Genomic DNA, 72,089 nt, shown 5'->3' with positions numbered 1-72,089 from the left:
GCCTCCTCCACGTCTCCTGATGTACTGGCCTGTCTCCTGGTAGCGCCTCCATGCTCTGGACACTACGCTGACAGACACAGCAAACCTTCTTGCCACAGCTCGCATTGATGTGCCATCTTGGATGAGCTGCACTATCTGAGCCACTTGTGTGGGTTGTAGACTCCGTCTCATGCTACCACTAGAGTGAAAGCACCGCCAGCATTCAAAAGTGACCAAAACATCAGCCAGGAAGCATAGGAACTGAGAAGTGGTCTGTGGTCACCACCTGCAAAACTAGTCCTTTATTGGGGGTGTCTTGCTAATTGCCTATAATTTCCACCTGTTGTCTATTCCATTTGCACAACAGCATGTGAAATGTATTGTCAATTAGTGTTGCTTCCTAAGTGGACAGTTTGATTTCACAGAAGTGTGATTGACTTGGAGTTACATTGTGTTGTTTAAGTGTTCCCTTTATTTTTTTAAGCAGTGTATATATTTTTTAAAGGATATGTATGTATGTATATATATATATAAAAAACATGGATTGGAAGTGATGCAGACAATTACATTCATGGAAGTTACAATCTATCTGCAATATTAAGCTGATCTACCCCCTAAAAAAAAAGAAGCCACTGTGTTCTTGGGGACCTTCCATGCTGCAGACATTTTTTGGTACCCTTCCCCAGATCTGTGACTCGACACAATCCTGTCTCGGAGCTCTACGGACAATTCCTTCGAATTCCTCATGGCTTGGTCTTTGCTCTGACATGCACTGTCAACTGTGGGACCTTATATAGACTGATGTGTGCCATTCCAAATCATGTCCAATCAATATAATTTACCACAGGTGGACTCCAATCAAGTTGTAGAAACATCTCATCCAATCAAATTGTAGAAACATCTCAAGGGATGATCAATGGAAACAGGATGCACCTGAGCTTAATTTAGAGTCTCCTAGCAAAGGGTCTGAGTACTGATGTAAATAAGGTTTTCGCTTTGTCATTATGGGGTATGGTGTGTAGATTGATGAGGGGGAAAAATAATTTAATCAATTTTATAAGAAGGCTGTAACGTAACAAAATGTGGACAAAGGGAAAGGATCTGAATTCTTTCCCCCGAATGCACTTTATGTAAGGAGACAGACTGATGTTTAGAAAAGGGTTTTGGAGGGTTACTGGTCAGAATATCAACGTTTGCATTCCTATAAGAAAACCACCGTATCACACCAAAGCACTGACAGGGTCAGGATGTGAACATGTTGCACCAACAGACTAGTACAGACAGCAGTGGCACTACAACACTACAGGAAATATGGAAGATTACATTTTGTGGTTGCTGCTACGATTTTTTGTACCCCTTTTTTTTGATGAAAACGTTTATTTTATTTTATTTTATTTTATTTTACAACTGGGACATGCAATTAAAGTTTTTTTACAAGTGTGTTTCACTCACCTTCTCTATTCCAGAGGTCAGATCCATAGCCCTCAAGCTGAAGGGCCTGAGATATAGTTCCAAAGTGAAAGGTAGGCTATCTGAAGGTGTGTTGGATAGCCCTCTTCTCTTCAGAGAACTTTGGTGTACTGCACTATTTTGGTTTTTCTGCTGCACAGGAGTCTGACAAAGAAGGCTTAAATGACTGCTGGCCGGTGGGAATTCCCTTGAACACTCACGCCAACCAATCACAGCAAAGTAAAACACCCCACAAACCAATAGAATTCCAGTGGTATTGTCCCTCCTCCTCCCACTTTTTTCTCTCTCTCTTTCCTACAAATTGGGAACACCCATTGTCTGGAGCAGATAGAGACATGACCTCACTGCTGAGTGAGGATGCAATATCAGGCCCCAGGAATGCGCTAGTCACATAGTACCCATCCCAAATAGCACCCTATTCCCTACATAGTGCACTACTTTTGACCAAGGCCCATAGGGTACTATGTAGGGAATAGGTTGCTATTTGGGACACATTCATAGTTGTGATCTCTTTACTGTTAGGTTTCCTGTGCTTTTAAACCAACAGTTTTATTTTGCCTTTTTATGGAAGTGGGTGAACAGACCCAAACACATGCTCTGCAGTTAAGATTGTAGGGGCCCGCCCACCCCCGCACACAGACTTTGAAGTTAGATTGCGGGGGTCCGGCTGAGACGGTCAGTCATCCATACAAACTCTAGAAGTGATTCATTATTATAACCGCATTCCAATGTTCTGTTTTTAAACATCTGTGACTGGGCCCACTTTCCATAGAAAGACATACAATTGTTCTACTACAGTATATTTTCATGCAGGATGACCCCATTCATTCAGAAAACTATCCAGAGATATGACAGGCATAAAGGCAGGTACGGCAGATATATTTTTTTTATTAATGTTTGAGCGATACTTTGAGACCAATGCTTATGATATAATGTATGTGAATAATCTCAAACAATATCACAACAAAGTCATGAAAACGGAATCGAGGAAGGACTTTTAAGATGTATCCTTTTGATCAGGAAATTAAATGGAATGGCTCACAATAATGAATGGCAAGTGATGGTTTCAGAGACACTGTTGGACTAAAACATCAGCTCAACAGAATCCATAAGATCAAAACAGTCTTCTATTGTATTAACCAATGATGCTCCTAATCAATAAACAGGCTTCTATTGTATTAACCAATGATGCTCCTAATCAATAAACAGTCTTCTATTGTATTAACCAATGATGCTCCTAATCAATAAACAGTCTTCTATTGTATTAACCAATGATGCTCCTAATCAATAAACAGTCTTCTATTGTATTAACCAATGATGTTCCTAATCAATAAACAGTCTTCTATTGTATTAACCAATGATGTTCCTAATCAATAAACAGGCTTCTATAGTATTAACCAATGATGTTCCTAATCAATAAACAGGCTTCTATAGTATTAACCAATGATGTTCCTAATCAATAAACAGGCTTCTATAGTATTAACCAATGATGTTCCTAATCAATAAAGAGTATTTTATTTTATTTTATTTATTTCACCTTTATTTAACCAGGTAAACCAGTTGAGAACAAGTTCTCATTTACAACTGCGACCTGGCCAAGATAAAGCAAAGCAGTGCGATAAAAACAACAACACAGAGTTACATATGGGGTAAAACCAAACATAAAGTCAAAAAATACAACAGAAAATATATATACAGTGTGTGCAAATGTAGCAAGTTATGGTGGTAAGGCAATAAAATAGGCTATAGTGCAAAATAATTACAATTTAGTATTAACACTGGAATGATGTGCAAGAGATGATGTGCAAAATAGAGATACTGGGGTACAAATGAGCAAAATAAATAACAATATAGGGATGAGGTAGTTGGGCGGGCTAATTTCAGATGGGCTGTGTACAGGTGCAGTGATCGGTAAGGTGCTCTGACAACTGATGCTTAAAGTTAGTGAGGGAGATAAGAGTCTCCAGCTTCAGAGATTTTTGCAATTTGTTCCAGTCATTGGCAGCAGAGAACTGGAAGGAATTGCGGCCAAAGGAGGTGTTGGCTTTGGGGATGACCAGTGAGATATACCCGCTGGAGCGCAGACTACGGGTGGGTGTTGCTATGGTGACCAATGAGCTAAGATAAGGCAGGGATTTGCCTAGCAGTGATTTATAGATGGCCTGGAGCCAGTGGGTTTGGCGACGAATATGTAGTGAGGACCAGCCAACAAGAGCGTACAGGTCACAGTGGTGGGTATTATATGGGGCTTTGGAGACAAAACGGATGGCACTGTGATAGACAACATCCAATTTGCTGAGTAGAGTGTTGGAGGCTATTTTGTAAATGACATCGCCGAAGTCAAGGATCGGTAGGATAGTCAGTTTTACGAGGGCATGTTTGGCAGCATGAGTGAAGGAGGCTTTGTTGCGAAATAGGAAACCGATTCTAGATTTAACTTTGGATTGGAGATTCTTAATGTGAGTCTGGAAGGAGAGTTTACAGTCTAACCAGACACCTAGATATTTGTAGTTGTCCACATACTCTAGGTCAGACCCGTCTAGAGTAGTGATTCTAGTCGGGTGGGCGGGTGCAAGCAGCGTTCGGTTGAAGAGCATGCATTTAGTTTTACTAGTGTTTAAGAGCAGTTGGAGGCTACGGAAGGAGTGTTGTATGGAATTGAGTAGTGCACTATTTAGTTTGGGAATATACCACTAAGGGCCCTGTTCAAAAGTAGTGCACTATTTAGGGAATATACCACTAAGGGCCCTGTTCAAAAGTAGTGCACTATTTAGGGAATATACCACTAAGGGCCCTGTTCAAAAGTAGTGCACTATTTAGGGAATATACCACTAAGGGCCCTGTTCAAAAGTAGTGCACTATTTAGGGAATATACCACTAAGGGCCCTGTTCAAAAGTAGTGCACTATTTAGGGAATATACCACTAAGGGCCCTGTTCAAAAGTAGTGCACTATTTAGGGAATATACCACTAAGGGCCCTGTTCAAAAGTAGTGCACTATTTAGGGAATATACTACTAAGGGCCCTGTTCAAAAGTAGTGCACTATTTAGGGAATATACCACTAAGGGCCCTGTTCAAAAGTAGTGCACTATTTAGGGAATATACCACTAAGGGCCCTGTTCAAAAGTAGTGCACTATTTAGGGAATATACCACTAAGGGCCCTGTTCAAAAGTAGTGCACTATTTAGGGAATATACCACTAAGGGCCCTGTTCAAAAGTAGTGCACTATGTAGGGAATATACTACTAAGGGCCCTGTTCAAAAGTAGTGCACTATTTAGGGAATATACCACTAAGGGCCCTGTTCAAAAGTAGTGCACTATTTAGGGAATATACCACTAAGGGCCCTGTTCAAAAGTAGTGCACTATTTAGGGAATATACCACTAAGGGCCCTGTTCAAAAGTAGTGCACTATTTAGGGAATATACCACTAAGGGCCCTGTTCAAAAGTAGTGCACTATTTAGGGAATATACCACTAAGGGCCCTGTTCAAAAGTAGTGTACTTTTTAGGGAATATACCACTGGAGCTACTACCATATTGACTGGGGTGGAGCTACTGCCATATTGACTAGGGTGGAGCTACTGCCATATTGACTGGGGTGGAAACACTGCCATATTGACTGGGGTGGAGCTACTACCATATTGACTAGGGTGGAGCTACTGCCATATTGACTGGGGTGGAGCTACTGCCATATTGACTGGGGTGGAGCTACTGCCATATTGACTGGGGTGGAGCTACTGCCATATTGACTAGGGTGGAGCTACTACCATATTGACTGGGGTGGAGCTACTACCATATTGACTAGGGTGGAGCTACTGCCATATTGACTGGGGTAGAGCTACTGCCATATTGACTGGGGTGGAGCTACTGCCATATTGACTGGGGTGGAGCTACTACCATATTGACTGGGGTGGAGCTACTGCCATATTGACTGGGGTGTAGCTACTGCCATATTGACTGGGGTGTAGCTACTGCCATATTGACTGGGGTGGAGCTACTGCCATATTGACTGGGGTGGAGCTACTGCCATATTGACTGGGGTGGAGCTACTGCCATATTGACTGGAGTGGAGCTACTGCCATATTGACTGGAGTGGAGCTACTGCCATATTGACTGGGGTGGAGCTACTGCCATATTGACTGGGGTGGAGCTACTGCCATATTGACTGGGGTGGAGCTACTGCCATATTGACTGGGGTGGAGCTACTGCCATATTGACTGGGGTGGAGCTACTACCATATTGACTGGGGTGGAGCTACTGCCATATTGACTGGGGTGGAGCTACTGCCATATTGACTGGGGTGGAGCTACTGCCATATTGACTGGGGTGGAGCTACTGCCATATTGACTGGGGTGGAGCTACTGCCATATTGACTAGGGTGGAGCTACTGCCATATTGACTGGGGTGGAGCTACTACCATATTGACTGGGGTGGAGCTACTGCCATATTGACTAGGGTGGAGCTACTGCCATATTGACTGGGGTGGAGCTACTACCATATTGACTGGGGTGGAGCTACTGCCATATTTCTTGTACCTTCCAATTGTTTCAGATCTACTCAAGTGCCTTGGGCTTATGAATTGTTTCTGGACCGGCCTAGCTCACTAGTTCCCCTTGGTTTAAACTTCAAACCTCCACTACCTACTTCAAAACCCCACTTAGCGAGAGGGTATCTCTCCATGAACAGGGTTGGAGATAAAACCTACAGGAGGGTATCTCTCCATGAACAGGGTTGGAGATAAAACCTACAGGAGTGTATCTCTCCAGGAACAGGGTTGGAGATAAAACCTACAGGAGGGTAGCTCTCCAGGAATAGGGTTGGAGATAAAACCTACAGGAGGGTAGCTCTCCAGGAACAGGGTTGGAGATAAAACCTACAGGAGGGTAGCTCTCCAGGAATAGGGTTGGTTGTTCTAGAACTACATGATGATGCGTGGTTCAGGCACTGAGTTGGTGATTCACTTGTGAGGAAGTACATTGGCACCATTAAGGTAGAGCTCATCGTTCACAATAACATCCTCCCCCAGGACCGTCACGTTCTCCATACGCACCTGAGAGAGAAGAGATACATCTGGGTCACCTACTGTAGATAGGTAAAATACATACATTCAATACATGTTTTCATAGAATTTATTTCAAGTGTTTGAGCTGAGGTGCGTTTTGTGATTTGTCTTGACGTTTGGAGTAATCTTTACTCACAGACCTGGGTGACATTACTCACAGACCTGGGTGACATTACTCACAGACCTGGGTGACATTACTCAAAGACCTGGGTGACATTACTCACAGACCTGGGTGACATTACTCACAGACCTGGGTGACATTACTCACAGACCTGGGTGACATACTGGACATTATGGGAAATGCTTTCAAGTACAGTGAGGGACAGAAAGCACTATCAGGGATGAGATACAGACATGATTGTCTCCTGAGTGGCGCAGTGGTCTAAGGCACTGCATTGCAGTGCTAGCTGTGCCACTAGAGATCCTGGTTTGAATCCAGGCTCTGTCATAGCCGGCCGTGACCGGGAGACCCATGGGGCGGCGCGCAATTGGCCCAGCGTCGTCCAGGGTAGGGGAGGGAATGGCCGGCAGGGATGTAGCTCAGTTGATAGAGCGTGGCATTTGCAACGCCAGGGTTGTGGGTTCGATTCCCACAGGGGGTATGAAAAAAATTATAATAATGTAACTCGCTCTGGATAAGAGCGTCTGCTAAATGACGTAAATGTAAATGTAAAAATGATTAAGACAGGAAGAAACCAAATAATATTTTCAGTTTTATTTGACTAGATATTCAGTTATTCATGCTGTATGTACACGGTGGACAAAACATTAAGAACACCTGCTCTTTCCATGACAGAATGACCTGGTGAAAGCTATGATCCCTTATTGATGTCACGTGTTAAATCCACTTCAATCAGTGTAGGTGAATGGGAGGAGACCGGTTAAAGGAGGATTTTTAAGCCTTGAGACAATTGATACATAGATTGTGTGTGTCCCATTCAGAGGGTGAATTTGTGCCTTTGTACGGGGTATGGTAGTAGGTGCCAGGCGCACTGGTTTGTGTCAAGAACTGCAATGCTGCTGGGTTTTTCACGCTCAACAGTTTCCCGTGTGTGTCAAGGATGGTCCACCACCCAAAGGACATCCACCCAACTTGACACAACTATGGGAAGCATTGGAGTCAACATGGACCACCATCCTTGTGGAACGCTTGACACCTTGTAGAGTCCATGTCCCGAAGAGCTGAGGCTGTTCTGAGGGCAAAAGGGGAGGAGGGGTAGGGGGTGCAACTCAATATTAGGAAGGTGATGTGAAATACTATTAAATACATAACAAATATTTGAGGTGCGCTTAATTTGGCTTGGAGTTTGGCCGTTTGGGACTATTCCATTGTGATGATATATACCTCCATATTACTCAGGCAGGGTGTACTATGGATTCACATCAGAGGAGTGGACCATGCAAATAAGGCAGTAGGACATCCTCTACTCACCCCTAATAAGGCAGTAGGACGTCCTCTACTCATCCCTAATAAGGCAGTAGGACGTCCTCTACTCACCCCTAATAAGGCAGTAGGACGTCCTCTACTCACCCCTAATAAGGCAGTAGGACGTCCTCTACTCACCCCAAATAAGGCAGTAGGACGTCCTCTACTCACCCCAAATAAGGCAGTAGGACGTCCTCTACTCACCCCTAATAAGGCAGTAGGACGTCCTCTACTCACCCCTAATAAGGCAGTAGGACGTCCTCTACTCACCCCTAATAAGGCAGTAGGACGTCCTCTACTCACCCCTAATAAGGCAGTAGGACGTCCTCTACTCACCCCTAATAAGGCAGTAGGACGTCCTCTACTCACCCCAAATAAGGCAGTAGGACGTCTTCTACTCACCCCAAATAAGGCAGTAGGACGTCCTCTACTCACCCCAAATAAGGCAGTAGGACGTCCTCTACTCACCCCAAATAAGGCAGTAGGACGTCCTCTACTCACCCATAATAAGGCAGTAGGACGTCCTCTACTCACCCCTAATAAGGCAGTAGGACGTCCTCTACTCACCCCAAATAAGGCAGTAGGACGTCCTCTACTCACCCCAAATAAGGCAGTAGGACGTCCTCTACTCACCCCAAATAAGGCAGTAGGACATCCTCTACTCACCCCAAATAAGGCAGTAGGACGTCCTCTACTCACCCCAAATAAGGCAGTAGGACGTCCTCTACTCACCCATAATAAGGCAGTAGGACGTCCTCTACTCACCCCTAATAAGGCAGTAGGACGTCCTCTACTCACCCCAAATAAGGCAGTAGGACGTCCTCTACTCACCCCAAATAAGGCAGTAGGACGTCCTCTACTCACCCCAAATAAGGCAGTAGGACGTCCTCTACTCACCCATAATAAGGCAGTAGGACGTCCTCTACTCACCCCAAATAAGGCAGTAGGACGTCCTCTACTCACCCCAAATAAGGCAGTAGGACATCCTCTACTCACCCCTAATAAGGCAGTAGGACGTCCTCTACTCACCCCAAATAAGGCAGTAGGACGTCCTCTACTCACCCCAAATAAGGCAGTAGGACGTCCTCTACTCACCCCAAATAAGGCAGTAGGACTTCCTCTACTCACCCCAAATAAGGCAGTAGGACATCCTCTACTCACCCCTAATAAGGCAGTAGGACGTCCTCTACTCACCCCTAATAAGGCAGTAGGACGTCCTCTACTCACCCCTAATAAGGCAGTAGGACATCCTCTACTCACCCCTAATAAGGCAGTAGGACATCCTCTACTCACCCCTAATAAGGCAGTAGGACGTCCTCTACTCACCCCTAATAAGGCAGTAGTACGTCCTCTGCTCACCCCAAATAAGGCAGTAGGACGTCCTCTACTCACCCCAAATAAGGCAGTAGGATGTCCTCTACTCACCCCAAATAAGGCAGTAGGACATCCTCTACTCACCCCTAATAAGGCAGTAGGACGTCCTCTACTCACCCCTAATAAGGCAGTAGGACATCCTCTACTCACCCCTAATAAGGCAGTAGGATGTCCTCTACTCACCCCAAATAAGGCAGTAGGACATCCTCTACTCACCCCTAATAAGGCAGTAGGACGTCCTCTACTCACCCCTAATAAGGCAGTAGGACGTCCTCTACTCACCCCTAATAAGGCAGTAGGACGTCCTCTACTCACCCCTAATAAGGCAGTAGGACGTCCTCTACTCACCCCTAATAAGGCAGTAGGACATCCTCTACTCACCCCTAATAAGGCAGTAGGACGTCCTCTACTCACCCATAATAAGGCAGTAGGACGTCCTCTACTCACCCCTAATAAGGCAGTAGGACATCCTCTACTCACCCCTAATAAGGCAGTAGGACGTCCTCTACTCACCCCTAATAAGGCAGTAGGACGTCCTCTACTCACCCCTAATAAGGCAGTAGGACGTCCTCTACTCACCCCTAATAAGGCAGTAGGACGTCCTCTACTCACCCCTAATAAGGCAGTAGGACGTCCTCTACTCACCCTTAATAAGGCAGTAGGACGTCCTCTACTCACCCCTAATAAGGCAGTAGGACGTCCTCTACTCACCCCTAATAAGGCAGTAGGACGTCCTCTACTCACCCCGAATAAGGCAGTAGGACGTCCTCTACTCACCCCTAATAAGGCAGTAGGACGTCCTCTACTCACCCCTAATAAGGCAGTAGGACGTCCTCTACTCACCCCTAATAAGGCAGTAGGACGTCCTCTACTCACCCCTAATAAGGCAGTAGAACGTCCTCTACTCACACCTAATAAGGCAGTAGGAAGTCCTCTACTCACCCCTAATAAGGCAGTAGGACGTCCTCTACTCACCCCTAATAAGGCAGTAGGACGTCCTCTACTCACCCCTAATAAGGCAGTAGGACGTCCTCTACTCACCCCTAATAAGGCAGTAGGACGTCCTCTACTCACCCCTAATAAGGCAGTAGGACGTCCTCTACTCACCCCAAATAAGGCAGTAGGACGTCCTCTACTCACCCCAAATAAGGCAGTAGGACGTCCTCTACTCACCCCAAATAAGGCAGTAGGACATCCTCTACTCACCCCAAATAAGGCAGTAGGACGTCCTCTACTCACCCCAAATAAGGCAGTAGGACGTCCTCTACTCACCCATAATAAGGCAGTAGGACGTCCTCTACTCACCCCTAATAAGGCAGTAGGACGTCCTCTACTCACCCCAAATAAGGCAGTAGGACGTCCTCTACTCACCCCAAATAAGGCAGTAGGACGTCCTCTACTCACCCCAAATAAGGCAGTAGGACGTCCTCTACTCACCCATAATAAGGCAGTAGGACGTCCTCTACTCACCCCAAATAAGGCAGTAGGACGTCCTCTACTCACCCCAAATAAGGCAGTAGGACATCCTCTACTCACCCCTAATAAGGCAGTAGGACGTCCTCTACTCACCCCAAATAAGGCAGTAGGACGTCCTCTACTCACCCCAAATAAGGCAGTAGGACGTCCTCTACTCACCCCAAATAAGGCAGTAGGACTTCCTCTACTCACCCCAAATAAGGCAGTAGGACATCCTCTACTCACCCCTAATAAGGCAGTAGGACGTCCTCTACTCACCCCTAATAAGGCAGTAGGACGTCCTCTACTCACCCCTAATAAGGCAGTAGGACATCCTCTACTCACCCCTAATAAGGCAGTAGGACATCCTCTACTCACCCCTAATAAGGCAGTAGGACGTCCTCTACTCACCCCTAATAAGGCAGTAGTACGTCCTCTGCTCACCCCAAATAAGGCAGTAGGACGTCCTCTACTCACCCCAAATAAGGCAGTAGGATGTCCTCTACTCACCCCAAATAAGGCAGTAGGACATCCTCTACTCACCCCTAATAAGGCAGTAGGACGTCCTCTACTCACCCCTAATAAGGCAGTAGGACATCCTCTACTCACCCCTAATAAGGCAGTAGGATGTCCTCTACTCACCCCAAATAAGGCAGTAGGACATCCTCTACTCACCCCTAATAAGGCAGTAGGACGTCCTCTACTCACCCCTAATAAGGCAGTAGGACGTCCTCTACTCACCCCTAATAAGGCAGTAGGACGTCCTCTACTCACCCCTAATAAGGCAGTAGGACGTCCTCTACTCACCCCTAATAAGGCAGTAGGACATCCTCTACTCACCCCTAATAAGGCAGTAGGACGTCCTCTACTCACCCATAATAAGGCAGTAGGACGTCCTCTACTCACCCCTAATAAGGCAGTAGGACATCCTCTACTCACCCCTAATAAGGCAGTAGGACGTCCTCTACTCACCCCTAATAAGGCAGTAGGACGTCCTCTACTCACCCCTAATAAGGCAGTAGGACGTCCTCTACTCACCCCTAATAAGGCAGTAGGACGTCCTCTACTCACCCCTAATAAGGCAGTAGGACGTCCTCTACTCACCCTTAATAAGGCAGTAGGACGTCCTCTACTCACCCCTAATAAGGCAGTAGGACGTCCTCTACTCACCCCTAATAAGGCAGTAGGACGTCCTCTACTCACCCCGAATAAGGCAGTAGGACGTCCTCTACTCACCCCTAATAAGGCAGTAGGACGTCCTCTACTCACCCCTAATAAGGCAGTAGGACGTCCTCTACTCACCCCTAATAAGGCAGTAGGACGTCCTCTACTCACCCCTAATAAGGCAGTAGAACGTCCTCTACTCACACCTAATAAGGCAGTAGGAAGTCCTCTACTCACCCCTAATAAGGCAGTAGGACGTCCTCTACTCACCCCTAATAAGGCAGTAGGACGTCCTCTACTCACCCCTAATAAGGCAGTAGGACGTCCTCTACTCACCCCTAATAAGGCAGTAGTACGTCCTCTACTCACCCCGAATAAGGCAGTAGGACGTCCTCTACTCACCCCTAATAAGGCAGTAGGACGTCCTCTACTCACCCCTAATAAGGCAGTAGGACGTCCTCTACTCACCCTTAATAATGCAGTAGGACATCCTCTACTCACCCCTAATAAGGCAGTAGGACGTCCTCTACTCACCCCAAATAAGGCAGTAGGACGTCCTCTACTCACCCCTAATAAGGCAGTAGGACGTCCTCTACTCACCCCTAATAAGGCAGTAGGACGTCCTCTACTCACCCCTAATAAGGCAGTAGGACGTCCTCTACTCACCCCTAATAAGGCAGTAGGACGTCCTCTACTCACCCCTAATAAGGCAGTAGGACGTCCTCTACTCACCCCTAATAAGGCAGTAGGACGTCCTCTACTCACCCCTAATAAGGCAGTAGGACATCCTCTACTCACCCCTAATAAGGCAGTAGAACGTCCTCTACTCACCCCAAATAAGGCAGTAGGACGTCCTCTACTCACCCCAAATAAGGCAGTAGGACGTCCTCTACTCACCCCAAATAAGGCAGTAGGACGTCCTCTACTCACCCCTAATAAGGCAGTAGGACGTCCTCTACTCACCCCTAATAAGGCAGTAGGACGTCCTCTACTCACCCCTAATAAGGCAGTAGGACGTCCTCTACTCACCCCTAATAAGGCAGTAGGACGTCCTCTACTCACCCCTAATAAGGCAGTAGGACGTCCTCTACTCACCCCAAATAAGGCAGTAGGACGTCCTCTACTCACCCCTAATAAGGCAGTAGGACGTCCTCTACTCACCCCTAATAAGGCAGTAGGACGTCCTCTACTCACCCCTAATAAGGCAGTAGGACGTCCTCTACTCACCCCTAATAAGGCAGTAGGACGTCCTCTACTCACCCCTAATAAGGCAGTAGGACGTCCTCTACTCACCCCTAATAAGGCAGTAGGACGTCCTCTACTCACCCCTAATAAGGCAGTAGGACGTCCTCTACTCACCCCTAATAAGGCAGTAGGACGTCCTCTACTCACCCCTAATAAGGCAGTAGGACGTCCTCTACTCACCCCTAATAAGGCAGTAGGACGTCCTCTACTCACCCCTAATAAGGCAGTAGGACGTCCTCTACTCACCCCTAATAAGGCAGTAGGACGTCCTCTACTCACCCCAAATAAGGCAGTAGGACGTCCTCTACTCACCCCTAATAAGGCAGTAGGACGTCCTCTACTCACCCCTAATAAGGCAGTAGGACGTCCTCTACTCACCCCTAATAAGGCAGTAGGACATCCTCTACTCACCCCAAATAAGGCAGTAGGACGTCCTCTACTCACCCCAAATAAGGCAGTAGGACGTCCTCTACTCACCCCAAATAAGGCAGTAGGACGTCCTCTACTCACCCCTAATAAGGCAGTAGGACGTCCTCTACTCACCCCTAATAAGGCAGTAGGACGTCCTCTACTCACCCCTAATAAGGCAGTAGGACGTCCTCTACTCACCCCTAATAAGGCAGTAGGACGTCCTCTACTCACCCCTAATAAGGCAGTAGGATGCCCTCTACTCACCCCTAATAATCGTTCTGTTTTATTATATGACTATGTCAAACAAATGTATTTATACATGAATTAGAGTGAGTGTCCTCTCTCCTCACCCACTGTGTGTGTGTGTGTGTGTGTGTGTGTGTGTGTGTGTGTGTGTGTGTGTGTGTGTGTGTGTGTGTGTGTGTGTGTGTGTGTGTGTGTGTGTGTGTGTGTGTGTGTGTGTGTCCTCTCTCCTCACCCACCGCGTGTGTGTGTGTGTGTGTGTGTGTGTGTGTGTGTGTGTGTGTGTGTGTGTGTGTGTGTGTGTGCGTCCTCTCTCCTCACCCACTGTCCTACAGAGGAGCTCCACCCTACGATGCACCACTCTAGCCAGGAGTGTGACCTGACCCTTGACCCCTTCAATACCGTACACCTCTTTATCCTGACCCCGTCCTCCAGCACCACCCCGGCCCCGATGGTCACGTTGGGCCCGATGGTGCAGTTCTCCCCTGTCTGGGCTGCAGGGTCCTGGAGAAACACAGAGCAATGACAGGTTGGAACAGGGCATGTATTCATACACCTGATCTGGGATCAGGTCCCGTCCATATAATCTTATTCATTTAGATCTAAAAAGGCAAAGCTGATGCTATGTGTTCCTACTGCGCGTCACGTCCTGTTCTTCTGCTGGCCCTGAGGCGCCCTCTTGTGGGATGCGTGTGTAAATGTCCGGTTACTTGCGTCTACAGCCTGAAACATTCTCCCGCCGTCTATTAGTGCATATTCTGTGGCCCCCCCGTTCCAGAAACAACCGCCAGCCTCTAACCCCTTGGAAGCTTGTGTAGATCTGAAAGGAAGGATAAGGTGTCAGCAATATGGAGGAAATACCACCGGGCCAACCAGAGGACAATGTGGAGCTACTGTTGTATTAATCCCAATGCAGTGCCTGAGGGGTTCGGAGCCAGCTGTTTCTGGACTGGGCCTTCGGCTTCGTAAACTGATACATTATTCAGACTCTCACACTCATAGAACTAGAATTACCATGACTGACTATATCCACTCACCACCAGTACGTTACCCAGGAACCCAGGCCCAGTCCTCAGTCTGTCAGGCGTGTGTTGTCGAACAGACTGCAGGTACATACACATCCCTGTCAGGAAGTACTTTGGGCTGACCAATGTCCATCCAGAACCCTGAGGCAGACACAGTCGAACATGAGGGGTTAACTAAGCCCAAGAGGGGTTAACTAAGCCCAAGAGGGGTTAACTAAGCCACATAAACAAACCTTGCTAGCTAGTAATAATGTAATAATGTAATAATGTAATAATGCTGCTTAATGTAATAATGTAATAATGTAATAATGCTGCTTAATGTAAAAGTTGTATCGAAAAATGTTGCGCCAGTGAAAGCCCTGTTATTGTGATCATCATACTGCCCTTTCCTGATTTAGAGGGTGATATCAGTACTGCCCATTCCTGATTTAGAGGGTGATATCAGTACTGCCCATTCCTGATTTAGAGGGTGATATCAGTACTGCCCTTTCCTGATTTAGAGGGTGATATCAGTACTGCCCATTCCTGATTTAGAGGGTGATATCAGTACTGCCCATTCCTGATTTAGAGGGTGATATCAGTACTGCCCTTTCCTGATTTAGAGGGTGATCATCATTACTGCCCATTCCTGATTTAGAGGGTGATATCATTACTGCCCTTTCCTGATTTAGAGGGTGATATCAGTACTGCCCATTCCTGATTTAGAGGGTGATATCAGTACTGCCCATTCCTGATTTAGAGGGTGATATCAGTACTGCCCTTTCCTGATTTAGAGGGTGATATCAATACTGCCCTTTCCTGATTTAGAGGGTGATATCAGTACTGCCCATTCCTGATTTAGAGGGTGATATCAGTACTGCCCATTCCTGATTTAGAGGGTGATATCAGTACTGCCCATTCCTGATTTAGAGGGTGATATCAGTACTGCCCTTTCCTGATTTAGAGGGTGATATCAGTACTGCCCTTTCCTGATTTAGAGGGTGATATCAGTACTGCCCTTTCCTGATTTAGAGGGTGATCATCATTACTGCCCATTCCTGATTTAGAGGGTGATATCGGCCGGGGGACAAGGACAACACACTCTGGGTGAACATTCTATTCAATCAACTCCATTTATTTATCCCTACGGATAAAGAATCCATTATTGCTGGGCTGAAAGTGGCCATCACACCATATAGTAATAGATAGATAGATGGAAGAATGTTCATCCTGTAGAATCAGAATGTCCTCACATTATGTTGTAGCTCCTAGTTGATGAGTAGGGCCCTGATGACCTGCTCACGTGACCACCAGACCATTTCACAGTCAGGTCACACGGTCAGGGGGAAATGAGCAAAGAGGACCATGGAACTCTCCTTCCAGACTCACATCAAGCATCTCCAATCAAAAGTTAGATCTAGAATCGGCTTCCTATTTCGCAAACAAAGCCTCCTTCACTCATGCTGCCAAACATGCCCTCGTAAAACGGACTATCCTACCGATCCTTGACTTCGGCGATGTCATTTACAAAATAGCCTCCAACACTCTACTCAGCAAATTGGATGTAGTCTATCACAGTGCCATCCGTTTTGTCACCAAAGTCCCATATACTACCCACCATTGTGACCTGTACGCTCTTGTTGGCTGGTCCTCACTACATGTTCGTCACCAAACCCACTGGCTCCAGGCCATTTATAAATCACTGCTAGGCAAATCCCGCCTTATCTTAGCTCATTGGTCACCATAGCAGCACCCACCCGTAGTCTGCGCTCCAGCAGGTATATCTCACTGGTCATCCCCAAAGCCAACACCTCCTTTGGCCGCCATTCCTTCCAGTTCTCTGCTGCCAATGACTGGAACGAACTGCAAAAATCTCTGAAGCTGGAGACTCTTATCTCCCTCACTAACTTTAAGCGTCAGTTGTCAGAGCAGCTTACCGATCACTGCACCTGTACACAGCCCATCTGAAATTAGCCCACCCAACTACCTCATCCCCATATTGTTATTTATTTTGCTCATTTGCACCCCAGTATCTCTATTTGCACATCATCTTTTGCACATCTATCATTCCAGTGTTAATTACGAAATTGTAACTATTTTTGCACTATGGCCTATTTATTTATTGCCTTTCCTCCATAACTTACTACATTTGCACACACTGTATATAGATTTTCTATTGTGTTATTGACTGTACATTTTGTTTACCCCATATGTAACTCTGTGTTGTTGTTTTTATCACACTGCTTTGCTTTATCTTGGCCAGGTCGCAGTTGTAAATGAGAACTTGTTCTCAACTGGCTTACCTGGTTAAATAAAGGTTAAATACACATTTTTAAATAAAAGATCACCTGGGGCATGCTGCACAACAGTGGGTGACTCACAAGGCTCCGGTCTCTTGTCGTTGTGTGCTTGTTGTACCTGGTGAAATAAAAAATAAAAATAAAAAATAAATGGAAAAGCCCTAATGTGTAGGAGCAGGAGGGACTAATGTAAATGTATATGAGAGATTCTAATACCAAGCTGTAAACAGAAATAGTATCTCTGGGCCAGGGACATTGGAATAAAAATGTCCTTGATATTTTGCCATAGTGGCTCAGTCAAAATGCTCAAATTGGGATAGTATGGGAGTTATTTGAGACAGTACGAGTAACAGCAGTAATCATGTTATCTAAACATGAGTTTTCTTTTCGTTTTAGAAACCCTAGCCGATAATGTTATTTTCGGCCGCGCCCCTTACTTCCTTTGACCAATCAGAGGAAAACAACGGCTCGTCAGTAGTTACCACAGCCGTAAAGTCATAAACCCAACCTACAGTATTTCTATAATTGATCTTCTTAAAATGTGATTTTAAATCTAACCTTAACCACACTGCTAACCTTATGCCTAACCTTAAATGAAAACCAAAAAGCTAATTTTTGTTTTCATGAATTTGTACGAAATAACCAATTTTCACCTTGTGGCTATGTTAACTAGTGGAAACCAAACCAACGTGGCGAGGAAGTGCTGTCAAAATGCCACAACAATTATGTGACGTCTCATATTGACACAGCCACGTCAGAAAGGTTACAAAGATTTTTGAAAGAGAGCTTGATATTTATGTGCAATCATTAAGATTTGTTAAAAACAAACATGCCCTGAAACTCATTGCTGCCTTTGAAACATACCACCTGATATGATATGTATAATTAAAGGCCCAGTGCAGTCAAAAACGTCATTTTCCTGTGTTTTATATATACTTCTACACTGAGTTTGGAATAATACTGTGAAATTGTGAAAATTATGATAATGCACTTTTAGTCTAATCTTGTTGAAAAATAGACTGCCTGAAATTTCAGCCTGTTTTGGTGGGATGGAGTTTTGGTCAGGCGGTAAAATAGTTAATAGACCATTAAGAAGGAGTTTCAAACCTCTCCTCCAATAACAGCTCATTTTCGCCTCCTCCCTCAGACCACTCCCAGACAGTCCTAGCTAAAGTCTTGCTTGAGAAACTGCTCTTTGCTAAGAATCTATTCTTGTTTCTTTTTGACCATTTTAATTGAAAAGAATCACAGCAAGGTACTTCATTGTTACCCAGAAATGATTTGATATTGAGATAACGGCTGCATTGGACCTTTTAGCAATAAGGCATGAGAACCTGTGGATTATCATGTAATAACTCCCGGCTACGGGCTGTTCTTAGTCTCGAGGAAACAGGCCGTAGGAGGGCGTTACAGCGCCTTCAGAAAGTATTCACACCCCTTGACTTTTTTTCCACATTCTGTTGTTACAGCTTGGATTTAAAATTGATCACATTTCGATTTTTTTGTGTCACTGGTCTACACACAACACCCCATAATGTCAAAGTGGAATTATGTTTTTTGAATTGCTTAGAGATTCATAAAAAATGAAAAGCTGAAATGCCTCGTGAGTCAATTCAACCTCTTTTTTTTATGGCAAGCCTAAATACTGTACTTTCAGGAGCACAAATTTGCTTGACAAGTCACATAATAAGTTGCATGGACTCACTCTGTGCAGTAATAGTGTTTAATGTGATTTTTGAATGACTACCTCATCTCTGTACCCCACACATACAATTATCTGCAAGGTCCGTCAGTTGAGCAGTACATTTCAAACATAGATTCAACCACAGGGAGGTTTTCCAATGCCTCGCAAAGAAGGGCACCTATTGGTAGATGGGTAAAAAAAAAAAAAAAAAAAAGCCCACATTGAATATCCCTAGGAGCATGGTGAAGTTATTAATTACACTTTGGATGGTGTATCAATACACCCGGTCACTACAAAGATACAGGCATCCTTCCTAACTTAGTTGCCGGAGAGGAAGGAAACCGCTCAGGGATTTCACCATGAGGCCAACAGTGACTTTAAAACAGTTACTGAGGATGGATCAACAACATTGTAGTTACTCCACAATACTAACCTAATTGAAAGAGTGAAAAGAAGGAAACCTGTACAGAATAAAAATATTCCAAAACATGCATCCTGTTTACAATAAGGCACAAAAGTACAGGTAAGAATACACCTTATGGAACAACGGGGACTGTGAAGAGACACACACAAAGGTACAGACACACGAATACGCACACAAGCGCTAGCACGCGCACTCTACACAAATGTACATTGTGATATTGTTGTATGGTGGTATTATACATTTTGTATTGTAGATATGTAGTGGTGTAATAATGTTACATGATGTACTGTTTTATCTTTTGTTTTATGTGTGATGTAAGTGCCTTAATGTGTTTGGACCCCAGGAAGAGAAGCTACTGCCTTGGCAGGAACTAATGGGGATCCATAATAAACCCCAGGAAGAGTAGCTGCTGCCTTGGCAGGAACTAATGGGGATCCATAATAAACCCCCAGGAAGAGTAGCTGCTGCCTTGGCAGGAACTAATGGGGATCCATAATAAACCCCATGAATTTTTACTAGGATTAAATGTCAGGAATTGTGAAAAACTGAGTTTAAATGTATTTGGCTAAGGTGTATGTAAACTTCTGACTTCAACTGTACACATGATGAGACACGCACTCTACACACACGTACACATGGATGTTGTGTTGTAGATATGTGGTAGTAGAGTAGAGGCCTGAGGGAACACACTTAATGTGTTGTGAAAAGTGTAATCAAATGTAATGTCATGTACTATTTTAAACTGTATATAACTGCCTTAATGTTGCTGAACCCCAGGAAGAGTAGCTGCTGCCTTGGCAGCAGCTAATGGGGATCCGTAATAAATACAAATGCATACAATAATTCCTTTAAAGTTGACTATTGGTGACCATTGAACAAAGAATTTGTGATACTAACGGGAATAAAAATAGTGATGCTGGACAGCCCTGACGAATCCCATTATGAATATGAAATCTACAGTTGAAGTCGGAAGTTTACATACACTTAGGTTGGAGTCATTAAAACTCGTTTTTTCAACCACTCCACACATTTCTTGTTAACAAACTATAGTTTTGGCAAGTAGGTTAGGACATCTACTTTGTGCATGACACAAGTAATTTTTCCAACAATTGTTTATAGACAGATTATTTCACTTATAATTCACTGTATCACAATTCCAGTGGGTCAGAAGTTTACATACACTAAGTTGACTGTGCCTTTTTAAACAGCTTGGAAAATTCGAGAAAATTATGTCATGGCTTTAGAAGCTTCTGATAGCCTAATTGACATCATTTGAGTCAATTGGAGGTGTACCTGTGGATGTATTTCAAGGCCTACCTTCAAACTCAGTGCCTCTTTGCTTGAATTCATGGGAAAATCAAAAGAAATCAGCCAAGACCTCAGGAAATGTTTTGTAGACCTCCACAAGTCTGGTTCATCCTTGGGAGCAATTTCCAAACGCCTGAAGGTACCACGTTCATCTGTACAAACAATAGTATGCAAGTATAAACACCATGGGACCACGCAGTGGTCATACCGCTCAGGAAGGAGACGCGTTCTGTCTCCTAGAGATGAACGTACTTTGGTGCGAAAAGTGCAAATCATCCCAGAACAACAGCAAAGGACCTTGTGAAGATGCTGGAAGAAACAGGTACAAAAGTATCTATATCCACAGTAAAATAAGTCTTATATCGACATAACCTGAAAGGCCGCTCAGCAAGGAAGAAGCCACTGCTCCAAAACCGCCATAAAAAAGCCAGACTACAGTTTGAAACTGCACATGGGGACAAAGATCGTACTTTTTGGAGAAATGTCCTCTGGTCTGATGAAACAAAAATAGAACTGTTCGGCCATAAAGGCCATCGTTATGTTTGGAGGAAAAAGGAGGTTTCCTTCAAGCAGAAGAACACCATCCCAACCGTGAAGCACGGGGGTGGCAGCATCATGCTGTGGGGGTGCTTTGCTACAGGAGGAACTGGTGCACTTCACAAAATAGATGGCATCATGAGGAAGGAAAATTATGTGGATATATTGAAGCAACATCTCAAGACATCAGTCAGGAAGTTAAAGCTTGGTCGCAAATGGGTCTTCCAAATGGACAATGACCCAAGCATACTTCCAAAGTTGTGGCAAAATGGCTTAAGGACAACAAAGTCAAGGTATTGGAGTGGCCATCAAAAAGCCCTGACCTCAATCCTATAGAAAATTAGTGGGCATAACTGAAAAAGCGTGTGTGAGCAAGGAGGCCTACAAACCTGACTCAGTTACACCAGCTCTGTCAGGAGGAATGGGCCAAAATTCACCCAACTTATTGTGGGAAGCTTGTGAAAAGCTTCCCGAAAAGTTTGACACAAGTTAAACAATTTAAAGGCAATGCTACCAAATACTAATTGAATGTATGTAAACTTCTGACCCACTGGGAATGTGATGAAATAAATAAAAGCTGAAATAAATAATTCTCTCTACTATTATTATGACATTTCACATTTCACAAAAACTGAGTTTAAATGTATATTGGCTAAGGTGTATGTAAACTTCCGACTTCAACTGTAGGTGAGGATCCACGGGAAAGTTTAACACAACTATTACCACCATTATAAAGAGTTTTAAACACATTGATAAAACAATTACCAAATTTGAAATAGTGCAATGTATCAAAAATACACTCACGAATAACAGTATCAAAAGTTTTTTTGGGAAATCCGGAAAACCAATAACAGGATTATCATCTAATAAAACCCTATATGCCATCAAGTCTGACATGGTTTGAAATATGACGCCCTTTAATCATACTACATAGACCTTATTTTAAGCGTTTTAAGATAGTATCTTATAATTGTTGTTTTAGAGTGTAATTGGGCGCTAATGATCAATAAATAATGTGGTTAAGAGTTATAACAATAAATAAGTTTCAATGAGCTTCTTTTTCTATATCTTCCTTATATGTGGCAAGGAAGAATTCTGCTATGAGATTCCCCAAAATTGTAATAGAGTTCAGAGGTTACTACCAGGGGATTTGTTATTTTTTAACTGTGTGATATTTGATCTCCTCTGTGGTAAAATCTTCGCAGCAAACTTTATTGAATTATTTTTTGAAAAGGATGGGGTCCCAATCTCTCAAAAGGCCCTAGGATCCAGGTGGGCAGAGGTGGTCTGCCAGTCACTGGGACAACAATCCAACTTGGGATGGGGTGAGGTTTTAGCGGGTGGAATAGTGGAGAACAATTGGGAGGTTTACAGCTACATGGACACTCAATCATTATGGTACTTTGTAATGGTAAGTTTACAAACATACAGTGCCTTCGGAAAGTATTCAGACCCTTTAAATATTTCCACATTTTGTTAGGTTACAGCCTTATTCAAAAATGTATGAAATTGTTTTCCCCCCCCTCATCAATCTACACACAATACCCCATAATGACAAAGCAAAAACTGTTTTTTAGAATTTTTTCCTAAGAAAATTAATTAAAATAAAATAAAGTAGTCAGATCCTTCACTCAGTACTTTGTTCAAGCACCTTTGGCAGTGATTACAGCCTTGAGTCTTCTTGGGTATGACGCTACAAGCTTGGCACACCTGTATTTGGGGATTGTCTCCCATTCCTCTCTGCAGATCCTCTCAAGCTCTGTCAGGTACGATGGGGAGCGTTACTGAACAGCTATTTTCAGGTCTCTCCAGAGATGTTTGATCGGGTTCAAGTCCGGGCTCTGGCTGGGCCACTCAAGGACATTCTGAGACTTGTCCCGAAGCCACTCCTGCGTTGTCTTGGCTGTGTGCTTAGGGTCGTTGTCCTGTTGGAAGGTGAACCTTCGCCCCAGTCTGAGGTCCTGAGCGCTCTGGAGCAGGTTCTCATCAAGGATCTCTCTGTACTTTGATCCGTTCATCTTTCCCTCGATTCTGACTAGTCTCCCAGTCCCTGCCGCTGAAAAACATCCCCACAGCATGATGCTGCCACCACCATGCTTTACCGTAGGGATGGTGCCAGGTTTCCTCCAGACGTGACGCTTGGCATTCAGGCCAAAGAGTTCAATCTTGTTTTTCATGGTGAGAGTCTTTAGGTGCCTTTTGGCAAACTCCAAGCGGGCTGTCATGTGCCTTTTACTGAGGAGTGGCTTCCGTCTGGCCACTCTACCATAAAGGCCTGATTGTTGGAGTGCTGCAGAGATGGTTGTCCTTCTGGAAGGTTCTCCCATCTCCACAGAGGAACCCTGGAGCTCTGTCAGAGTGACCATCGGGTTCTTGGTCACCTCCCTGACCAAGGCCCTTCTCCCCCGAGTGTGCAAAGCTGTCATCAAGACAAAAGGTGGCTATTTGAAGAATCTCAAATATAAAATGTATTTATTTAATAGTTTTAATGTCTTCACTATTATTCAACAATGAAAACAATTGTAAAAATAAAACAAAAACCCTTGAATGAGTAGGTGTCCAAACGTTTGACTGGTAATGTATATTACACAGTATAAATTGTCTATCAGCAATATCAATAACCATCAGTAACCAATGTCCTTTAGTGTCTGCTTTAGAAACTAAAACGTTGCCTTTAAAATTGTGCGAAATAATGGCATCCCCCGCTGTGCGCTAACCATATGTCACCACCCCATTGACTTTTCCAAAAAGTATTGTCTTCCGAGCATGTGTGAATGTGTCTCTTGTACAAAAATAAGATCCGCATCACAGTCTTTACAAAATAGAAAAAAAGCTTTCCTTTTGACCAAATTGCGTATCCCTCTGGCGTTGACAGAAATCAGCTACAAGTCCATTAAAAGTCAAATAAAATAAGAGATAAAGTATGACACCAGGACCAGCCTTTCCCTCTCTGGGATTAAGGAATTTAACGGTTTACAAAAACCAGAACCTTAAAACGTAAGGTCTACTGCCAACTAGCTAAAGTAGATCAACACAGTTCCATTTTTGTATGATCAATGAACCCTGTCATTCCAGGTTACATTTTTGACGTGACTGAGTTAGCCGCAGTTGGCTAGCTGGCTAGCGACAAGAACGTTATCGAGCCTGCATAGCAACCCAACCACTTTGTTTAGAACTGATGACCAGTCCTTTTGCATAGCAACTATGCAAAAATAATTAATTTAGCATCTATTGCAAAATGACCAAAATAACTAACAACCAGATTTTTGTCCGGACTATATCGTTGGGTGGAATAATTAAATTGTACATATGGCCTCATGTATTAATGCTTAATCAGGATACTTATAGAAGGATCAGATCAGCCTATGGTATATTTAATATCAGGATACATATAGGATCAGATCAGCCTATGATATATTTCATATCAGGATACTTATAGAAGGATCAGATCAGCCTATAGTATATTAAATATCAGGATGCACAACTGCAACGCATTTTGACTGCTAGTCTTCTTCAAGCAGTCTGAAGAAAACTCTAGCAGCCTGAAGAAGACTCTAGCAACCTGAAGAAGACTCTAGCAACCTGAAGAAGACTCTAGCAGCCCGAAGAAGACTCTAGCAGCCTGAAGAAGACTCGAGCAGCCTGAAGAAGACTCTAGCAACCTGAAGAAGACTCTAGCAGCCCGAAGAAGACTCTAGCAGCCTGAAGAAGACTCTAGCAGCGCGAAGAAGACTCTAGCAACCTGAAGAAGACTCTAGCAGCCTGAAGAAGACTCTAGCAGCCCAAAGAAGACTCTAGCAGCCCGAAGAAGACTCTAGCAGCCTGAAGAAGACTCTAGCAGCGCGAAGAAGACTCTAGCAGCCTGAAGAAGACTCTAGCAGCCCGAAGAAGACTCTAGCAGCCCGAAGAAGACTCTAGCAGCCTGAAGAAGACTCTAGCAGCCTGAAGAAGACTCTAGCAGCCCGAAGAAGACTCTAGCAGCCTGAAGAAGACTCTAGCACTTGAAACGCGTTACAGTTGTTTTTAGACATTAAGAATGAAATACAAAATAAGAGACAAAAAAAACGACACAAACATTTCTTTTTTAAATAAATGTTTTATAGCTCACATTCAAAGTTGTCATAAAGATGTCATATTATAATTCTTAAAAAAATATCCATCCATGCAACAACAAAGGAAAAAGATACTGTCGGGTAATATATATATATTTCTTCTTCTACAAGTAATTTCTCAGACCTATGGAAACACCGATAACATCAACCACAGAGGAAGTCATTTCTCTATGGATACACCGATAACATCCACCACAGAGGAAGTAACTTCAATTTCTTCTTCTTCCAGATCCCTTTATAGACTCATGTGGATTCTTCTTTCCATGTTTTATAACATTTTGATTATTAAATTCCTTTATCTTTGTTCCAAATGGCACCCTATTCCCAATATAGTGCACTACTATTAACTAGGGACTATAGGGCACTGGTCAAAAGTAGTGCACTATGTAGGAAATAGGGTGCCATTTTGAAAGCAGCCTTTGTCTCTGGTGGTTTGTGTCGCTGCAAACTAAAACAAATTTGCTATTTTCCTTTAGGAAACTTCATTTAAGGCAAATGCCCCCTTTTTAAAAGGTTAAAACAAATTAAGATAACACTTTTTACTTCCCGTTTTTTTGGAAGATGTTAACTTATGTCTAACAAGCTGCTTTGAAAAATACATTTCTTTGGGCATCTTGAAATAGTTTTTTTCCTTCCACCTAAACCTATTTTATTCCTCCAAAGCATTTATCTGGGTTAATTAACCTGAACAATGTATTTCTGGACAATAACACATTAAAAAGCCCTGCCAAGTAGATAGACTGATAGAAAGGTCTTCTTCATTATTATATTTTTCCATATTAATACGAAGAATATGAAGAAAAGGTATTCAATAAATAAGAATGAGTTTGGAACTCCGGGGGCTCAGAAGACGACAACACAACTTTTAACAGTTGTGGAGTGGAGGAGAGTGACTTTACTTTTTCTGGAGACAATTTTCTCCATAATGCCAATATCCAGAACGAGGGAGCACACATAGAAACACAAATAGAAGCTAATAGAATCGGTTCTAGAATCAGAATATAATGTAGAAGACAGTAGGATACATCTCTATACCTTAGTCAGTAATCCAACTGTTTGTTGAACGTATCTGACTTCCGTGTAGTAATAAGTGCTTTTACAATTCTGGCCATATCAAAGTCAGTTCATGTGCTTGTGTAGAATTAGAGCATAGATAGACTTAAATATATTATAGCACAGTAGATAGACTTAAAGATAAGATATTATAGCACAGTAGTGCTTTTAGTCAGAGTGGGGTTGCAAAGTTCTGGTAATTTCCCCAAAACCCCCAGGTCTTGCAGAAATCCTGATAGGAGGATTCCTGATTTGATTCTTATTCCATCCTGATTTTGGGAACCTTCCAACTGGGATTTCTCAAAAACCTGGGCATTTTCTGAAAGTTTATAGAAAAGTTTGTGGTCATACGCACATCCTTAAAAACGTTGATGCTGGGCTAATAAAGACCACCTGTAAAGAACAAAAAGGCCAGCACACTGTGTCGGATCCAAACGTTGTCAATAAAGGGGAGAATTGGGAGCATAAACAGTGTGAGGGCCTTCTGTTATTTACACATTAGGGAAAAGTTACCAGAAATGTGCAACCCTATCAGAGATATTCAACTAAAAAAGACCTGCATCATGTCAGAGCAGAGGGGGGGGGGGAAATAATACACATTAACTGTTTATGGATACAGTGCAACATTGTTCAACCAATCTACAGAGAGAGACATCCTAGCCAACTGACTGACTCTCCCTCCATGGGCTGGGGGACTGACTCTCCCTCCATGGTGAGCGGGCTGGGAGACTGACTCTCCCTCCATGGGCTGGGGGACTGACTCTCCCTCCATGGGCTGGGGGACTGACTCTCCCTCCATGGGCTGGGGGACTGACTCTCCCTCCATGGTGAGCGGGCTGGGAGACTGACTCTCCCTCCATGGGCTGGGGGACTGACTCTCCCTCCATGGGCTGGGGGACTGACTCTCCCTCCATGGGCTGGGGGACTGACTCTCCCTCCATGGTGAGCGGGCTGCGGGACTGACTCTCCCTCCATGGTGAGCGGGCTGGGGGACTGACTCTCCCTCCATGGTGAGGGGGCTGGGGGACTGACTCTCCCTCCATGGTGAGGGGGCTGGGAGACTGACTCTCCCTCCATGGTGAGGGGGCTGGGAGACTGACTCTCCCTCCATGGTGAGGGGGCTGGGGGACTGACTCTCCCTCCATGGGCTGGGGGACTGACTCTCCCTCCATGGGCTGGGGGACTGACTCTCCCTCCATGGGCTGGGGGACTGACTCTCCCTCCATGGTGAGGGGGCTGGGGGACTGACTCTCCCTCCATGGGCTGGGGGACTGACTCTCCCTCCATGGGCTGGGGGACTGACTCTCCCTCCATGGGCTGGGGGACTGACTCTCCCTCCATGGTGAGCGGGCTGCGGGACTGACTCTCCCTCCATGGTGAGCGGGCTGGGGGACTGACTCTCCCTCCATGGTGAGCGGGCTGGGGGACTGACTCTCCCTCCATGGGCTGGGGGACTGACTCTCCCTCCATGGGCTGGGGGACTGACTCTCCCTCCATGGGCTGGGGGACTGACTCTCCCTCCATGGTGAGCGGGCTGGGAGACTGACTCTCCCTCCATGGGCTGGGGGACTGACTCTCCCTCCATGGGCTGGGGGACTGACTCTCCCTCCATGGGCTGGGGGACTGACTCTCCCTCCATGGGCTGGGGGACTGACTCTCCCTCCATGGGCTGGGAGACTGACTCTCCCTCCATGGGCTGGGGGACTGACTCTCCCTCCATGGTGAGCGGGCTGGGAGACTGACTCTCCCTCCATGGGCTGGGGGACTGACTCTCCCTCCATGGTGAGGGGGCTGGGGGACTGACTCTCCCTCCATGGTGAGCGGGCTGCGGGACTGACTCTCCCTCCATGGGCTGGGGGACTGACTCTCCCTTCATGGGCTGGGGGACTGACTCTCCCTCCATGGGCTGGGGGACTGACTCTCCCTCCATGGTGAGGGGGCTGGGGGACTGACTCTCCCTCCATGGGCTGGGGGACTGACTCTCCCTCCATGGGCTGGGGGACTGACTCTCCCTCCATGGGCTGGGGGACTGACTCTCCCTCCATGGGCTGGGGGACTGACTCTCCCTCCATGGTGAGCGGGCTGGGGGACTGACTCTCCCTCCATGGGCTGGGGGACTGACTCTCCCTCCATGGGCTGGGGGACTGACTCTCCCTCCATGGGCTGGGGGACTGACTCTCCCTCCATGGGCTGGGGGACTGACTCTCCCTCCATGGTGAGGGGGCTGGGGGACTGACTCTCCCTCCATGGGCTGGGGGACTGACTCTCCCTCCATGGGCTGGGGGACTGACTCTCCCTCCATGGGCTGGGGGACTGACTCTCCCTCCATGGGCTGGGGGACTGACTCTCCCTCCATGGGCTGGGGGACTGACTCTCCCTCCATGGGCTGGGGGACTGACTCTCCCTCCATGGTGAGCGGGCTGGGAGACTGAGGGAGGACACAGGAGAGGAAGAGAAGGAGAGGGGGGGAGAGAGAGCGGTGGTGGAGGAGGAGGAGTCTCTACTAATGTTCTAAGATGGAGGACAAGGGTTCACTGTGTATCGGTGGTGAGATAGAGTAGCCTGGGTTCAAATACTATTCTAAATCTTTCAAATGCTTTGAGCGTTTACTTCAGCCTGCCTGGGGTTCCAGATCAGGGTTCCAGATCAGGGTTCCAGATCAGAGTTCCAGATCAGGGTTCCAGATCAGGGTTCCAGATCAGAGTTCCAGATCAGGGTTCCAGATCAGGGTTCCAGATCAGGGTTCCAGATCATGGGCGGGATTGGCAGTTTTGCGACTATTCTATTTGTTCAATTTTGCCAGGTAAGCTCAATCAAGCCCTGCTAAAAGTGTCTGAAATGATTTCAAATACTATTTGAATCCAGGTCTGGCGAGTAGTCCGCCCCTTGACGTGAAGAAAATAAGAAGTACTATAAAAAATTAAAATAAATCATGCTTTGATGCTTTCAATACACCTTCTACAGTGCAAATTAAAAAGGAAAGACATATTTGATCTTTTCAGGATCATAAAATGAGAGAAAGTTTGTAACACAGGGAGGGAGGGTCTTTAAAGAACCTGGACTAAAGGATGACATACCTGGACTAAAGGATGACATATCTGGACTAAAGGATGACATACCAGGACTAAAGGATGACATATCTGGACTAAAGGATGACATACCTGGACTAAATGATGACATACCTGGACTAAAGGATGACATACCTGGACTAAAGGATGACATACCTGGACTAAAGGATGACATATCTGGACTAAAGGATGACATACCTGGACTAAAGGATGACATACCTGGACTAAAGGATGACATACCTGGATCCCCTGCTGATTTTGTACGTTTGCCCACTGACAAAGAAATGATCAGTCTATAATTTTAATGGTAGGTTTATTTGAACAGTGAGAGACAGAATAAAAAAAAATAATCCAGAAAAACGCATGTCAAAAATGTTATAAATTGATTTGCATTTTAATGAGGGAAATAAGTATTTGACCCCTCTGCAAAACATGACTTAGTACTTGGTGGCAAAACCCTTGTTGGCAATCACAGAGGTCAGACGTTTCTTGTAGTTGGCCACCAGGTTTGCACACATCTCAGGAGGGATTTTGTCCCACTCTTCTTTGCAGATCTTCTCCAAGTCATTAAGGTTTCGAGGCTGACGTTTGGCAACTCGAACCTTCAGCTCCCTCCACAGATTTGTTATGGGATTAAGGTCTGGAGACTGGCTAGGCTACTCCAGGACCTTAATGTGCTTCTTCTTGAGCCACTCCACTGTGTGTTTTGGGTCATTGTCATGCTGGAATATCCATCCACAACCCGTTTTCAATGCCCTGGCTGAGGGAAGGAGGTTCTCACCCAAGATTTGACGGTACATGGCCCCGTCCATCGTCCCTTTGATGCGGTGAAGTTGTCCTGTCCTCTTAGCAGAAAAACACCCCCAAAGCTTAATGTTTCCACCTCCATGTTTGACGGTGGGGATGGTGTTCTTGGGGTCATAGGCAGCATTCCTCCTCCTCCAAACACGGCGAGTTGAGTTGATGCCAAAGAGCTCGATTTTGGTCTCATCTGACCACAACACTTTAACCCAGTTCTCCTCTGAATCATTCAGATGTTCATTGGCAAACTTCAGACGGGCCTGTATATGTGCTTTCTTGAGCAGGGGGACCTTGCGGGCGCTGCAGGATTTCAGTCCTTCACGGCGTAGTGTGTTACCAATTGTTTTCTTGGTGACTATGGTCCCAGCTGCCTTGAGATCATTGACAAGATCCTCCCGTGTAGTTCTGGGCTATTTCCTCACCGTTCTCATGATCATTGCAACTCCACGAGGTGAGATCGTGCATGGAGCCCCAGGCCGAGGGAGATTGACAGGTCATTTGTGTTTCTTCCATTTGCGAATAATCGCATCAACTGTTGTCACCTTCTCACCAAGCTGCTTGGCGATGGTCTTGTAGCCCATTCCAGCCTTGTGTAGGTCTACAATCTTGTCCCTGACATCCTTGGAGAGCTCTTTGGTCTTGGCCATGGTGGAGAGTTTGGAATCTGATTGATTGATTGCTTCTGTGGACAGGTGTCTTTTATACAGGTAACAAGCTGAGATTAGGAGCACTCCCTTCAATTCGTTACCTGTATAAGACACCTGGGAGACAGAAATCTTTCTGATTGAGAGGGGGTCAAATACTTATTTCCCTCATTAAAATGCAAATACATTTCTAACATTTTTGACATGCGTGTTTCAGGATTTTGTTGTTGTTATTCTGTCTCTCACTGTTCAAATAAACCTACCATTAAAATTATAGACTGATCATTTCTTTGTCAGTGGGCAAACGTACAAAATCAGCAGGGGATCAAATACTTTTTTCCCTCACTGTACCTGGACTAAAGGATAACATACCTGGACTAAAGGATAACATACCTGGACTAAAGGATAACATACCTGGACTAAAGGATAACGTACCTGGGCTGGGATGGACCTAAATACCAGACTCTGCCAGAGGGAGGGAGGGACCAAGACCAAGAAGAAAATAAGCAAAGGAAATATTAAAATAATAATACTATGAAACGGTCGGTTACTCAAACTGGAACTGAATAAGAGAGATAATAAATATAAAAAAGCAACACAATAAAACGGTTTATAAATTAGATGACCGTGGACAGACAGACAGACAGACAGACAGACAGACAGACAGACAGACAGACAGACAGACAGACAGACAGAGCTGTGTGGTATTTCAGCCTGAAGGAGTCCCAAATAGTACCCTATCCCCTATATAGGTCCAATAGGGCTCTGGTCAAAAGTAGCACACTACATAGGGAATAGGGTGCCACTTCAGCCATACCCTGGGTTGTATTTATTTTATCCAGAGGTAGAGCCAAGTATTAACCCTTCAGATCCCTTCTTTCGTTTACAGTAAAGCTCTCATCACCAACAACAGCCTGTAAGAAAGCTGCTCTTCTATTTAACCCCTGATAGGAATACTGCTGTAAGGGACTTAGCTAAGTCCCTTTCCCTAAGACCCCCCCCCCCCCCCATCCTAACCCAACCCCCCTAATCTGTCCCCACCAATCCTCAACACACACAGATAGACAGATACCTCTTCCCTGTTCCAGTCCCACAGCGGAGACAGGCCATGCGTCCTAAAGGGCACTCTATTCCCTATTTAGTGCACTACTTTTGACCAAAGCCTTTTGTGTTTCCCTGTGGGCCCTGGTCAAAAGTAGTGCACTATATAGGGAATAGGGTGCCATTTGGGATAAAGCCAGGGCCCTGGACTTGCCCTGAGCTGCTTTACTTTCAAACCGAACCCTGACCTCATCCTGTCTTTCTTCAATGCAATACTTCAGCTGGCCACACAGTGGCGACAAACCCACAAGGCAAACAGACATTGCCCCTCTATGTTTTTCCTTCAGAGGAATGGCAGCCATCTCTGTCCAGAAGGAGGAGAGCATATAACAGGACTGTAGATGTACGTTTCTCATGTGTCTACTCTAAGAGAAGCACAACAGTCAAGAGAGGAGAGTGACCTTTACAGTCTTAAGTTCACGACCTTTAACCTTTACACTCAGACAGTAGCTTAGAGATTCCATCTCTCAGGTTCTTCTTATTACATAATATCAATGTGCTTTTCTTTCTTTCTCCAAAACCTCTCTCACTTTTGTTTCCTGTTTTCTCCAAATATAATCATCAAGGATAGAGTGGTAGCACTTCGGGAGAGGAGGAGGATGAGGAGGGTGAGGAGGATGAGGAGGGTGAAGACGGAGGATGAAGATGTGTCAGTTACATGTTACAGCTAAAGGTTCTCGTCTCCTGAAGGATGGTCATCGGTGCATCCCAAACGGCACCTTATTCCCTACAGTAGTGCACTTATTTTGACCTGAGCCCTGGTCAATGAGCCCTGTGGGCCCTGGTCAAAAGTAGTGCACTATATAGGGAATTGGGGATACTATTTGAGACGCAGACCAACGTGTCAGTCCCAGGTTCGGCTGCTACAGGTTCTCCTCCCTGAGGCCCTCCAGGATCTTGATGAGGCTCTCCAGTCCAAACACGTAGCCCCGATCCGGCCCGTCGTGCACTGTCTGGTCGTCGCGGAAACCTTTGAAGGTGCTGTGGGCGAAGTCTATCATGCGGACGTCCACACTGATGCTAGGGCCGGAGGTTCGGGGTGGAGGAGGAGGGGGGCCGTGAGGGTCTGAGGGCGGGAGACAAAGGGCCTGGGGAGGCTGCTGTGGCTGTGGAGGGGTGGGGGTTGAGACAGGGGTGGGGGGACAGTGTGGTGGGAGGAGCTGGAGCTTCGGTACTTCGGTGGGTCCCTGGACTCCTTGGAGCCCCACTATTAACCCCGGTCCCTGGACACCCATTCCTACTCCTTGGGTACCCATTCCTACTCCTGGGTTGACGGCCACTGCCTCCTCCTTCTCTGAGGGCATCTCAGCGGCTGGCTGTGGTGCAGGCGGTGATGCTTTCTGCCAGGCGTGGGCCAGCTCAGGCTCCTTCCCCTCATAGATGATGAGCAGGGAGGAGGAGTAGAAACGGTAGGTGGTCTGTCTCTCCAGAACGGCCTTCAGGCTGCGTAGCTTACACAGCATGGGCTCAAACAGGTCCTTCCTGAGCGACGCCCCGTTGTGCATGAACTGGTGGAGAGCGTGACGGAAGCCCTCGATGGACAGGCTGCGGCCGTAGTACTTGTTCCTGCACAGATAGTGGCCCGTGTCCATCTGGTACACCTGGAAGCATAGAACCACAGAGAGAACAGAGGTTACACCTGGAAGCATAGAACCACAGAGAGAACAGAGGTTACACCTGGAAGCATAGAACCACAGAGAGAACAGAGGTTACACCTGGAAGCATAGAACCACAGAGAGAACAGAGGTTACACCTGGACCATAGAACCACAGAGAGAACAGAGGTTACACCTGGAAGCATAGAACCACAGAGAGAACAGAGGTTACACCTGGAAGCATAGAACCACAGAGAGAACAGAGGTTACACCTGGAAGCATAGAACCACAGAGAGAACAGAGGTTACACCTGGAAGCATAGAACCACAGAGATCACACCTGGACCATAGAACCACATAGATCACACCTGGACCATAGAACCACAGAGATCACACCTGGACCATAGAACCACAGAGATCACACCTGGACCATAGAACCACAGAGATCACACCTGGACCATAGAACCACAGAGATCACACCTGGACCATAGAGCCACAGAGATTACACCTGGACCATAGAACCACAGAGATTACACCTGGACCATAGAACCACAGGGAGAACAGAGGTTACACCTGGACCATAGAACCACAGAGATCACACCTGGACCATAGAACCACAGAGATCACACCTGGACCATAGAACCACAGAGATCACACCTGGACCATAGAACCACAGAGATCACACCTGGACCATAGAACCACAGAGATCACACCTGGACAGTAGAACCACAGAGAGAACAGAGAGAACACCTGGACCAATGCTCCCTCTAAACTGTGCGTGTGCGCGGGCGATTTTGTTGTAGGATTAAATGATTGTAATTATACTTCAGTATACCATAGTAACATCTGACAAAAATATCTAAAAACACTGAAGCAGCAAACTTTGTGAAAACCAATACTTGTGTCATTCTCAAAACTTTTGACCAAGACACGGAGCTTAGACCTCCTACCATTAAAACAGAGAGGTTAGACCTCCTACCATTAAAACAGAGAGGTTAGACCTCCTACCATTAACACAGAGAGGTTAGACCTCCTACCATTAAAACAGAGAGGTTAGACCTCCTACCATTAAAACAGAGAGGTTAGACCTCCTACCATTAAAACAGAGAGGTTAGACCTCCTACCATTAACACAGAGAGGTTAGACCTCCTACCATTAACACAGAGAGGTTAGACCTCCTACCATTAAAACAGAGAGGTTAGACCTCCTACCATTAAAACAGAGAGGTTAGACCTCCTACCATTAAAACAGAGAGGTTAGACCTCCTACCATTAAAACAGAGAGGTTAGACCTCCTACCATTAAAACAGAGAGGTTAGACCTCTACCATTAAAACAGAGGTTAGACCTCCTACCATTAAAACAGAGAGGTTAGACCTCCTACCATTAAAACAGAGAGGTTAGACCTCCTACCATTAAAACATAGAGGTTAGACCTCCTACCATTAAAACAGAGAGGTTAGACCTCCTACCATTAACACAGAGAGGTTCGACCTCCTACCATTAAAACAGAGAGGTTAGACCTCCTACCATTAAAACATAGAGGTTAGACCTCCTACCATTAAAACATAGAGGTTAGACCACTACCATTAAAACAGAGAGGTTAGACCTCCTACCATTAAAACAGAGAGGTTAGACCTCCTACCATTAAAACAGAGAGGTTAGACCTCCTACCATTAAAACAGAGAGGTTAGACCTCCTACCATTAAAACATAGAGGTTAGACCTCCTACCATTAACACAGAGAGGTTAGACCTCCTACCATTAAAACATAGAGGTTAGACCTCTACCATTAAAACAGAGAGGTTAGACCTCCTACCATTAAAACAGAGAGGTTAGACCTCCTACCATTAACACAGAGAGGTTAGACCTCCTACCATTAACACAGAGAGGTTAGACCTCTACCATTAAAACAGAGAGGTTAGACCTCCTACCATTAAAACAGAGAGGTTAGACCTCCTACCATTAAAACAGAGAGGTTAGACCTCCTACCATTAAAACAGAGAGGTTAGACCTCCTACCATTAAAACAGAGAGGTTAGACCTCCTACCATTAAAACAGAGAGGTTAGACCTCTACCATTAACACAGAGAGGTTAGACCTCCTACCATTAAAACAGAGATGTTAGACCTCCTACCATTAAAACAGAGAGGTTAGACCTCCTACCATTAAAACAGAGAGGTTAGACCTCCTACCATTAACACAGAGAGGTTAGACCTCCTACCATTAAAACAGAGAGGTTAGACCTCCTACCATTAACACAGAGAGGTTAGACCTCCTGCCATTAAAACAGAGAGGTTAGACCTCCCTACCATTAAAACAGAGAGGTTAGACCTCCTACCATTAAAACAGACAGATAACAGAGAGGGGAAATAAAAGAGATTAGAATGTGGGGCAGTCATCTATCTGATTTATCACAGAATAAATGGAGGAGGAGAGAAGGCCTTTTGAAGCTGGATGGAGGATTAATGCTGTGGCTATTGTCTGTCTCATCTGTTCTGCTGTTATAGGCTCTACATTGTAAACAGACAGACAGTCACGCCATCGGTCCCTCTGTAATTCATATTTTGTTTCTAAACGTGCGTGTGTGTGTGTGTGTGTGTCTGGGATAAAGGCGGAAGGTGAATTTTAGTTCCAACTGAATGGACAATGAAGTATCTATTGTATCCCAGTTGTTTGTTATTTGTAAATTGATAGGATATTCAGTATCCTCCCTTCTGTCCTGCTCCGGTTACTGCTGTGGGCTTTTTGTCTGAGCCCAGGTGTTAGGAGAAACAGAAGAAAGATAGAGACGCAAGTAAAGAATCTATGGCGTAGTAGCAGCTACTGTCCTGAGACAAGACAACATCAGCATCCTTCTCCAATCTGATCCTTCCATCAAGCTCCAGAATAGACAAGTCAAGAAAGCTATTAGAAATACTGCATATTTCAAGCATAATCCATCCATTTAATGCTACGGAAGCATGAATGTTCCTTGACAGTTCTTCTTGGGTTGGTATCCCTCTTGCATAAGAGGTCTCCTAATCTCAAATGGGACTTTCCATGTGAAATCAAGTTGAACAAAAGGTCAGTTTCCTGAACAAAATGTGGGTGCTTGCTACCAGCTGTCTAAAAGCATTTAGTTGGAAAAACATGAATATTAACAAATGTTAAAGAAACAAGAAGTAGGACCAGCCCTCACCTGCATCCCACAGACACGCACCCCCAGGGTGGCGGAGGTGCTCTGTTCACACTTCTTCATCTGCCTGGCAGCCTTCTCCTCCGAGGCATCGTCCCCGTGCTGCCGTGTGCCCATCTTCAGGTCCAGGATGCACGGGTAGCTGAAGTGGTGGACCACATTCTCCAGAAGCAGGAACTCTAGGAGGGGTTAGAGGTCAAGGAACACAAACTCTCTCTTCGGAGCAAAGGTATTAGCTAAAACAGTCAAAGTAATATGCTGCTCCACTCTTTAAACTTCATTCAGGGAGGAGGTCAAATAAATGCTGTCTCTTTCCATTGTAGAGGAAGAGGTCAAATAAATGCTGTCTCTTCCAATTGTAGAGGTGGTGAGTTGGACTCACGCTCACGTTATGATGTAGTCCTGTCTGCTACTTAAAATCAGTGTCACCCTCGGTCTAAGAGGACATCTCCTCTTGGTTAGTCCATTAGGGCGTATCTTCCTAGTTCTAATGGTTAGTCCATTAGGGCGTATCGTCCTAGTTCTAATGGTTAGTCCATTAGGGCGTATCTTCCTAGTTCTAATGGTTAGTCCATTAGGACGTATCTTCCTAGTTCTAATGGTTAGTCCATTAGGACGTATCTTCCTAGTTCTAATGGTTAGTCCATTAGGACGTATCTTCCTAGTTCTAATGGTTAGTCCATTAGGGCGTATCTTCCTAGTTCTAATGGTTAGTCCATTAGGGCGTATCTTCCTAGTTCTAATGGTTAGTCCATTAGGGCGTATCTTCCTAGTTCTAATGGTTAGTCCATTAGGGCGTATCTTCCTAGTTCTAATGGTTAGTCCATTAGGACGTATCTTCCTAGTTCTAATGGTTAGTCCATTAGGACGTATCTTCCTAGTTCTAATGGTTAGTCCTTTAGGGCGTAACTTCATAGTTCTAATGGTTAGTCCATTAGGGCGTATCTTCCTAGTTCTAATGGTTAGTCCATTAGGACGTATCTTCCTAGTTCTAATGGTTAGTCCATTAGGACGTATCTTCCTAGTTCTAATGGTTAGTCCATTAGGACGTATCTTCCTAGTTCTAATGGTTAGTCCATTAGGACGTATCTTCCTAGTTCTAATGGTTAGTCCATTAGGGCATATCTTCCTAGTTCTAATGGTTAGTCCATTAGGGCGTATCTTCCTAGTTCTAATGGTTAGTCCATTAGGACGTATCTTCCTAGTTCTAATGGTTAGCACATTAGGGCGTATCTTCCTAGTTCTAATGGTTAGTCCATTAGGGCGTATCTTCCTAGTTCTAATGGTTAGTCCATTAGGGCGTATCTTCCTAGTTCTAATGGTTAGTCCATTAGGGCGTATCTTCCTAGTTCTAATGGTTAGTCCATTAGGGCGTATCTTCCTAGTTCTAATGGTTAGTCCATTAGGACGTATCTTCCTAGTTCTAATGGTTAGTCCATTAGGGCGTACCTTCCTGGGTTCATAGCTTACTGACTCAAACACTTTGTATAAATAGTGTAAGCATCTACAGACTATCTACACACAACTAACTAAAGTATTGCCAGTGATACTTAGCTGTACACAACAGGAGGCAAATATATCACACGTATACAGTAGCTAAAAGAGTGGAAAGGACATATGGGAGGGAGTGGAGTACAGCCAAATAACAAAGCAACAACAAACACCATCCTCTGGCTGGACTGGCTGAGTGTCAGGTTGCTTTGAAGATGCACTTTGAAGACAAATAACTAAGTCCTTAAGCTGTAGATGTGTAGAGTATCTTAATACTACATTATAATTATTTTTGCACTATGGCCTATTTATTGCCTTACCTCCATAACTTACTACATGTGCACACACTGTATGTAGATTTTCTATTGTGTTATTGACTGAACGTTTTGTTTATTCAATATGTAACTCTATGTTGTTGTTTTTATCGCACTGCTTTGCTTTATCTTGGCCAGGTAGCAGTTGTAAATGAGAACTTGTTCTCAACTGGCTTACCTGTTTAAATAAAGGTGAAATAAATAAAAAATAAAACTAATGCTACAGTGCATAACACCCAGCCATCGTAATGCTACAGTGCATAACACCCAGCCATCGTAATGCTACAGCGCATAACACCCAGCCATCGTAATGCTACAGTGCATAACACCCAGCCATCGTAATGCTACAGCGCATAACACCCAGCCATCGTAATGCTACAGCGCATAACACCCAGCCATCGTAATGCTACAGCGCATAACACCCAGCCATCGTAATGCTACAGCGCATAACACCCAGCCATCGTAATGCTACAGCGCATAACACCCAGCCATCGTAATGCTACAGTGCATAACACCCAGCCATCGTAATGCTACAGCGCATAACACCCAGCCATCGTAATGCTACAGCGCATAACACCCAGCCATCGTAATGCTACAGCGCATAACACCCAGCCATCGTAATGCTACAGCGCATAACACCCAGCCATCGTAATGCTACAGCGCATAACACCCAGCCATCGTAATGCTACAGCGCATAACACCCAGCCATCGTAATGCTACAGCGCATAACACCCAGCCATCGTAATGCTACAGCGCATAACACCCAGCCATCGTAATGCTACAGCGCATAACACCCAGCCATCGTAATGCTACACAGTTATTATAAAACCCTCCCAGCTGCTGTTTATCTTCTCCTATATCAAAGCCTTACAGCCAAACCTCTATAAAACTCCTTCTGATCTGCTAATTCAATCCAATTTGTACTGGTCCAGAACCATCCAGCATTCTTTGAACAACAGGCATACGTGTCCTCATAGCGGTAACTCTATAGGCCAATTCTGGATTGCGACATGCAGCTGGATCTACAAAACAGATGGCGTGTTGAGACCTATTATGTGTATAAACCCTGGATGACTGACAGGGGGCGCTGTTTTGAAGACACTGCGCAGCCATTTTTGTACTCCATTGTAAAAAAGATTTTTGGAAGCTATAGAAATGCATTTTGTTTGTCTACATTATATTTTTCAAAGTTATATTCTGTTACAGACACCTTGATGCATACTTTTAAGTTATATTATGTGAAATTAAGATTTAGCTTTGAACCCAAGTGCAGGAGTCAACCTTCAAGTGCAGGAGTCAAGTCACGGTAAAATGTCCCTTTTCCTCTCACTGGGCAGAAAGCTGAGCAGGAATGTGTGAGCACAGTGGAAAATCTAATCTGCCCTTGACGTCTGTAGTTTCTACTTTGCACTGCAGCTGTCAGACTGTGGGACAGTGCTTTCCTTTAACATGGGGGCTCCAGGGATCACATCTACTAAGCATTTCAAACAAAAAGTTTAAAAAAAGAAAGTTATTGCAACTATTCCTCTTCTTTCTTTAAACAAAGTAAAAAGACAGAGCCTGTGTCAGAAATGGCAGCCTATTCCATATCTACAGTGGGGAGAACACGTATTTGATACACTGCCGAATTTGCAGGTTTTCCTACTTACAAAGCATGTAGAGGTCTGTCATTTTTATCATAGGTACACTTCAACTGTGAGAGACGGAATCTAAAAAAACAAAAATCCAGAAAATCACATTGTATGATTTTTAAGTAATTAATTTGCATTTTATTGCATGACATAAGTATTTGATACATCAGAAAAGCAGAACTTAATTTTTGGTACAGAAACCTTTGTTTGCAATTACAGAGATCATACGTTTCCTGTAGGTCTTGACCAGGTTTGCACACACTGCAGCAGTGATTTTGGCCCACTCCTCCATACAGACCTTCTCCAGATCCTTCAGGTTTCGGGGCTGTCGCTGGGCAAAACGGACGTTCAGCTCCCTCCAAAGATTTTCTATTGGGTTCAGGTCTGGAGACTGGCTAGGCCACTCCAGGACCTTGAGATGCTTCTTACGGAGCCACTCCTTAGTTGCCCTGGCTGTGTGTTTCGGGTCGTTGTCATACTGGAAGACCCAGCCACGACCCATCTTCAATGCTCTTACTGAGGGAAGGAGGTTGTTGGCCAATATCTTGCGATACATGGCCCCATCCATCCTCCCCTCAATACGGTGCAGTCGTCCTGTCCCCTTTGCAGAAAAGCATCCCCAAAGAATGATGTTTCCACCTCCATGCTTCACGGTTGGGATGGTGTTCTTGGGGTTGTACTCATCCTTCTTCTTCCTCCAAACACGGCGAGTGGAGTTTAGACCAAAAAGCTCTATTTTTGTCTCAACAGACCACATGACCTTCTCCCATTCCTCCTCTGGATCATCCAAATGGTCATTGGCAAACTTCAGACGGGCCTGGACATGCGCTGGCTTGAGCAAGGGGACCTTGCGTGTCCTGCAGGATTTTAATCCATGACGGCGTAGTGTGTTACTAATGGTTTTCTTTGAGACTGTGGTCCCAGCTCTCTTCAGGTCATTGACCAGGTCCTGCCGTGTAGTTCTGGGCTGATCCCTCACCTTCCTCATGATCATTGATGCCCCACGAGGTGAGATCTTGCATGGAGCCCCAGACCGAGGGTGATTGACCGTCATCTTGAACTTCTTCCATTTTCTAATAATTGCGCCAACAGTTGTTGCCTTCTCACCAAGCTGCTTGCCTATTGTCCTGTAGCCCATCCCAGCCTTGTGCAGGTCTACAATTTTATCCCTGATGTCCTTACACAGCTCTCTGGTCTTGGCCATTGTGGAGAGGTTGGAGTCTGTTTGATTGAGTGTGTGGACAGGTGTCTTTAATTCAGGTAACGAGTTCAAACAGGTGCAGTTAATACAGGTAATGAGTGGAGAACAGGAGGGCTTCTTAAAGAAAATCTAACAGGTCTGTGAGAGCAGGAATTCTTACTGGTTGGTAGGTGATCAAATAATTATGTCATGCAATAAAATGCAAATTAATTACTTAAAAATCATACACTGTGATTTTCTGGATTTTTTTTTAGATTCCGTCTCTCACAGTTGAAGTGTACCTATGATAAAAATGACAGACCTCTACATGCTTTGTAAATAGGGAAACCTGCAAAATCTGCAGTGTATCAAATACTTGTTCTCCCCACTGTAGTGCACTACCTGGCACCCTATTCCATATGTAGTGCACTACTTTTGACCAGGGCCCATAGGGAAATCGGGTGCCATTTGGGATGCAGAGAGATAGACAGTCAGGTACACAGTGAACTTGATCTAAACACCTCAACCACCCATTCCTAGGCCACCGGAGACAGAGACTAAGGTTGAGTCCAAAATGGCACCCTATTCCCTATATAATGCGCTCCTTTTTCCAGACACTGAAGTCGAGGACATCCCATTCCCAACCCTAAGATTGTGCAGTACAACATTTCTTCTAATAATATTCGGTTCCTGTGGTCTGTGTTGATATGGTCAGTGAAGAACCTGACACTACTTTGACAGTAGGGGGAGAACCTGACAGTACTTTGACAGTAGGGGAGAACCTGACACTACTTTGACAGTAGGGGGAGAACCTGACACTACTTTGACAGTAGGGGGAGAACCTGACACTACTTTGACAGTAGGGTTGAACCTGACACTACTTTGACAGTAGGGGAGAACCTGACACTACTTTGACAGTAGGGGAGAACCTGACACTACTTTGACAGTAGGGGAGAACCTGACAGTAGGGGGAGAACCGGACACTACTTTGACAGTAGGGGAGAACCTGACACTACTTTGACAGTAGGGGAGAACCTGACAGTACTTTGACAGTAGGGGAGAACCTGACACTACTTTGACAGTAGGGGAGAACCTGACAGCAGGGGGAGAACCTGACACTACTTTGACAGTAGGGGGAGAACCTGACACTACTTTGACAGTAGGGGGAGAACCTGACACTACTTTGACAGTAGGGGGAGAACCTGACACTACTTTGACAGTAGGGTTGAACCTGACACTACTTTGACAGTAGGGGAGAACCTGACACTACTTTGACAGTAGGGGGAGAACCTGACAGTAGGGGGAGAACCGGACACTACTTTGACAGTAGGGGAGAACCTGACACTACTTTGACAGTAGGGGAGAACCTGATACTACTTTGACAGTAGGGGGAGAACCTGACACTACTTTGACAGTAGGGGAGAACCTGACAGTAGGGGAGAACCTGACACTACTTTGACAGTAGGGGGAGAACATGACACTACTTTGACAGTAGGGGGAGAACCTGACACTACTTTGACAGTAGGGGAGAACCTGATACTACTTTGACAGTAGGGGGAGAACCTGACACTACTTTGACAGTAGGGGAGAACCTGACAGTAGGGGAGAACATGACACTACATTGACAGTAGGGGGAGAACCTGACACTACTTTGACAGTAGGGGGAGAACCTGACACTACTTTGACAGTAGGGGAGAACCTGACAGTAGGGGAGAACCTGACACTACTTTGACAGTAGGGGGAGAACCTGACACTACTTTGACAGTAGGGGAGAACCTGACACTACTTTGACAGTAGGGGAGAACCTGACAGTAGGGGAGAACCTGACACTACTTTGACAGTAGGGGAGAACCTGACACTACTTTGACAGTAGGGGGAGAACATGACACTACTTTGACAGTAGGGGGAGAACCTGACACTACTTTGACAGTAGGGGAGAACCTGACACTACTTTGACAGTAGGGGGAGAAACTGACACTACTTTGACAGTAGGGGTGAACCTGACACTACTTTGACAGTAGGGGGAGAACCTGACACTACTTTGACAGTAGGGGGAGAACCTGACACTACTTTGACAGTAGGGGTGAACCTGACACTACTTTGACAGTAGGGGAGAACCTGATACTACTTTGACAGTAGGGGGAGAACCTGACAGTAGGGGGAGAACCTGACACTACTTTGACAGTAGGGGGAGAACCTGACACTACTTTGACAGTAGGGGAGAACCTGACAGTAGGGGAGAACCTGACACTACTTTGACAGTAGGGGAGAACCTGACACTACTTTGACAGTAGGGGGAGAACCTGACACTACTTTGACAGTAGGGGAGAACCTGACACTACTTTGACAGTAGGGGGAGAACCTGACAGTAGGGGGAGAACCTGACACTACTTTGACAGTAGGGGGAGAACCTGACACTACTTTGACAGTAGGGGGAGAACCTGACACAACTTTGACAGTAGGGGGAGAACCTGACAGTAGGGGAGAACCTGACAGTAGGGGGAGAACATGACACTACTTTGACAGTAGGGGGAGAACCTGACACTACTTTGACAGTAGGGGAGAACCTGACAGTAGGGGAGAACCTGACACTACTTTGACAGTAGGGGAGAACCTGACACTACTTTGACAGTAGGGGGAGAACCTGACAGTAGGGGAGAACCTGACACTACTTTGACAGTAGGGGAGAACCTGACAGTAGGGGAGAACCTGACACTACTTTGACAGTAGGGGGAGAACATGACACTACTTTGACAGTAGGGGGAGAACCTGACACTACTTTGACAGTAGGGGGAGAACCTGACACTACTTTGACAGTATGGGGAGAACCTGACAGTAGGGGAGAACATGACACTACTTTGACAGTAGGGGGAGAACCTGACAGTAGGGGGGAACATGACACTACTTTGACAGTAGGAGGAGAACCTGACACTACTTTGACAGTAGGGGGAGAACCTGACAATACTTTGACAGTAGGGGAGAACCTGACACTACTTTGACAGTAGGGGAGAATCTGACAGTAGGGGAGAACCTGACACTACTTTGACAGTATGGGGAGAACCTGACAGTAGGGGAGAACATGACACTACTTTGACAGTAGGGGAGAACCTGACAGTAGGGGAGAACATGACACTACTTTGACAGTAGGGGGAGAACCTGACACTACTTTGACAGTAGGGGAGAACCTGACAGTAGGGGAGAACATGACACTACTTTGACAGTAGGGGAGAACCTGACACTACTTTGACAGTAGGGGGAGAACCTGACAGTACTTTGACAGTAGGGGAGAACCTGACACTACTTTGACAGTAGGGGAGAACATGACACTATTTTGACAGTAGGGGAGAACCTGACAGTAGGGGAGAACATGACACTACTTTGACAGTAGGGGGAGAACCTGACACTAGTTTGACAGTAGGGGGAGAACCTGACAGTAGGGGAGAACATGACACTACTTTGACAGTAGGGGAAAACCTGACACTACTTTGACAGTAGGGGGAGAACCTGACAGTACTTTGACAGTAGGGGGAGAACCTGACACTACTTTGACAGTAGGGGGAGAACCTGACACTACTTTGACAGTAGGGGGAGAACCTGACACTAATTTGACCGTAGGGGGAGAACCTGACACTACTTTGACAGTAGGGGGAGAACCTGACACTACTTTGACAGTAGGGGGAGAACCTGACAGTAGGGGAGAACCTGACACTACTTTGACAGTAGGGGGAGAACCTGACACTACTTTGACAGTAGGGGAGAACCTGACAGTAGGGGAGAACCTGACACTACTTTGACAGTATGGGGAGAACCTGACAGTAGGGGAGAACATGACACTACTTTGACAGTAGGGGGAGAACCTGACAGTAGGGGAGAACATGACACTACTTTGACAGTAGGGGGAGAACCTGACACTACTTTGACAGTAGGGGAGAACCTGACAGTAGGGGGGAACATGACACTACTTTGACAGTAGGGGAGAACCTGACACTACTTTGACAGTAGGGGGAGAACCTGACAGTACTTTGACAGTAGGGGAGAACCTGACACTACTTTGACAGTAGGGGAGAACATGACACTATTTTGACAGTAGGGGAGAACCTGACAGTAGGGGAGAACATGACACTACTTTGACAGTAGGGGGAGAACCTGACACTACTTTGACAGTAGGGGGAGAACCTGACAGTAGGGGAGAACATGACACTACTTTGACAGTAGGGGAGAACCTGACACTACTTTGACAGTAGGGGGAGAACCTGACACTACTTTGACAGTAGGGGAGAACCTGACACTACTTTGACAGTAGGGGAGAACCTGACAGTACTTTGACAGTATGGGGAGAACCTGACACTACTTTGACAGTAGGGGGAGAACCTGACACTACTTTGACAGTAGGGGAGAACCTGACACTACTTTGACAGTAGGGGGAGAACCTGACACTACTTTGACAGTAGGGGGAGAACCTGACACTACTTTGACAGTAGGGGGAGAACCTGACACTACTTTGACAGTAGGGGGAGAACCTGACACTACTTTGACAGTAGGGGGAGAACCTGACACTACTTTGACAGTAGGGGGAGAACCTGACAGTAGGGGGAAACCTGACACTACTTTGACAGTAGGGGGAGAACCTGACAGTAGGGGAGAACCTGACACTACTTTGACAGTAGGGGGAGAACCTGACACTACTTTGACAGTAGGGGGAGAACCTGACAGTAGGGGGTGAACCGGACACTACTTTGACAGTAGGGGAGAACCTGACACTACTTTGACAGTAGGGGAGAACCTGACACTACTTTGACAGTAGGGGGAGAACCTGACAGTAGGGGAGAACCTGACACTACTTTGACAGTAGGGGTGAACCTGACACTACTTTGACAGTAGGGGGAGAACCTGACAGTAGGGGGTGAACCGGACACTACTTTGACAGTAGGGGAGAACCTGACACTACTTTGACAGTAGGGGAGAACCTGACACTACTTTGACAGTAGGGGGAGAACCTGACAGTAGGGGGAGAACCTGACACTACTTTGACAGTAGGGGTAGAACCTGACACTACTTTGACAGTAGGGGAGAACCTGACACTACTTTGACAGTAGGGGGAGAACATGACACTACTTTGACAGTAGGGGGAGATCCTGACACTACTTTGACAGTAGGGGGAGAACCTGACACTACTTTGACAGTAGGGAAGAACCTGACACTACTTTGACAGTAGGGGGAGAACCTGACAGTAGGGGAGAACCTGACACTACTTTGACAGTAGGGGGAGAACCTGACACTACTTTGACAGTAGGGGGAGATCCTGACACTACTTTGACAGTAGGGGGAGATCCTGACACTACTTTGACAGTAGGGGTGAACCGAACACTACTTTGACAGTAGGGGAGAACCTGACACTACTTTGACAGTAGGGGAGAACCTGACACTACTTTGACAGTAGGGGGAGAACCTGACAGTAGGGGGAGAACCTGACACTACTTTGACAGTAGGGGGAGAACATGACACTACTTTGACAGTAGGGGAGAACCTGACACTACTTTGACAGTAGGGGGAGAACCTGACACTACTTTGACAGTAGGGGAGAACCTGACACTACTTTGACAGTAGGGGGAGAACCTGACAGTAGGGGAGAACCTGACAGTACTTTGACAGTAGGGGAGAACCTGACACTACTTTGACAGTAGGGGAGAACCTGACACTACTTTGACAGTAGGGGGAGAACATGACACTACTTTGACAGTAGGGGGAGATCCTGACACTACTTTGACAGTAGGGGTGAACCTGACACTACTTTGACAGTAGGGGGAGAACCTGACACTACTTTGACAGTAGGGGAGAACCTGACACTACTTTGACAGTAGGGGGAGAACCTGACACTACTTTGACAGTAGGGGGAGAACCTGACACTACTTTGACAGTAGGGGGAGAACCTGACACTACTTTGACAGTAGGGGGAGAACCTGACACTACTTTGACAGTATGGGGAGAACCTGACAGTAGGGGAGAACATGACACTACTTTGACAGTAGGGGGAGAACCTGACAGTAGGGGAGAACATGACACTACTTTGACAGTAGGGGGAGAACCTGACAATACTTTGACAGTAGGGGAGAACCTGACACTACTTTGACAGTAGGGGAGAACCTGACAGTAGGGGAGAACCTGACACTACTTTGACAGTATGGGGAGATCCTGACAGTAGGGGAGAACATGACACTACTTTGACAGTAGGGGGAGAACCTGACAGTAGGGGAGAACATGACACTACTTTGACAGTAGCGGGAGAACCTGACACTACTTTGACAGTAGGGGAGAACCTGACAGTAGGGGAGAACATGACACTACTTTGACAGTAGGGGAGAACCTGACACTACTTTGACAGTAGGGGGAGAACCTGACACTACTTTGACAGTAGGGGAGAACCTGACAGTAGGGGAGAACATGACACTACTTTGACAGTAGGGGGAGAACCTGACACTACTTTGACAGTAGGGGGAGAACCTGACAGTAGGGGAGAACATGACACTACTTTGACAGTAGGGGAGAACCTGACACTACTTTGACAGCAGGGGAAAACCTGACACTACTTTGACAGTAGGGGAGAACATGACACTATTTTGACAGTAGGGGAGAACCTGACAGTAGGGGAGAACATGACACTACTTTGACAGTAGGGGGAGAACCTGACACTACTTTGACAGTAGGGGGAGAACCTGACACTACTTTGACAGTAGGGGGAGAACCTGACACTACTTTGACAGTAGGGGGAGAACCTGACACTACTTTGACAGTAGGGGGAGAACCTGACACTACTTTGACAGTAGGGGGAGAACCTGACACTACTTTGACAGTAGGGGGAGAACCTGACACTACTTTGACAGTAGGGGGAGAACCTGACACTACTTTGACAGTAGGGGGAGAACCTGACAGTAGGGGGAGAACCTGACACTACTTTGACAGTAGGGAGAGAACCTGACAGTAGGGGGAGAACCTGACACTACTTTGACAGTAGGGGGAGAACCTGACACTACTTTGACAGTAGGGGGAGAACCTGACACTACTTTGACAGTAGGGGAGAACATGACACTACTTTGACAGTAGGGGGAGAACCTGACACTACTTTGACAGTAGGGGGAGAACCTGACACTACTTTGACAGTAGGGGGAGAACCTGACACTACTTTGACAGTAGGGGAGAACCTGACAGTAGGGGAGAACCTGACACTACTTTGACAGTATGGGGAGAACCTGACACTACTTTGACAGTAGGGGGAGAACCTGACACTACTTTGACAGTAGGGGGAGAACCTGACAGTAGGGGAGAACCTGACACTACTTTGACAGTAGGGGGAGAACCTGACAGTAGGGGAGAACATGACACTACTTTGACAGTAGGGGAGAACCTGACACTACTTTGACAGTAGGGGAGAACCTGACACTACTTTGACAGTAGGGGAGAACCTGACACTACTTTGACAGTAGGGGGAGAACCTGACACTACTTTGACAGTAGGGGAGAACATGACACTACTTTGACAGTAGGAGAGAACCTGACACTACTTTGACAGTAGGGGAGAACCTGACACTAATTTGACAGTAGGGGAGAACCTGACACTACTTTGACAGTAGGGGAGAACATGACACTACTTTGACAGTAGGGGAGAACCTGACACTACTTTGACAGTAGGGGAGAACCTGACACTACTTTGACAGTAGGGGAGAACCTGACACTACTTTGACAGTAGATTTCGAGATTAAAAGTGGTAAAAGTAGTAGCCTACAATAAGGAAAAACTCCAGGTAAAAATACACTACAGTTCCTTGCAGAAGTATTCATCCCCCTTGGCGTTTTTCCTATTTTGTTGCATGACAACCTGTAATTGAAATTGATTTTTATTTGGATTTCCTGTAATGGACATACACAAAATAGTCCAAATTGGTGAAGTGAAATGAAAGAAATTCTACAAAATAAATAACGGAAATGTGGTGCGTGCATATGTATTCACCCCCTTTGCTATGAAGCCCCTAAATAAGATCTGGTGCAACCAATTACCTTCAGAAGTCACATAATTAGTTAAATAAACTCCACCTGTGTGCAATCTAAGTGTCACATGATCTGTCACTGGGCTTTACGGAAGAGTGGCCAGAAAAAAGCCATTGCTTAAAGAAAAAAATAAGCAAACACGTTTGGTGTTCGCCAAAAGGCATGTGGGAGACTCCCCAAACATATGGAAGAAGGTACTCTGGTCAGATGAGACTAAAATTGAGCTTTTTGGCCATCAACGAAAACGCCATGTCTGGCGCAAACCCAACACCTCTCATCACCCCGAGAACACCATCCCCACAGTGAAGCATGGTGGTGGCTGCATCATGCTGTGGGGATGTTTTTCATCGGCAGGGACTGGGAAACTGGTCAGAATTGAAGGAATGATGGATGGCGCTAAATACAGGGAAATTCTTGAGGGAAACCTGTTTCAGTCTTCCAGAGATTTGAGACTGGGACGGAGGTTCACCTTCCAGCAGGACAATGACCCTAAGCATACTGCTAAAGCAACACTCAAGTGGTTTAAGGGGAAACATTTAAATGTCTTGGAATGGCCTAGTCAAAGCCCAGACCTCAATCCAATTGAGAATCTGTGGTATGACTTAAAGATTACCAGCGGAACCCATCCAACTTGAAGGAGCTGGAGCAGTTTTGCCTTGAATAATGGGCAAAAATCCCAGTGGCTAGATGTGCCAATCTTATAGAGACATACCCCAAGAGACTTGCAGCTGTAATTGCTGCAAAAGGTGGCTCTACAAAGTATTGACTTTTTGGGGGGGGGTGGGGGGGGGGGGTGAATAGTTATGCACGCTCAAGTTCTCTGTTTTTTTTGTCTTATTTCTTGCTTGTTTCACAATAAAAAAATATTTTGCATCTTCAAAGTGGTAGGCATGTTGTGTAAATCAAAATGATACAAACCCCCAAAAAATAAAATTTAATTCCAGGTTGTAAGGCAACAAAATAGGAAAAACGCCAAGGGGGGGTGAATACTTTCGCAAGCCACTGTATCTAATCCTTGGCCTATATCCTAATCTGACTTTGGTGCAAGTCATGTTGTTCTTCACATTACCGTCTCTGGTAAACACACACTATATCAAATCAAATGTACGTTTAAATTATGTAAATGTAAAATTGGTCACATGCCCAGGATACAGAAGGTGTAAACGGTACAGTGAAATGGTTACTTGCATAGTAGCAATATCAAAAACAGAAAGTGTCCAGATAAAAAATATTGTATAAATATTGTATAATTATTAGATGATGTGTATCCGGACACACTTGTCTAAATTGATGGGTCATGTGAAGGAAATGCTATAACCACATCTAGCTAAATGGATGGGTCACTATTGTCTAGACATGTACACATGTTCATGAAATACAATAGATGGCCGTAATCACCCCCAGACACACCTGGCTAACTTGATGGGTCATGTAATCATCTGGCGAAGTGGAGTCTTTTGTTTAGACATGTAGCTAGCTAGCTAAACAATGAACCCGCATAATCCCAACTCATACTACAACCAATACAAACATTGTCATAGCTGTGGTATGAATCTGCAGTTAGCTAATGCTAACCAACTAGGTTCGACAGTAGCTAGCTAACATTAGGCTATAACTAGCAATGCAAATAGTTTTTCTGATTCGAATAATATTACTACATTGATCATACATGTAACATTAGCTAGCGAGCCAGCAAGCTAACGTTCACTAGCTAGCTAAAAGTACGCTTTGACTTGCAATGAAATTTTTGGGGGGACAAAATTATAAAGTTATATCTGAAGTAGCTATACTCTTACCCGTATACATGGATGAACGCTTCACGGCAGACTGGAGCCATTTAACTCAGTTTTGTTTGTAGCTACATCTTGTTTGGCCAGCGTTATGTCAAGTCACTCCAGTTTACACTGACCGTGGCGTGTGCAGAAAGTAGCCCATCACTTTTTCCAACTGATCTGTCGATAGCGCCTGCTAAATTCAGGGCATCAATGTTGATGAGAAAAGTAGCAAAACTTTTGTAGTTCTCGATGGCTAACATTATATCTTTCAAAAACGGCGCGGTAGAAAGGACTATCAACTCATACTGAACAGCTCACGTTATAGACAGAAGCATGCTACAATCCAAATTTATCTCCCGGCATGTCCAGCTCATCCATTATCTCAGCCAATCATGGCTAGCGGGAAGGTATTTTCCCGTGGCTAAAACAACTAGGCTCGTAATTTAACAATTGTATTAATATTTACGGATGGAATACAAGTTTGTTATTAAGGCACATGAAAGTTCACGTTCCAGAAGGCATTTCTGCCAAAAAAAACGCATCTTGATGATAAATAAATGTTTACGTTCAAATGCCTCTCCTGTGAAGTAGTGATGTGTGACACACGCCTAGTTTCAGAGACCTGATCAAAAGTAGAGCACTATACAGAGAATAGGGTACCATTTGGGACGGGTAGGTCGCTCCGAGAACTGCCCCTTTTCCCACAGGCTATTCTGACAGGTCAGAGCATGAGAGCATTCCAGGGGTCTGTGTTGTTAATGACAGCAGTGTTGCAACACTAACCTTGACCAACGCCTTCCTGAGGTAATGAAGACAGTGTTGCAACACTAACCTTGACCAACGCCTTCCCGAGGTAATGAAGACAGTGTTCATGTTGACCCAGTCACCTTCCCTCTGTTTATCACCCTGCCTGTCTATCTGGTTAGGGTACCTGTGAACAGAGAACTGAATCAACTAATCAATGAGGAAAACAGTCTGTCCCAGGCACCTCATCATGGATAGTGTTTAACTTGACCTGGTCAACTCCCCTGGTAGTACTTTCCCTCTGTTTATTTAACTTTTAACCCTTTCTATCTAACTGGTTAGGCAATGTGCACATGGAAGACTGATCTATTCCTCATTGGTTGACTCAGTCAGTCAGCCAGTCAGTCAGTCAGTCAGTCAGTCAGTCCCAGACACCTCATGAAGTTCGATGGTGATCAATAAAGAAAAGATCACCTCATTATTAGGAGCATAGATTGATTGTGTATCCCGTTTTTCGACATTGACCCATTAGGACATTCCTAGTATGTGATTCTGCTGAGCTTCCAACAGCACTCCTGTCTCTGTCTCATCGGCCTGAGGAAAAGGGGATACTGTAGAGCTTCCTGTCCTTGGACTCTGATCTCATGCGGCTGAGCTGCTGCCTGTGGCAGCGGAGGCTCCAGGGGTTGTGGCTGATCTTCTCTGAGACCAGGCCGCTGTTATTATCCAGCATCTGGAAGGGAACATCACTGTAGATCTGGAGCTCTAGACGAGGACTCTTCAGCTCCTGGAGACTGGAGGGAGAGGACACAGGGACAACAGGGTTAACAGAGGAGAGAGGGCACAGGTTAACAAACAGGTTAACAAACAGGTTAACAAACAGGTTAACTAACAGGTTAACTAACAGGTTAACAAACAGGTTAACTAACAGGTTAACTAACAGGTTAACAAACAGGTTAACAAACAGGTTAACTAACAGGTTAACTAACAGGTTAACAAACAGGTTAACAAACAGGTTAACTAACAGGTTAACTAACAGGTTAACTAACAGGTTAACTAGAGCACCACAACATGTCACTGTGGATCTGGAGCTCCGGACGAGGACTCTTCAGGAGACCGGACGGGGAGGACAACCAAAGATGATCTATTATATTGACAAGATAGTCGAGTGATCGCTCTAACAATGGAAATACATGTCCTCAAAGATGAAAGGAAGGCGGGAGGAGGCGAGATCAGGTAGGACCATTCTAGCCAATGAGAGGGCAGATAGGCGTGAACAGGCACAACTAAGTCGTTTTTTTTCTCAAAGTTGCCGGAATGCCACGTGCATGCACTTATATCAGTACATTTGTAACAGCCTAAACATGACAAAACTTCTATTCGATCAAACACTTTCTCATAGACCTCATAAAATCCCCACTTGGCCTGCTTATCTAACGTGGACAGATTCTTGTGGAGTAAATCCTCTCTGGGACAACACACAACGAAAGGTCAACTAATGCAAAACACAGTTTCATTCTAAATCCTTCTGGATTCACCATGTTTTAAGGTCAACTAAACTAACCCAGGGCATGAAAACATAAAACACAGCAAGGGCACCACAGGGTCAACTAGCCAAAGGAGGGCACCAAAACATCAGCAAATAATTTAGCAACAAAAAAGGAGAGGAAAACTAACACATGGTTCTACAGGGTTTTCTCTGGATCAAAAAGGGGCTTAGGTGGTGGGCGCGGTAACGGTCGGCGCGGCTGAATTTTAGAGGACATTTTAGAGGCCCCCCATCTTGACGGTGGAGATAACCTTTTACATTTTTAAGCACATTTCCTGCAATTCTACACTTTTTTTCCATGGAGCTGAGAAAAAATGTTGCCGTTTGAAAGCTAATTTCCTGCGATTCTACATATTCTGCCATAGAGCTGAGAGAAAATGTTGCAGTTTCAAAGCAAATATCCTGAAATTCTATTTATTTTGCCATGGCTAATGCTGTGATCTTTTGCTCAACCAAATTCAAAACCAATACTGCTAAATTCATTGTTTTGGTCATTTTTTAATTCTCCCTGACTTTTATTTTGGAGATTGTTAGTTCTCAAATATTATAAAAAATTATATATTTCCATTATCTCTTCTACATACTTTATATCTGGTTTTAGTCGTTTAAGTTTACACTAAGCGTTTTTCCATCCCAAACATTTATAAACAAATTATTTACACTGTTTGGACTTAGGTGGCCCGATAAAACTCAAGGATTTAAATGGCAGAAAAATCCCTGGTTCTACCAAAGACCCTCTACCAATTCTGCTACTTTTTTTTACGCTGTTCTTAACTTTTTACATAATGTCTCCGCCATCATTTCCTCATTTTGACCGAAAACAGCTTCTGGAGATCAGAACAGCGACCACTAACCAATCAATTTGGATGACAACATTTCTACTTCAATGAGTTGGCAGCTCAGGACGTTCTGCTTACTCCGGACCAGGCATTGATCCCCGGGATGGACGTTCTGCTTACTCCGGACCAGGCATTGATCCCCGGGATGGACGTTCTGCTTACTCCGGACCAGGCATTGATCCCCGGGACTCGAAAGAGGAAGCGACGGCAAACGATTGCAGGCGAGGGGACATCCTGACGAGACTACGTTGGCGAGCAAATAAACCGCCTCTACCCTCCGTTCTGTTGGCGAACGTACAGTCACTAGAGAACTAACTGGACGAGCTCCGTTCCAGACTATCCTATCAACGGGACCTGATGAACTGTAATATCCTGTTTCTCAGAGTCGTGGCTGACCAAGGACATGGATAATATGCATCTAGCTGGTTTTTCTATGACTGGAGGGCAGCCTCAGGTAAGATGAGGGGGGAGGGGTGGGTCTCTTTGTTAACAATAGCTGGTGAACGATCTCTAATATGAAGGAAGTCTTAAGTTTTTGCTCGCCTGAGTTAGAATACCCCATGATAAGCTGGAGACCATTCTATAGAGTAGGGATATGCATTTGACATCCTTGACTGTTTGAGTACTCGCATGATTTATTTTTTGAGTACTCAGAATTATATTTTTGGTATTTTTGAACACAAGGCCCGCACTGGAAAAAAATATGTGCGTTTTATCTATATGCCAACAGTGCACAATAATGACCTAATTTATCATAACCATTATAGATTACAAATCCTAATTGCTAAATTGGCTCATTTACAGTACCAGTCAAAAGTTTGGACACACCTACTCATTCCAGGGTTTTTCTTTATTTGTACTATTTTCTACATTGTAGAATAATAGTGAAGACATCAAAACTATGAAATAACACATATGGAATCATGTACAGTGGGGGAAAAAAGTATTTAGTCAGCCACCAATTGTGCAAGTTCTCCCACTTAAAAAGATGAGAGAGGCCTGTAATTTTCATCATAGGTACACGTCAACTATGACAGACAAATTGAGAAAAAAAATCCAGAAAGTCACAATGTAGGATTTTTAATGAATTTATTTGCAAATTATGGTGGAAAATAAGTATTTAGTCACCTACAAACAAGCAAGATTTCTGGCTCTCACAGACCTGTAACTTCTTCTTTAAGAGGCTCCTCTGTCCTCCACTCGTTACCTGTATTAATGGAACCTGTTTGAACTTGTTATCAGTATAAAAGACACCTGTCCACAACCTCAAACAGTCACACTCCAAACTCCACTATGGCCAAGACCAAAGAGCTGTCAAAGGACACCAGAAACAAAATTGTAGACCTGCACCAGGCTGGGAAGACTGAATCTGCAATAGGTAAGCAGCTTGGTTTGAAGAAATCAACTGTGGGAGCAATTATTAGGAAATGGAAGACATACAAGACCACTGATAATCTCCCTCGATCTGGGGCTCCACGCAAGATCTCACCCCGTGGGGTCAAAATGATCACAAGAACGGTGAGCAAAAATCCCAGAACCACACGGGGGGACCTAGTGAATGACCTGCAGAGAGCTGGGACCCAAGTAACAAAGCCGACCATCAGTAACACACTACGCCGCCAGGGACTCAAATCCTGCAGTGCGAGACGTGTCCCCCTGCTTAAGCAAGTACATGTCCAGGCCCGTCTGAAGTTTGCTAGAGTGCATTTGGATGATCCAGAAGAGGATTGGGAGAATGTCATATGGTCAGATGAAACCAAAATATAACTTTTTGGTAAAAACTCAACTCGTCGTGTTTGGAGGACAAAGAATGCTGAGTTGCATCCAAAGAACACCATACCTACTGTGAAGCATGGGGGTGGAAACATCATGCTTTGGGGCTGTTTTTCTGCAAAGGAACCAGGACGACTGATCCGTGTAAAGGAAAGAATGAATGGGGCCATGTATCGTGAGATTTTGAGTGAAAACCTCCTTCCATCAGCAAGGGCATTGAAGATGAAACGTGGCTGGGTCTTTCAGCATGACAATGATCCAAAACACACCGCCTGGGCAACAAAGGAGTGGCTTCGTAAGAAGCATTTCAAGGTCCTGGAGTGACCTAGCCAGTCTCCAGATCTCAACCCCATAGAAAATCTTTGGAGGGAGTTGAAAGTCCGTGTTGCCCAGCGACAGCCCCAAAACATCACTGCTATAGAGGAGATCTGCATGGAGGAATGGGCCAAAATACCATCAACAGTGTGTTGAAAACCTTGTGAAGACTTACAGAAAATGTTTGACCTGTGTCATTGCCAACAAAGGGTATATAACAAAGTATTGAGAAACTTTTGTTATTGACCAAATACATATTTTCCACCATAATTTGCAAATTAATTCATTAAAAATCCTACAATGTGATTTTCTGGATTTTTTTTCCTCATTTTGTCTGTCATAGTTCACGTGTACCTATGATGAAAATTACAGGCCACTCTCATCTTTTTAAGTGGGAGAACTTGCACAATTGGTGGCTGACTAAATACTTTTTCCCCCCACTGTAGTAACCAAAAAAGTGTTTAACAATTTGAGATTCTTCAAATAGCCGCCCTTTGCCTTGATGACAGCTTTTGCACACTCTTGGCATTCTCTCAACCAGCTTCACCTGGAATGCTTTTCCAACAGTCTTGAAGGAGTTCGCACATATGCTGAGCACTTGTTGGCTGATTTTCCTTCACTCTGCGGTCCGACTCATCCCAAACCATCTCAATTGGGTTGAGGTCGGGGGATTGTGGAGACCAGGTCATCTGATGCAGCACTCCATCACTCTCCTTCTTGGTCAAATAGCCCTTACACAGCCTGGAGGTGTGTTGGTCATTGTCCTGTTGAAAAACAAATGATAGTCCCACTAAGCCCAAACCAGATGGGATGGTGTATCGCTGCAGAATGCTGTGGTAGCCATGCTGGTTAAGTGTGCCTTGAATTCTAAATAAATCACAGACAGTGTCACCAGCAAAGCACCCCCACACCATAACACCACCTCCTCCATGCTTTACGGTGGGAAATACACATGCTGAGATCATCCGTTCACCCACAAAGTGTCTCACAAAGACACGGCGGTTGGAACCAAAAAATCTCAAATTTGGACTCCAGACCAAAGGACACATTTCTACCGGTCTAATGTCTATTGCTCGTGTTTCTTGGCCCAAGCAGGTCTCTTCTTCTTATCGGTGTCCTTTTAGTAGTAGTTTCTTTGCAGTAATTCGACCATGAAGGCCTGATTCACATAGTCCCCTCTGAACAGTTGATGTTGAGATGTGTCTGTTACTTGAACTCTGTGAAGCATTTATTTGGGCTGCAATTTGTGAGGCTGGTAACTCTAATGAACTTATCCTCTGCAGCAGAGGTAACTCTGGGTCTTCCATTCCTGTGGTGGTCCTCATGAGAGCCAGTTTCATCATAGCGCTTGATAGTCTTTGCGACTGCACTTTGAAAGTTCTTGAAATGTTCCGTATTGACTGACCTTCATGTCTTAAAGTAATGATGAAATGTAGTTTCTCTTTGCTTATTTGAGCTGTTTTTGCCATAATATGAACTTAGTCTTTTACCAAATAGGGTTATCTTCTGTATACCCTGCCTACCTTGTCACAACACAACTGATTGGCTCAAAACCATTAAGAAGGAAAGAAATTCCACAAATGAATTTTTAAGAAGGCACACCTGTTAATTGAAATGCATTCCAGGTGACTACCTCATGATGCTGGTTGAGAGAATGCCAAGAGTGTGCAAAGCTGTCATCAAGGCAAAGGTTGGCTATTTGATATATAAAATACATTTTGATTTGTTTAACACTTTTTTGGTTACTACATGATTCCATATGTGTTATTTCATAGTTTTGATGTCTTCACTATTATTCTACATTGTAAAAAAAATAGTAAAAAATAAAGAAAAACCCTTGAATGGGTAGGTGTGTCCAAACGTTTGACTGGTAGTGTATGTCAGTGAATGATGAAGCTTTCAAGAGAGGAATTGTATATGTTTCAAGCAGACCACCCTAGTCCCTCTGCCCAAGAACGCCAAGGTAAACTGTCTAAATGACTATCGCTCCATAGCACTCACATCTGTAATCATGAAGTGCTTTGAAAGGCTGGTTATGGCACACATCAACTCCATCATTCTAGACACCCTAGACCCACTCCAATTTGCATACCGCCCCAACAGATCCATAGACGAATCAATCTCAATTGCACTCCACACTGCCCTCAACCACCTAGAGGAACACCTATGTAAGAATGCTGTTCATCGACTACAGCTCAGCGTTCAACAACATAGTGCCCTCCAAGCTCATCACTAAGCTCAGGAGACCGGGACTGAACACCTCCCTCTGCTACTGGATCCTGGACTTCCTGATGGGATGCCCCCAGGTAGTGAGGGTAGACAACAACACATCTGCCACGCTGACCCTCAACACGGTGGTCGGATGACACGGATGCTACGCTACAGGACTGTTTTACTAGCACAGACTGGAATGTGTTCTGGGATTCATCCAATGGCATTGATCCTCAACACAGGGGCCCCTCAGGGATGCATGCTTAGTCCTCTTCTGTACTCCCTGTTCACCCACGACTGCGTGGCACAACTCCAACACTATCATTAAGTTTGCTGACGACATGACAGTGGTAAACCTGATCACCAACGACAATGAGACAGCCTATAGGGAGGAGTTCAGAGACCTGGCAGTGCATGCCCCCTTCCACATCGACGGGGCGAGAGCTTCAAGATCCTCGGTGTCCACAACACTAAGGAATTAAGATGGTGCACAACACCAACGCAGGAAAAGGGCTCTCAGATTATCAAAAAGTACTACAGCTGCACCATTGAGAGCATCCTGACTGGCTGCATCACCGCTTGGTATGGAAACTGCTTGGCATCCGACCGCAAGGCACTACAGAGGTTAGTGCGTATGGCCCAGTACATCACTTGGGCCGAGCTCCCTGCCATCCAGGACCACTATATTAGGCGGTATCAGAGGAAGGCCCTAAAAATTGACAAAGACTCCAGCCACCCAAGTCATAAACTGTTCTCTCTGCTACCGCACGGCAAGCGGTACCGACGCATCAGGTCTGGAACCAACAGGACCCTGACCAGCTTCTAGCCCCAAGCCATAAGACTGCTAAATAGTTAACTAAATACACTAAACAAAAATATAAATGCAACATGTAAAGTGTTGTTCCCATGTTTCATGACCTGAAATAAGACGCACAAAAAACGTATTTCTCTCAAATTTTGTGCACAAATATGTTTACATCCCTGTTAGTGAGCATTTCTCCTTTGCCAAGATAATCCATTCACCTGACAGGTGTGGCATATCAAGAAGCTGATTAAACAGCATGATCATTACACAGGTGCACCTTGTGCCGGGGACAATAAAAGGCCACTCTAAAATGTGCAGTTTTGTCACACAACACAGTGCCACATGTCTCTCAAGTTTTGAGGGAGCATGCAATTGGCATGGTGACTGCAGGAATGTCCACCAGAGCTGTTGCGAGAGGATTGAATGTTCATTTCTCTACCATAAGCCGCCTCCAACGTCATTTTAGAGAATTTAGCAGTACGTCCAACCGGCCTCAAAACCACAGACCACACATGTACTCGCGTATGTGCGAGTGGTTTGCTGATGTCAACATTGTGAACAGAGTGCCCCATGGTGGCAGTCGGGTTATGGTATGGGCAGGCATAAGCTACGGACAACGAACACAATTGCATTTTATCAATGGCAATTTGAATGCACAGAGATAACTTGACGAGATCCTGAGGCCCATTGTCATGCCATTCATCTGCCGCCATCACCTCATGTTTCAGCATGATAATGCACGGCCCCATGTTGCAAGGATCTCTACACAATTCCTGGAAGCTGAATATGTCCCAGTTCTTCCATGGCCTGCAAACTCACCAGACATGTCACCCATTGAGCATGTTTGGGATGCTCTGTATCAACATGTACAACAGCGTCTTCCAGTTCCCGCCAATATCCAGAAACTTCACACAGCCATTGAAGAGGAGTGGGACAACATTCCACAGGCCACAATCAACAGCCTGATCAAATCTATGCGAAGGAGATATGTATTAGGCAAATGGTGGTCACACCAGATACTGACTGGTTTTCTGATCCACGCCCCTTTTGTTTTTAAAGGTATCTGTGACCAACAGATGCATATCTGTATTCCCAGCCATGTGAAATCCATAGAATATGGCCTAATGAATTTATTTCAATTGACTGATTTTTAACTATGAACTGTAACTCTGTCAAATCTTAGAAATTGTTTCATGATACTGTTTATTATCTATCCTGTCACTTCACCACTACCTACATTTACATTTTAGTCATTTAGCTGTACATATCTACCTCGTACCCCTGCACATCGACTCTGTACTGCTACCGCATGTACACTGAGCATACCAAACATTAGGAACACCCCCTATGTCATGGAGAGAGCAGGTGTTCTTAATGTTTTGTATGCTCAAGTTATATACTCAAGATACAGTACATTCGGAAAGTATTCAGAACCATTGACTTTTTCCACATTTTGTTACGTTACAGCCTTGTTCTGAAATGGATAAAATAATTTTTTTCCCTCATCAATCTACACACAATACCCCATAAAGACAAAACAAAAACAGATTTGTTTGAAATGTTTGCAAATTTATTAAAAATAAAAAAACAGATACCTTATTTACATAAGTATTCAGACCCTTTGCTATGAGACTCGAAATTGAGCTCAGGTGCATCCTGTTTCCATTGATCATCCTTGAGATGTTTCTACAACTTGATTGGAGTCCACCTGTGGTCAATTCAATTGATTGAACATGATTTGGAAAGGCACACAACTGTCTATGTAAGGTCCCACAGTTGACAGTGCATGTCAGAGCAAAAACCAAGCCATGAGGTCGAAGGAATTGTCCGTAGAGCTCCGAGACAGGATTGTGTCGAGGCACAGATCTGGGGAAGGGTACCAAAAAATGTCTGCAGCATTGAAGGTCCCCAAGAACACAGCGGCCTCCATCCTTCTTAAATGGAAGAAGTTTGAAAACACCAAGACTCTTCCTAGAGCTGGCCGCCCGGCCAAACTGAGCAATCGGGGGAAAAGGGCCTTGGTCAGGGAGATGACCAAGAACCCGATGGGTCACTCTGACAGAGCTCTAGAGTTCCTCTGTGGAGATGGGAGAACCTTCCAGAAGGACAACCATCTCTGCAGCACTCCACCAATCAGGCCTTTATGGTAGAGTGGCCAGACAGAAGCCACTCCTCAGTAAAACGCACATGACAGCCCACTTGGAGTTTGCCAAAAGGCACCTAAAGTCTCTCAGACCATGAGAAACAAGATTATCTGGTCTGATGAAACCAAGATTGAACTCTTTGGCCTGAATACCTATCGTCACGTCTGGAGGAAACCTGGCACCATCCCTATGGTGAAGCATGGTGGTGGCAGCATCATGCTGTGGGGATGTTTTTCAGCGGCAGGGACTGGGAGACTAGTCAGGATCGAGGGAAAGATGAACAGAGCAAAGTACAGAGAGATCCTTGATGAAAACCTGCTCCAGTGCGCTCAGGACCTCAGACTGGTTCACCTTCCAACAGAACAACGACCTTAAGCACACAGCCAAGACAATGCAGGAGTGGCTTCGGGACAAGTCTCAGAATGTCCTTGATTGGCCCAGCCAGAGCCCAGACTTGAACCCGATCGAACATCTCTGGAGAGACCTGAAAATAGCAGTGCAGCAACGCTCCCCATCCAACCTGACAGAGCTTGAGAGGATCAGCAGAGAGGAATGGGAGAAACACCCCAAATACAGGTGTGCCAAGCTTGTAGCGTCATATCCAAGAAGACACAGAGGCTGTAATCGCTACCAAAGGTGCTTCAACAAAGTACTGAGTGAAGGGTCTGAATACTTATGTAAATATGATATTTCCATTTTTTTTTTTTATACATTAGCAAACAGTTCCACAAACCTGTTTTTGCTTTGTCATTATTGTGTGTAGATTGATGAGGGGAAGAAAAAAACAACAACATCCATTTCAGAGCTGTAATGTAACAAAATGTGGAAAAAGTCAAGGGGAATGAATACTTTCCGCATGCACTGTATATACTCAAGTTATCGTTAATCAATGTGTACTTATAACTTTATAATGTATTTATTTATTCATTGTTGGGAAGGGCCCGTAAGTAAGCACTTCACTTTTAGTCTACCCCTGTTGTTTACCAAGCATGTGAAAAATAACATTTGATTTAATAATCAGTTATTGATTATTACATAAGCGTACATGCACACCCCTGGCTTCTCATTCATGGAAACACACACACACCCACACAGACAGACACACACAGACACACAGACACACACACACCCCTGGCTTCTCATTCATGGAAACACACACACACCCACACAGACACACACAGACACAGACACACACACACACAGACACACGCACACCCCTGGCTTCTCATTCATTTCTCAGTGGGGATAGGGAATGGGGGCCCGCCATCTTTTATCTCGCTGGTGGAAACACACACACACACACAGAGACACACACACACACACACACAGACACAGACACACACACACACAGACACACACACAGACACACACACAGACACACACACAGACACACAGACACACACACACAGACACACACACACAGACACACACACACACACACACACAGACACAGACACACACACAGACACACACAGACACACACAGACACACACACACACACACACACACACAGACACACACAGACACACACACACACACACACACACAGAGACACACACACAGACACACACACACACACACACACAGACACACACACACAGACACACACACACACACACACACACAGACACACACAGACACACAGACACACACACGCCCCCATTCCCCACTATCCCTCCTGTTCTACTCACTTCTCAGTGCTGTCACTCTCCTGCGGTGGCCTCTCCTCCTTCATCTCTGAGGTGGAGCGGTGGAGGCTCCGTCGGGAGTGTTTCCTTCGGGGTTGGTCCCTCTCCGGTAGGTCGTCGTGGCCCAGGCCCTCCACGTACGGGTACGCCACCAGGTTGATGTAGCCATCTATGTCCCCCTCGAAACACACCAACACCATGCCTGGAGGAGCAAATAGCAGGGATATAGATGGCCATAGAGAAGCAGGATTTCGGCTAGGGGATTAGGTCCGTTTCAGAAATGAATGAAGGATAAGTGTCAGAAAAGCATGAATTCCTGATTAATCAGGAAGAAGCACATCCCTGAGAGAGGGAGAAATAGGAACAGAGTAATTCCAAAGGTGTGTGTATGTTTCAGTGTTGTATGGGATCAGAGAAAGACAAAGTACAATTGTACCATCTATCCTATGGTACTGGGTACCACAACGTGGTAGGCACCGTGTACTAATTCAAAGCAATTGGATACCATAAATTACATCACAGAGCAAGGTGACAATGTACTGTCAGAAACCTGACCCTTTTTTTTTTTTTTTGTATAGCTTTGAGATACACTGTATATACAAAAGTATGTGGATGCCCCTTCAAATTAGTGGATTCGGCTATTTCAGCCACACCCGTTGCTGACAGGTGTATAAAATCGAGTCTATGGAATCTCCATAGACAAACATTGGCAGTAGAATGGCCTTACTGAAAGGCTCAGTGACTTTCAACGTGGCACCGTCATAGGATGCCACCTTTCCAACAAGTCAGTTCGTCAAATTTCTGCCCTGCTAGAGCTGCCCCGGTCAACTGTAAGTGCTGTTATTGTGAAGTGGAAACGTCTAGGAGCAACAACGGCTCAGCCGTGAAGTGGTAGGCCACACAAGCTCACAGAACGGGACCGCCGTGTGCTGCAGCGCGTAGCGTGTCAAAATAGTCTGTCCTCAGTTGCAACACTCACTACCGAGTTCCAAACTGCCTCTGGAAGCAACGTCAGCACAAGAACTGTTCGTCTGGAGCTTCATGAAATGGGTTTCCATGGCCGAGCAGCCGCACACAAGCCTAAGATCACCATGCGCAACGCCAACCGTCAGCTGGAGAGGTGTAAAGCTCGCCGCCATTGGACTCTGGAGCAGTGGAAATGCGTTCTCTGGAGTGATGAATCACACTTCACCATCTGGCAGTGCCAACTGTAATGTTTGGTGGAGGAGGAATAATGGTCTGGGGCTGTTTTTCATGGTTCGGGCTAGGCCCCTTAGTTCCAGTGAAGGGAAATCAACACTACAGCATACAACGACATTCTAGACGATTCTGTGCTTCCAACTTTGTGGCAACAGTTTGGGGAAGGCCCTTTCCTGTTTTAGCATGACAATTCCCCTGTGCACTAAGCGAGGTCCATACAGAAAAAAAAAAAAAAATTGGATGTTCTAAGTCCACAACAATGCTTAAACCACATCATTAGACAACTTTTGAGGTCTGGGGAAGAAAATACAATATATATATATATTTTGGAGGGTATAGTTTCCTCAAGAAACTGGTGTTTGGCAGGCGGTTTCTGTTCTGCATGCGCAATAGTACAGTTTGCAAAATAAAACACCACTCGATTGATACAAATCATCATGATATCATATAATTCTGCCAGGTAAGCCTAGTTTGCAGTTAGCATTTAATTTGTAAAGTTTAACGGGAAAGCCTTTAGAAATGACTGTTTCGGCATCGCTAACTGGCTACACAAAGTGGTAGACACAGGCATTCCCATGTCGTTACGTCTTCAGATAGTTGCAAGAAATACAAAATCACTGATGTTTTTCTCTAGGTCACTCGGAAACAACTGCCTAGTGAAGCCTATCATTACAACTATTATTATCTGGGTCATATTTTGTCCTGGTCGCACCTGGTGCTCCCCCCCCCCCCCCCAGAAAAAAACACAAATGTGAGGACACACAGCAAAAAATCTAGGAGCATATGCGACCAAAATGGTCACACTTTAGATCCCTGGAGGTTGAGGTGATATCATCTCAAGCAGTCCGTCTGTCACGACGTAAGGGTTTGGAAGAGGTTGACGGAGTGAGAGAGAGAGAGAAGAAAGAGAGAGATTACAATTACAATTAGAGGCATTTGTGTGACCAGTAACCTGGAGAAGGTTTTCTGTAGTATTATAAAATATAAGAGGTCTAAACGTCCTTAATAATATAATAATGTCTTGAGTAAAAGCCAAATTGGATTCATACCAAAACGACCGATCACATTTCCACCCCCTGATAGATAAACACGTCCACCACAATAAGACCAGAATGCACGCTGGCTTTATCGACTTCCAAAAACCATTTCATTCTATTTGGCATACAGGACTGTTCTACAAAGTTATTGAAAGTGGTGTAGGGGGTAAAACATATGAAATCATTAAATTACGTGCAGCATCAAAATTGGGAAGAAAATAAAATATTTTTTTAAGCAGGGGTGTGGCCTTCGCCAGGGTTGCAATCTGGGCCCCGCGCTCTTCAATATTTACATCGACGAATTGGCCACTATTCTAGAAAAATCCTCAGCCCCTGGTGTTATTCTCCACAATTCAGAGGTTAAATGCCTGCTCTTGGCAGATGCCCTGTGCCTGCTGTCACCCACAGCACGTGGCCTACAGCAGAGCCTGGACCTGCTAGAGCAGTACTGACCTGGGCCCTGGCAGTAAACCCACAGCACGTGGCCTACAGCAGAGCCTGGACCTGCTAGAGCAGTACTGACAGACCTGGGCCCTGGCAGCAAACCCCAAAAAGACACAAATAATGATTTTCCAGAGAAGATCCAGATCTCAGGGAATTAGACCAAAGTTCTCAATTGGTACAAAATGTATAGAGTACCGCACACACTACAATTACTTAGGTTTAAAAATAATCTCAACTGGACACCTTTATGATGCAGTGAATGAACTGAGAGAGAAAACATGCAGGGCAGTCTATTAAAATGTGTCTAAAACTAAATTAATGTGTCATTGAACCAATTGCACTTTATGGCAGCGAGGTGTGGGGTCCACTTGCAATACAAGATTTCACCCTATGGGACAAACACCCCAATGCAATCCTGCATGCAGAGTTCTGTAAGATTCTCTTGCATGTCCAGAGGAAAACTACAAACAATGCATGCAGGGCAGAATTAGGCCAATATCCACCAATAATAAAAACTCAAAAAAGAGCAGTTCAGTTTTTTTTATACAGTGACCCCCCTCTCATATCATTACCAAGCCCTGCAATGCCAAGAGTTGAGCAAAGAAAATAGTCCCCTCATCCAGCTAGTAATGGGGTTGAGTTCACAAACCTGTTCTACCAACATGCTGACCGCAACGCGCACGTGGCAAAATAAATGTACACATACATGTTATTAAATCATTGCACCCACATTGCTCGCGGGCGTCTGCCTGGCCAGGCGCTAAAATAGAACTGGGTTCTATTTGTGACGCTCGACAAGTCCTCGTTGTTTTTTAAGAGCATCTACCCACGTGGGCGATTGAAAGACACACTCCAGTCCAGTTGGTGGTGGTAATGCACCTTTTAAAGTTGGTTGCCAAACGCAATATAACGTCCAAAGAAGAAGAAGAAGCCAGAAGGAAGAAAGATTACTAGAAACAAACTCAGTTTAACCTTTTATCTGTGGATTCATTGTTGGAGTAGAGGACCTTGTGCATTTCAGGTAAAATAACAACCCAAAGTTTATATCCCAGGAAAAATGTGTTAGCAAAGCTAAATTGCCATAAATGTTAAATGCTTTTCGACCTGTCCCCAAGTTAATATAGTCGGTTCAGAGTTCGTTTTGATATTTCAACCTGAGTGTCCTGATCGCGTCTGGTGTGGGAGGAAAAAATCTACATTCGCACGATGGGGCACAGTCGGTCAGCGTGTGAAACACTGAAGCCTCAGGACCAGAACATCCAATCAATCAGAATAAACCAAATTACAACACAGTCAAAACAAAACTACATGACCTATTGGGAACACAAACACCAAGCAAAATGCAATGCTATCTGGCCCTAAATCGACAGTACACCATGGTTACTGATCAAAACCTTAGAAAAACCTTGACATATTACAGGCTCAGTGAGCACAGCCTTGCCATTGAGAAGGGTAGACACAGGAAAACCTGGCTTCCTGTAGAGGAAAGGCTGTGCAACCACTGCACCACAGCATAACCAGAGACAGAGCTGCATTTCCTGACTAAATGTCAAAAATATAAACATTCGTAAGTGTCATTTCCGCAAATTTGAAAGCGTTTGTCAAGGTTTCAAAGACCTCTCTGATGAGAATAGGCTACCCGTCCTGTTGGGGGAGGACACAGAGAGCTGTGGGTTGGCAGAGCACTACATTGCTGCCTGCCATAAGATGAGGGACAGTGTCTGACAGACCAACCGACCTGCACATGTCCTCTATGCCATTGTTATATTCCATTGTATGGTTATTTTGACCCTTGATTATTGTTGTTTGTCCCGTTGACAATCTTCATTATTATTATTATTTTATTTATGTTAATATAGTAAATTAAATCACTTCATTTCCGACGTACGCTTTGGCGATATGTACATTGTTAAGTCATGCCAATGAAGCAAATTGAATTGGAATTGAATTGAGAGGGGCGGCAGGTAGCTTAGTGGGTAAGAGCGTTGTGCCAGTAACCGAAAGGTCGCTGGTTCTAATCCCCGAGCCGACTAGGTGAAAAATCTGTCGATGTGCCCTTGAGCAAGGCACTTAACCCTAATTGCTCCTGTAAGTCGCTCTGGATAAGAGCGTCTGCTAAGTGACGTAAATGTAAATGTAATGTAAATGAGAGAGAAGCAGGGCAGTAGTGGGTAAATGCTCCTAGCCCTCTCGTGTCCTGCTGACTCTTCCGGTTGGATGGATGGATGGGTGGATGGATGGATGGGTGGATGGATGGATGGATGGGTGGATGGATGGATGGATGGATGGATGGATGGATAGATATTAGCAGCTAAGGCTTTTAGAGCGCTCTGATCACTCGGTGAGGTCATCAGCAGCCAGTCCACAACACCGCTAGCTAGTGAATGGAGAATGGGCTGATGTCAGACGAGTGTGGGGGTGCGTGAGAGAGAGAGAGAGAGCGTAAGGAGAGCACATGATTATATTATGTGAGGCAGTCTACTAAGGTCCTGAAACAGAGGGATAATTCTGTCACGGATCCGTTTAATGGCCATTAGGGATTCAGACCGTGGCGTGTGTATAGCCTGTGGAAAATAATCACTAGAACGGACCTCCCCATTCAAGTCAATGAAGCCATAATGGGTGAACCGATGCCATGAAGTACAGCAGGAAGTGTCCCCACTAACCAGGAAGGACAGGATTCAAATTGTGCTTTATTAAGTGGTCGGACGGACGATGCCCGTTCTAGCAGTAATTCTGTTTCTATGGGTCTAACCACATCCAGCCTTTTGGTTCTGGCCCAGTAAATGTGATCTGCATCTCAACTTCAAATGAAGAGAGAGACAGAGCCTTTCTACCTGTACAATAAGAAGATCGATACTAATACTGTTTCCAACAACATCACTCCAATAGATCAACTATTTGACCAGACATGACATCCATAGATGGACCTTATACACACCGCGGCCATGGTCGTTAGAAATTCAGGCTAACTGGATAAGAAACTAAAGTGCTCCATTGGAGTCACAATGTATAAAATGTTTTTCAATAACCCCGTGTGAATAAGGTCTATTGGGCCTGGCCATTGTTGTCCCATGAGCCTCGTCACCTCTGTCCTGTTCGTCCTTCATTGGGCCCAACTGTTGTTGCCGTGAAGGTTACTCCTATGATACAGCAGCCAAATATTCAGTTCAGATCACAGAAACAGAGTAGAGCTGAACACGTCTCACCGTGTGTGTTGTTCCATGTTGCGCCCTAGGTAGCCTGGGGACAACCTCCCCCAGGTGAGGTAACCCTATTGGAGCAGGGGTTAGCGGGTTTAGCTAGGAGACCAGGGTTGGAGACCAGGGTTGGAGACCAGGGTTGGAGGCCAGGGTTGGAGACCAGGGTTGGAGACCAGGGTTGGAGACTGTGGCTATTTGCTACACTATTGATGTTCTACAAGCCTAGTCACATCCCTGTATCCCTCCTAGCTGTCCCCCTGTCTGTCTCACCGTCTGCCCCCCGTCTGTCCCCCCTGCCCGTCTGCCCCCCGTCTGTCCCCCTGTCCGTCTGTCCCCCTGCCCGTCTGTCCCCCTGCCCGTCTGTCCCCCTGCCCGACTGTCCCCCTGCCCGTCTGTCCCCCTGCCCGTCTGTCCCCCTGCCCGTCTGTCCCCCTGCCCGTCTGTCCCCCTGTCTGTCTCACCGTCTGCCCCCCGTCTGTCCCCCTGCCCGTCTGTCCCCCTGCCCGTCTGTCCCCCTGCCCGTCTGTCCCCCTGCCCGACTGTCCCCCTGCCCGTCTGTCCCCCTGCCCGTCTGTCCCCCTGCCCGTCTGTCCCCCTGCCCGTCTGTCCCCCTGTCTGTCTCACCGTCTGCCCCCCGTCTGTCCCCCTGCCCGTCTGTCCCCCTGCCCGTCTGTCCCCCTGCCCGTCTGTCCCCCTGTCTGTCTCACCGTCTGCCCCCCGTCTGTCCCCCTGCCCGTCTGTCCCCCTGCCCGTCTGTCCCCCTGCCCGTCTGTCCCCCTGTCCGTCTGTCCCCCTGCCCGTCTGTCCCCCTGCCCGTCTGTCCCCCTGCCCGTCTGTCCCCCTGCCCGTCTGTCCCCCTGTCCGTCTGTCCCCCTGCCCGTCTGTCCCCCTGCCCGACTGTCCTCCTGCCCGTCTGTCTCCCTGCCTGTCCTGTGTATATTAATATCTCATTCTCCAGCCCTACATACCTTTAAGGGTTGTAGCCCTGCCTGTCTGGCTGCCTGCCTGCCTGCCTGCCTCCCTCCCTCCCTCCCTCCCTCCCTCCCTCCCTCCCTCCCTCCCTCCCTCCCTCCCTGTCCATTCCTCTGGTCTTGTTGTCATGTATTAATGCAGAGCGTGTAGTTATTACCAGCAGCAGTCCTATTTTGATAAAGACTATTTCTGCGTCCCAAATGGCAGCCTATTCCCTATATAGTGCTTACTACTTTTGACCAGTGCACTACATAGGGAATAGGGTGCCATTTTGGACCCAGACTATACAGCCAGGCCGGGCGGGACACAGGCCAGCTATGGATAGGTAGAGAGATCGTAATGGAGGGAAAAACCTGTCCTCCGTTACCGTTACCGTTACCGTTACCCTGCTAGCACTGGAACAGACCAGGGGAGTTACACACATACACATCTTTATTTTATTTTTTATTTCACCTTTATTTAACCAGGTAAGCCAGTTGAGAACAAGTTCTCATTTACAACTGCGACCTGGCCAAGATCAAGCATAGCAGTGCGATAAAAACAACAACACAGAGTTACATATGGGGTAAAACAAAACATAAAGTCAAAAATACAACAGAAAATATATATACAGTGTGTGCAAATGTAGTAAGTTATGGGGGTAAGGCAATAAATAGGCCATAGTGCAAAATAATTACATTTAGTATTAACACTGGAATGATAGATGTGCAAGAGATGATGTGCAAATAGAGATACTGGGGTGCAAATGAGCAAAATAAATAACAATATGGGGATGAGGTAGTTGGGTGGGCTAATTTCAGATGGGCTGTGTACAGGTGCAGTGATCGGTAAGCTGCTCTGACAACTGACGCTTAAAGTTAGTGAGGGAGATAAGAGTCTCCAGCTTCAGAGATTTTTGCAATTCGTTCCAGTCATTGGCAGCAGAGAACTGGAAGGAATGGCGGCCAAAGGAGGTGTTGGCTTTGGGGATGACCAGTGAGATATACCTGCTGGAGCGCAGACTACGGGTGGGTGTTGCTATGGTGACCAATGAGCTAAGATAAGGCGGAGATTTGACGCGCTGTGCAGACAGTGCAGACTGGCCGATAATAGTCCAGGATAGAGCTGGCTGGTAGGAGTGCAAGCCACGGACAATGGTGAAAAGCGCTAACGGTGGCTAATAGCAAGTAGCTAGTTAGCTGCCTACTCCCGTCCGGTAGACAGAGAGGTAGATAGACGGGATATGGGCCTGGCTCGTGGCTAGCTCAAGGCTAACTGGTGCTTGCTTCGGGGGCAGTGGTGATTAGCCTACAGCAACATCCATTCGGTTGCGGCTAGCTAGTTGCGATCCGGTGTTAGGGTCCAGTGATTCAATTATTCCGGCATAAAATCCGATGTTCTGGGTGAAAACCGCTAACGGTGGCTAATAGAAAGTAATTAGTTAGCTGGCTAGCTAGTTTCAACTGGAGATTCTAGATAAAGGAGAGTAAACATGAGTGTATTTATTTACTTAACCTGATCTGGACACACACAACCACACACACACACAACCACACACACACACACAACCACACACACACACACAACCACACACACACACACACACACATTTGGCATGGGTCCTCAGATCCTCAAAAAATTATACAGCTGCACCATCGAGAGCATCCTGACTGGTTGCATCACCGCCTGGTATGGCAACTGCTTGGCCTCTGACCGCAAGGCACTACAGAGGGTAGTGCGTACGGCCCAGTACATCACTGGGGCAAAGCTCCCTGCCATCCAGGACCTCTATACCAGGCGGTGTCAGAGGAAGGCCCTCAAAATTGTCAAAGACTCCAGCCACCCTAGTCATAGACTGTTCTCTCTGCTACCGCACGGCAAGCGGTACCGGAGTGCCAAGTCTAGGTCCAAAAGACTTCTCAACAGCTTCTACCCCCAAGCCATAAGACTCCTGAACAGCTAATCATGGCTACCCGGAATATTTGCACTGCCCCCCCACCCCATCCTTTTTACGCTGCTGCTACTCTGTTAAGTATTTATGCATAGTCACTTTAACTCTACCCACATGTACATATTACCTCAACTACCTCAACTAGCCGGTGCCCCCGCACATTGACTCTGC

At 45.5% G+C, this 72,089-nt stretch overlaps 2 protein-coding genes and 1 long non-coding RNA gene across 3 annotated transcripts in view; all 3 read right to left on the bottom strand.

Annotated features, from left to right (window-relative positions):
• LOC311138291 (LIM and cysteine-rich domains protein 1-like) overlaps positions 1 to 1,458 on the bottom strand; it is a gene marked incomplete at both ends in the record, with an annotated part of 29,754 nt that extends 28,296 nt beyond the window's left edge. The window contains one exon of the mRNA XM_084172972.1: positions 1,432 to 1,458. Coding sequence (XP_084029098.1) covers positions 1,432 to 1,458 — 27 coding nt within the window. The remainder of the gene's footprint in view (positions 1 to 1,431) is intronic.
• A 13,033-nt stretch (positions 1,459 to 14,491) lies between these two features.
• LOC311138442 lies at positions 14,492 to 17,263 on the bottom strand. The gene is made up of 3 exons (XR_014614048.1): positions 17,183 to 17,263; positions 14,871 to 14,996; positions 14,492 to 14,650 (listed from the first exon to the last, which is right to left on the bottom strand). It is a non-coding gene; the product is annotated as an uncharacterized lncRNA (long non-coding RNA).
• Positions 17,264 to 31,807: 14,544 nt separating this feature from the next.
• On the bottom strand, positions 31,808 to 63,662 carry LOC311138395 (inositol hexakisphosphate kinase 1-like). The gene is made up of 4 exons (XM_084173064.1): positions 63,136 to 63,662; positions 52,421 to 52,602; positions 36,636 to 36,811; positions 31,808 to 33,467 (listed from the first exon to the last, which is right to left on the bottom strand). Exons 1-4 carry the CDS (start codon positions 63,330 to 63,332, stop codon positions 32,730 to 32,732), a joined length of 1,293 nt encoding a protein of 430 aa, XP_084029190.1. The 5' UTR covers positions 63,333 to 63,662; the 3' UTR covers positions 31,808 to 32,729.
• Between the last annotated feature and the right edge of the window lie 8,427 nt (positions 63,663 to 72,089).

The sequence above is a fragment of the Coregonus lavaretus genome (genome assembly GCF_964263955.1).
Source record: "Coregonus lavaretus genome assembly, chromosome: 12".
NCBI classification, from domain to species: Eukaryota; Metazoa; Chordata; class Actinopteri; order Salmoniformes; family Salmonidae; genus Coregonus; species Coregonus lavaretus.
Note: the sequence above shows the minus strand (reverse complement) of the source record. Positions and strands in the feature narration are given on the sequence as shown.

Coding starts and splice junctions, on each gene's coding strand:
- LOC311138395 (XM_084173064.1), bottom strand. CDS start 63,332: ATGGTGTTGGTGTGTTTCGAGGGGGACATAGATGGCTACATCAACCTG. Junction 52,603..63,135: donor GAGAGTGACAGCACTGAGAA/GTGAGTAGAACA, acceptor CTCTCCCTCCAG/TCTCCAGGAGCTGAAGAGTC. Junction 36,812..52,420: donor CAAGGACAGGAAGCTCTACA/GTATCCCCTTTT, acceptor AACCCCTCCTAG/AGTTCCTGCTTCTGGAGAAT.